This window comes from Muscardinus avellanarius, assembly GCF_963383645.1.
Source record: "Muscardinus avellanarius genome assembly, chromosome: 11".
NCBI classification, from domain to species: domain Eukaryota; kingdom Metazoa; phylum Chordata; class Mammalia; order Rodentia; family Gliridae; genus Muscardinus; species Muscardinus avellanarius.
The window spans coordinates 7,951,650-8,021,842 of NC_137797.1; the positions used below are offsets into that span (position 1 = coordinate 7,951,650).

The window sequence follows — 70,193 nt, forward strand, 5'->3', positions numbered from 1 at the left end:
TCTGGGTGGCTTGCACAGGAGGAATCCTGACGTAAGACCTGGGAGGACCTCTTCTGCCCTCAGGACAGCGGACTCTGGCCCGGGTCACACTGGTGGGCAGAGCAAGAAAAAAAATGGAGCTTTCTCGAGAAACAGGCCCCAGCTCTGGTGCCCAGTGCGAGGCCACGGAGACCAGTTCCCTACCACCACGCGGAAACTGCACCCTGGGGCCAGGAAGTTAAAGCTCCCGAGGTGAGGGGGGTTTCTGAGAAAGGTTAATGAGTGGAAAGGAACTGCAGGCTTGGCGGCCAATCTAGTGGGATAGACAAGAGTCATGTGGCCCAGGACTGGCCTGGAGAAGAGGGGACGGAAGGCTCCCCTGCACTGGCGCTCAGGGCCCAGAGAGGCTGCCCCGGGAGTCCTCCCAGCAGGCAAGACACGGAAAGAGCCGGTTACCAGGGCCTGCTTCCTGGCTTCCAGACCTCAGGCCTTGGAGCCACAAAAGAAAAGGGGTACAGGGGCTTAGAATGGCTGGGTGCACATCTGCTGCAGGACTCAGGCCTCCAGCGCACCCCAGGCTGTGCAGAGGCCCTGCTGTGGCCTGCACCCTGCGCACACTACTGGAGGAGCTGGTGTGTCCTCTCACCTCCAAGGGAGATGACGGGTCTCTCAGAGGCTCCAGGGAGGGCGGGGTGCATGACGCACCCCAAGTGGAAATGCACCTGCTACCTGAGAAGACAGAAGGGCGACAGCTATCATGCTCATTCTGCAGAGACAGCCCTCGGCAGCTCAGGCTGGAGACTGAGAGTCGATTAATGCCTGAGCGCCCTGGAAAGGAGGGCTCCGTCCCCTTCAGATTCGGCCAGGGCATCCGTGAAGAGACTGACAGGTTCCCGTCTCCGCAGATTCTCTTCTGCTCCCCGTGGCAAGGAGGCTGCTGGCCCCCTGGGGGAGGAGCCGTGTGTGCTGGCCGTGTTCTATGAAGCCGAGACATGAACGCTCCTGGAGCAGGTGCGCCACCACGCACCCACGATGAGTCTAAGTCTCCACACGCGTGTGGGGTCACGGAGCCCCGGGCAGAGGTCCGAGGGCCAGGCGGCGCCCGGGTTACAAGGGCCCGTACTTGGTCTCGTACTTGGACACGATGGTCTTGCACTTGCCCACCTCCTTCCGCAGCTCCGCCACCTCCGTCCGCAGCGCCGTGTTCTCCTTCTCCAGGAAGGCCGCCCGGATGGTGATCTGGTTCTCCTTCAGGCGCCGGGCATCCCGGGACCGTTTGGCTGCCACATTGTTCTTCTTGCGTCTCGTCCAGTATTTTTCATCCTGTGGGAGAACACTCATGGTGGGTCTCTTGTCTTTCTGTGAGAGAACTCAATCTTGCCCTCCTACCGCCCAGATCTCCCCGTAACTCACTGGTGTGGGCAGAAGTAAAGCTGGGACCCTGGGGAAGTTCCTGTGCATGCCAAGAAACAGAGAGACTGCCCCGAGCTCAGGGGGCAGCAGGAGGAATGAGGTCCTCTGGCACGTTGCACAGCAGAGGGAGGGGGTCTCTGGTTTTTCTTTGGTATGTGTGATTCTGGGAATGGAACCCAGGGGCATTCAACCTCTGTGCTCCACCCCCAGCCCTAATTTATTCTTTATTTGGAAACAGGGTCTCACTAAGTAGCAGAGGGCCTCACAAGGCTGTCCTTCAATTTGCAATCCTCCTGTCTCAGCTGCCCAAGTACTGGGATTATAAGTGTGTGCCACCATGCCTGGCTGAAAATAGGTTCTTGCCAAGTTGCTGAGCCTGTCCTTGAACCTGCGATCCTCCTGTCTCAGCCTCGTGTCACCACGCCCACTGGAGTCCCCACTGACTGGCCTTGCTCAGGTGTTTTTGGCTGTGCTTACAAAACTGCCACCAGGGTCCAGGCCCCAGAGTTTAACTCTGGTTCTGCAAAACTGTCACAAAAGAACCATGTAAATTTCTTCTTTTTTTAATTGCAGTGCTGGGGATGGAACCCAGGGGCATTCTACCTCCGAGCTACACACCCAGCCATATTTTTATTCTTTATTTTGAAACAGGATCTGAGTTGCAAAAGGCCTAAGCAGCTGAGACTGTCTGTGAACCACGATTCTCCTGTCTCAGCCTCCCACATGCTGAGATTACAAGCATGTGCCACCATGCCCGACAAGAACCACGCAAATAACTTTTTTCTTTTTTGTGGTACTGGGGATGGAACCCAGGAGAATTCTACCTTCACGCTACACCCCCAGCCCTATTATTTATTTATTTATTTTTGTGGTACTGGGAGTGGAATCCAGGGGCTTTTCTACCTCCGGGATATACTCCCAGACCTATTTTATACTTTATTTGGAAACAGGGTCTCACTAAGTTGCTGAGAGCTTCCCTGAGTAGCTAAGGCTGGCTTCAAACCAGTGCGATCCTCCCGTCTCATCTTCCCAAGCTCTGGGATTACAAGCGTGCGCCACCACGCCCAGCTTTCTTCTTTTATATTTTAAAACAGGGTTTGAAGTCAGGCATGGTGGCGCATGCTTGTAATCCCAGTATTTGGGAGGCTGAGACAGGAGGATTGCGGTTCGCGGACAGCCTCAGCTACTTAGTGAGGACCTCTGTAACTCAGTAAGACTCTGTTTCAAGTTAAAGAATAAAAAATAGGGCAGAGAATGTAGCTTGGAAGTCGAATGCCCCTGGGTTCCATCCCCAGCCCCAAAACAACAACAAAACCCAGCGTCTGAGTTGCCAAGGGCCTCAGTAAGTAGCTGAGGCCGTACACGAACCATAATCCGCCTGTCTCAGCCTCCCAAACGCAGAGATTACAAGCATCGTGCACCACCACGCCCGGCTCCATACAAATTTCTTAACTTTTTAGTGTCTCAGGTCCCTGAGCTCTATATTGGGGCATAACAATAGTAGCCACCTCTCAGAGTTGTTTCAGGATTGCATAGTTAATACATTCAGGTGCCTGGCCTATCAGTTGTAGAGGAATGCCTTCATAAGGCAAGTTTCCATTTTACAGATGAGAAACCCAAGGCACAGCTAAGTTGTGGGTAGTAAAGTGGGTCTGCACCCAGGTCCGCCTGACTCCAGAGTTCAGGTGCAGGGTCTCTCCTCAAGTCACTGACGGCTTGTTCAGTCATGATACTGGGTGGTCTACTTACAAGGCATACCCCCATCCGCGCGCGGGTGTGTGTGTGTGTGTGTGTGTGTGTGTGTGTGTGAGATTGAATTCAGGGGCAGTCTACCTCTTAACTATATCCGTACCCCTATTTTAATTTTTAAAATTCTATCTGTATATGCATCCATGTTTTGGTACTGGGGATTGAACCCATGGACATTCTACCCCCCCCAAGTTATACCATAACCCAAGTTTATGTATTTGGAGGCAGGGTCTCACTACATTGCGGAGGGCCTTGCCTAAGTTGCTGAGGCTATCCTCCAACCTGTGATCTTCTTGTCTTAACCTCCCCAAGTACTAGGATTACAAGTGTGTACCACCACCCTCTACTTTTCCAGCCCTATTTTATTATTTTATTTTGAAACACCATCTCACAGGTTGATTGCTGGGGCTGTCCTTGAACCTGTGATTCTCCTGTCTCAGCCTCCCCAAAACTGAGATTACAGGTGTGCGCCACCACACTCTACTAGTAAAGTTTTTCAGAGAAAAATGAGAAAACTGTCAAGTTCTCTCTTCCCACAAGTCTCTACAGAACCATGAACTTGAGAGCTTGCTTGCTCATCCCCAGGGAGCACAACATACAAGCTGTCTTTTGTCCTTTAAAACAGGGACATGTTCAAGCCCAGTTCCTGTGGCCTAGTGAGCTCTTGCCCAAGGGCTGGGCTAAAGCCAGAAGTCAGGAAATCAACATAGCCAGGGGCGAAAGGAGAGCAAAGCCCCAGGGAGCCCCGGGCCACCTGCCTTCCCGTGGCTGTGTACACCCAACGTCCAGGAGGGAGGGTCTCCAGACAGGTCACAGTGCAGTAAGCAGTTTCTAGACTTTTTTAGGCGGGGGCCGGGGGTGCTGAGGAAAGAAGCCAGGGCCTGGTGCACGCTGGGCAAGCTCTATAGTTGAACTCTCAAGTCTACAGCCCAGTCCCCAACCCTCGACTCCCTGTAGCACCTTTACTGACAGGGGAGGGCACCTAGTTACCTTCTGCTCATCGGGGACAAAGACCTTCTTGGCCTTTTTGATCATGGGCTGGGGCTTCAGGTCCTCCTCTGCAAACTTGTGCTTCCTGGGGTTGAAGAGCTCCCCGCCTGGCACACTGGAGAGGACCAGGTCCGCGGGATCGGGGTTGAAGTTCACGTCCACCTCCACACAGCTGGGGTCAATGGGACTGGGCGTCTCCCGCTCCTTTTCCAAGGAAGATTCTGCAAGACACAGGGACGAGGAGCCGTGCAAGCTGCCCACTGGACACGGAAGATCCACGCCACCCACCCAGGTGCCTGCTGGGATCCCAGGGCTGTACAAACCACTGCTGCCAGGGGAGGAGAACCACCAAGGTGCCAGCCCCAGGCCAGACGGACACGTGTGGTTCAATTCAACACAAACACGAAACTTCTTTTTGTGTGTGTGATACTGGGGGTGGAACCCAGGGGTTTTTCTATCTCTGGGGTATACTCCCAGACCTATTTTATTTTTGTGGTACTGGGGGTGGAACCCAGAGGCTTTCTACCTCCGGGCTATACTCCCAGGCCTATATTTGGAAACAGGGTCTCACTAAGTTACTGAGAGCCTCACTTAGTAGCTGAGGCTGGCTTCGAACCTGCGCAATCCTCCTGTCTCAGCCTCCCAAGTGCGGGGATTACAAGCGTGCGCCACCACGCCCGGCTTCCCAGACCTATTTTATACTTTATTTGGAAACAAGGTCTCTCTCTCTCTCTCTCTCTCTCTCTCTCTCTCTTTTTTTTTGGTGGTACTGGGCTTCCCGGAAGCCCTTCTACCTCCGGGCTACACTCCCAGACCTATTTTTATATTTTTATTTGGAAACAGGGTCTCTTAAGCCAGCGCAGCTGGCTTTGAACCAGTGCAATCCTCCTGTCTCGGCCTCCCAAGTGCGGGGATTACAAGCGTGTGCCACCATGTCCGGTGTTGGAAACAGGATCTCACTAAGTTGCTGAGAGCCTCACTAAGTAGCTTAGGCTGGCTTTGAACCTGTGTGATCCTCCTGTCTCAGCCTCCCAAGCGCTGGGATTACAAGCGTGCGCCACCACACCCAGCTCAAACATGAAACTTTTCTGACAGTGCTGGGGATTAAACCCGGAGCTTCGAGCACACTAACCACATGCCCTACCAGGGCTATGTCCCCAGACCAAGAATTCTTCCATTTAGAAACAGTGTACACCAAACAAACAAAAACCCCCAAAACAACAAAAACAGAGGCCCTCAAAACAGACAAGAGCCAGGCATGGTGTACGCACTTGTTATCCCGGCATGTTTTTAATTAGTTAATTTTATTTTTATATGGAACATATTGAAAATGGCATACATTCAGACTATGCTTGTTACCCCTCCCCGCCAACAATGAGTGTCCAGGTTAACCACACTATATTTTTACAAATATTCAGAAGTAGCTCCTTCATTAATCAACCTCAGCCTTCTTCCTCTCCAATCCTTCTTCTAGCTTTGGTGAGGTCTCCCCTCCATTGTCTGGAGTCCCTCTGATATCCCTAATACTCCGTAGTGTGAGCATAATAGAGAAAACGTAAGTCCTCCTCTTTCTGTGTTTGGCTGATCTCACTTAACATAATATTCTCCAGGTCTTTCCATCTTGTGAATGACATGATTTTATTCTTTATAGCTGAGTAGAATTCCATTGTGTGTATTTCCCATAATTTTGCAATCCATTCACCTGTTGGAGTAATCCTGCATTTGGGAGGCAGAGACTGGAGGATCGCGGTTCTTGGACAGCCTCAGCTACTACTTAGTAAGTCCCTTCACAACTCAGCGTGATCCTGTTACAAACATAAAAAGGACTAAAAAATAGGGCTGAGGGTGTAGCTCGGAGGTAGAATGCCCATGGGTTCCATCCACAGTACCGAAAAAAAATATTATATATATATAATTTAAAAAATTAGCTGGGCGTGGTGGCACACAGCATTCGGGAGGCTGAGACCAGAGGATCATGGTTTGCGGACAGCCTCAGCTACTTAGTGAGCCCTTCTGCAACTCAGTGAGACCCGGTTTCAAAATAAAGAATAAAAATTAGGGAAGGGGGTGTAGCTTGGAAGGTCGAATGTCCCTGGGTTCCATATCCAGACCCGCAAAAACATAAATAAATAAAATAAATAAAATTTTAAAAATTAAAAAAGAGACAAGATTTTCCAAATGTTTCCCCCCCAGATATGTTAATCAAAACATTAAATTATACCCCCTTAACTTCCTGCATCTCAAGTTCTCAAATGAGAAACAGCCGAATCCCTCTGTGAACTACAATGGGCTAGGGACAGGCTGCATAGCTGACAAAGCTTCTACTCCGAGTCCCTGAGACGTGTTAGTTCCTGTGCTCACTTAGCCTTGTAACAACTCTGAATGGAAAACTCTACTTAACTCAGGGGGACATGCTACCTCTGAGCCACACCTCCAGCCCTATTTTTTTTTTTTTTTTTTGGGTGGTACTGGGGGTGGAACCCAAGGCTTTCTACCTCGGGGCTATACTCCCAGACATATTTTATATTTTATTTGGAAACAGGGTTGCACTAATTTGCCGAGAGCCTCACTAAATAGCTGAGGCTGGCTTCGAACCTGTGCAATCCTGCTCAGCCTCCCAAGCGCGGGGATTATAAGCGCGCACCACCACGCCTGGCTTTCTAGCCCTATTTTTGTTTTTTATTGGTACACTGTAGTTTTACATCTTTTTTTTTTTTTTTTTTTTTTTTTTTTTTTTTGCGGTACTGGGGATGGAACCCAGGGGCATTCTACCTCTGAGTTACACCCCCAGCCCTATTTTTTATTCTTTATTTTGAAACAGACTCACTGACTTAAAAAGGACCTCGCTAAGTAGCTGAGGCTGTCCTCTAACCGCGATCCTCCTGTCTCAGCCTCCCAAATGCTGGGATTACAAGTGTGTGCCACCATACCCGGCTGTAGTTATACATCTTAATGGGATATAAGATGATGTATTTTTATTATTTTGAAATGGGGTCCCACTAAGTTGCAGAGGGCCTCACTAAGCTGCAAAGTCTGGCAGCAAACCTGCAATCCTGGTCTCAGCATCCCAAGCTCTATGATTACAAGTGCGTGTCACCATGCCTGGCTTGGAAAACTCTATTTTACAGACCCAAAGGCTCAGAAAAATGCAATGGTTTTCCCACAATCGTGCAGGTAAGTGACTGAACTAATATTTGAATGTTGTTGGGTGTGGTGGCAAATTTATAATCCCAGCACCTAAGAGGCCGAGACAGGAGAAGCACAGCTTTGGAGCCAACCTCACCTACTTAGTGAGTCCCTGCTTCAAAACAAAGAATAAATCAAAAATCATCTGGGGTTATACCTTGGAAGTAGAATGCCTCTGGGTGTTCCATTCCCTGTATCTATCTATCTATCTATCTATCTATCTATCTCTCTCTCTCTCTCTCTCTCTCTCTCACACACACACACACACACACACACACACACACACACACACACCCTTTCTCTCTCTTGGTCTGGCTGACTAATCCTTTTTCTTCCTGGCCCCACCCAGCCACCACTTCATAGTGAACACTGGAGTAAAGCCCTTTCAGAGTTCAAAGGTCGTGTGCTTATTAGAGATCAAGTGTTATATTTTTATTTTTATTTTTTATTTATTTTTTTGGTGGTACTGGGGTTCCTGGAAGCCCTGCTACCTCTGGGCTACGCTCCCAGACCTATTTTTACATTTTTATTTGGAAACAGGGTCTCTTAAGCCAGTGCGCGCAGCTGGCTTCGAACCTGCTCCATCCTCCTGTCTCTGCCTCCCAAGAGCGGGGATTACAAGCGTGCGCCACCACGCCCGGCAAGTGTTATATTTTTAAAAACAAACTAAACCTTGGTCTACTTGTTCAATGCTACTTATAGGAATACACAAAATATTCTACCAACAGATACATATATTTTTATTTTTATTGTGGTATTGGGGAATGAAACAAGGGGCATTCTACCTCTGAGCTACCCTCCTAGTCTATTTTATTTCATTTTTTTTGCAGGTCTGGGGATGGAACCCAGGGGCATTCTACCACTGAGTTACATTCCCAAGCCCTTTTTTTATTCTTTATTTTGAAACAGGGTCTCACTGAGTTGCAAAGGCCCTCACTAAGTAGCTGAGGCTATCCGTGAACTGCAATTCTCCTATCTCAACCTCCCAACTGCTGGGATTACAAGTGTGCGCCACCACGCCTGGCCTATTCTTTATTTTGAAACAGGGTCTCAAAGAGTTGCAAAGGGCCTCACTAAGTAGTTGAGGCTGGCTCCAAATCTGTGATCCTCCTGTCTCAGGTTCCCAAATGCTGGGATTACAAGCATGCACCACCACATCTGGCTTTTAAATTTCATTTTTAAGAACTGGGAAAGCCGGGCATGGTGACCCATGCTTGTAATCCCAGCATTTGGGAGGCTGAGACAGGAGGATCGCAGGTTTGCAGACAGCCTGAGCTCCTTAGTGAGGCCTCTGTAACTTAATGAGACCCTGCTTCAAAATATAGAATAAAAAATAGGGCTTGGGAATATAGCTTGGAGGCAGAATGCCCCTGGGTTCCATCCTCAGTACTACAAACAAACAAACAAACAAAAGTAGCTGGGGGTGGAGGTCTACCTCTGTAGTCCTAGTATTTAGGAGGCTGACACAGGGAGATTACCAGTTCAGGATAGCGGCAGCAAGTAGTGAAAGTAGTCAAACTGGCATCAACCTAGCGAGACTCTGTTTTAAAATAAAAATAAAAAATAGGGCTGGGGGTATAGCTTGGGGGTAGAATGTCCCTGGGTTCAATCCCCGGTAAAACACACACACACACAGGTTGAGGTTGTAGTTCAGAGTCAGAACACCCGAGTTCAATCATGTGGGTGTGTATTAAAGAGACACACACAGGTTTCTAGTGTCTGTCTCTCTTTTGTACACAGACATACAGACACACACACACAAATCTGTAAAAGCTGGGCATAGTGCCATACGCTTGTAATCCCAGTACTTGGAAAGGCTGAGATAGCAGGATTGCAGGTTCAAGGCCAACCTCAGCAACTTAGTGAGATCCTGTTCCAAAATAGGGCTGGGGGTGCAGCGCAGAGGTAGAATGCCCCTGGGTTCCATCCCTAATACTGAAAATAAGTGAGTAAGTAAAATAGTGCTGGCGGGTATAGCTTGAAGGCAGGATGTCCCTAGGTTCAATTCTAAGTATCAGAATAAATAAATAAAAAAGGCAGGAGGGTATAGCTTAGGGATAGAATGCCCCAGGGTTCAATCCCCAAAACCAATAAACAAATAAACCAAAACTGTTCTGGCTGGGTGATGGCTACATGGAGGCTCATTAGAGTAGTTTCTGGTTTATTAGTACGCGGTAATGGGGATTGAACTCAAGTACCGGGGAATCTACTCCTGAGCCGCACCCCAGCCTGATTGTTGTTTTTTTTTTGGTACTGGGGACTGAGCCCAGGGGTATTCTACTTTAAAGCTACACCTCCAGCCCTATTTTACTTTTATTTAAAAACTGGGTCTTACTAGGTTGGTGAATCTCTATAGTTGCTGAGGCTAGGCTGTCCTCAAACCTGTACTCTTCCTGTCTCAGCCTCCCAAGTACTGGGATTACAACTGTGCGCCACCAACTCTAGCTCTGATTACATTTTCTAGTCTGAAACATGGTCTTGTTAAGTTGTTGAGGCTGTCCTCGAAACTGCCATCCTCCTGTCTCAGTCTCCTAAGTACTGGGATTACAGATTTACAGATGTGTGTCCCTATGCCTTTTTTTTTTTTTTTGCAGGTCTAGGGATGGAACCCAGGGGCATCTGACCTCCAAGCTATACCCCCTGCCCTATTTTTTATTCTTTATTTTGAAACAGGGTCTCACTAAGTTACGGAGTGCCTCACTAAGGAGCTCAGACTGTCTGCGAACCACGATGCTCCTGTCTCAGCCTCCTGAATGCTGGGATTACAAGCGTGCGCCACCACGCCCGGCTCTTCTGACAATCTTATATTAATGCCTGGCATAGATTAAGTGCTAAGTGCGAATAAATGGAACACTTACAAGCAATAACGAAAATGATTACCGGGCTTGGTGGCACACGCTTGTAATCCCAGCATTTGGGAGACTGAGCATTGCAGTTCGTGGCCAGCCTCAGTAACTTAGTGAAATCCTTTTTCAAAAATAATGAAGAATAAGCCAGGCATAGTGGTTCACACCTGTAATCGCTTGGGAGGCTGAGACAGGAGAATCGCGCAGGTTCGAAGCCAGCCTCAGCTTCTTAGTGAGGCTCTCAGCAACTAAGTGAGACCCTGTTTCCAAATAAAATATAAAAAAGGTCTGGGAATATAGCCCGGAGGTAGAAAGCCTCTGGGTTCCACCCCCAGTACCACCAAAAAAAGAAGAAAAAGAAAAGAAAATGTTGATGGCAACACTGCCTGGGCTTCCTAATGACGTGTGGCAGAGTGCAGGTAACGGGGCCAAAGAGCAGCATCAGGACACACACACAGGACTTCTCTTCTGCAAAGCTTCGGAGCTGAAGCGCTCGTGCAGCACAGCAACAGAACGCTCTGCCACAGTGTGATTACTCCACCTCCAGCCTGGGGCAGCGAAGGTGGCAGAGGGTCCTCCGCACTGCGGCCCACCAGGATCTGCCCCTGACAAGACTCGCTGGCTGTGCAGACACAGCAGCCCCGGTGGGAAGCAGGTGGCCCCGTGCAAAGGCACATCACCAACCTGTGCTGGATACGGTTTCCGAGGGCTGAAAGACGGCAGTGGAGGAGGACGGCGGGGATGCCGTGGAAGAGCTGGCTGACTCCTTCCCTTCGAGCTCGGCCACAGGCAGCAACAGGTTCTGGGCCAGGTGTGTGGGGCTGGCAGGGATGCCATTCTCCAGCAGGAACTCGTCCAGGTCCATGTACTCCAGGTGGAAAGACTCGCCATCATAGGGAATGGTCTTGTCCCAGATGGGCGGCATGAGGGAGGCCGAGACGGCCATGGTACTGGCCGCCGCGGCCTCGTCCTCCTCCAGCTTTTCCTTCCCCTTTTCCTTATCTGCAAACAAAAACTGTGATGAGACATCAGAAAAAAGAGCACCTGGATCCCAGGGCAGGGGCCTCCGGGCAGCCCAACCTTTCTCAGATTTCATCCCGTGGTGTTTCAAGAGCCCACCATGTGCTCCAAATACCCCTGGCACTGGAATCAGGGTGGAAGATGGCATCACACCCTTTGTGCCTGGCCTTCCTGGAATGCTATGAGCGCTGAGGCCCGAGGTGATATCAGGTTAACACAGAATAGGCTGTTGGGTTAGCAGCTGCAAGAGAAAGGATACGAGGAAGAAAATGGAATTTCTAATCTTTCCTGATGTCTTAGTATACAAAAAGCTAAAGTCCCCCCCCTTTTTTTTGTACTGAGGGGTGGAACCCAGGGGTCTTCTACCTCCGGACTATACTCCTAGCCCTATTTTTATAATTTATTTGGAAACTGGGTCTCACTAAATTGCTGAGAGCCTAAGTAGCTGAGGCTGGCTTCGAACCTGTGCGATCCTCCTGTCTCAGCCTCCCAAAAGCTGGGATTACAAGCGTGCGCCACGGCACCTGGCTTTAAAGCCCCCTTCCTTTTTTTGGTGGTACTGGGGTTCCTGGAAGCCCTTCTCCCTCCGGGCTACACTCCCAGACCTATTTTATATTTTTTTAATTTGGAAACAGGGTCTCTTAAGCCAGCAAGGCTGGCTCCGAACCAGCGTGATCCTCCTGTCTTGCCTCCTAAGAGCGGGGATTACAAGCGTGTGCCACCACGCCCGGCTAAAGTCCCTTTATAAAAAATATTTTTTGTGCTATTGGAGATTGAACCCAAGGGCTTTCTACCTCCGAACTTACCCCTACTCTATTTTTTTTCCTTCCTTTTTTTTTTTTTTTTTTTTGAGGTACTGGTAAGGAAACCAGGGGCATTCTTTTTTTTTTTTGAGGTACTGGTAAGGAAACCAGGGGCATTCCACCTCCAAGCTACACTCCCAGTCCTATTTTCTATTCTTTTGTATTATTTATTTATTTATTTATTTTTATTTTTTTGGTGGTATTGGGGGTGGAACCCAGAGGCTTTCTACCTCCGGGCTGTACTCCCAGACCTTTTTAAATTTTATTTGGAAACAGGGTCTCACTAGGTTGCTGAGAGCCTCACTAAGTATCCAAGGCTGGCCTTGAACTCTTGCGATCCTCCTGTCTCAGCTTCCCAAGCGCAGGGATTACAAGCGTGCGCCACCACGCCCGGCGTTATTTATTTATTTATTTGCAGATCTGGGGGTGGAACCCAGGGGCATTCGACCTCTGAACTATACCCCCTGTCCTATTTTTTATTTTGAAACAAGGTCTAAGTTGTGGAGGGCCTCACTAAGAAGCTGAGGCTGCCCGTAAACGCGATCTTCAGGTCTCAACCTCCCGAATGCTGGGATTACGAACATGCTTGTCCCTATTTTTTATTCTTTATTTTGAAACAGGGTCTCACTGAGCTGAAAGGGTTTATGTAGCTGAGGCTGTCCGCAAACCTCCTGTGTCAGCCTCCCAAATGCTGGGATTACAAGCATGCACAACCACGCCTGGCCTCTTTCTTTTTTTTTGTGGTACTGAGGGTGGAACCAGGGGCTTTCTACCTCCAGGCTATACTCCCAGACCTATTTTATGCTTTATTTGAAAAAAGGGTCTCACTAAATTGGAGAGCCTAAGTAGCTGAGGCTGGCTTCGAATCTGTGCGATCCTCCTGTCTCAGCCTCCCAAGCGCAGGGATTACAAGAGTGCGCCACCACACCCGGCTCTCAGGCCTGTTTTATACTTTATTTGGAAACAGAGTTTCATGAGTTGCAGAGTGCCTCACTAAGTAGCTGAGCAGCAATCCTGTCTCAGCCTCCCAAAACTGGGATTACAAGCATGCGCCACCATGCCGGACTTTTCTTTATTTTGAAACAGGGATTCAATGAGTTGCAAAGGGCCTCACTAAGTAGCTGAGGCTGTCTGCAAACCGCAATCCTTCAGTCTCAGCCTCCCAAATGCTGGGATTACAAGCGTGCGCCACCATGCCTGGCTTAAGGTAAACTCTTTAAGGACAAGGAACTATGGAATTTAATTCCAGATCTCAGGGGCCAACAAAGAGACAGGCCAGGCATGGCAGTGCAAGCTCGTATTCTCAGTACTTGAGAGGCCGAGGCAGGAGGACTGCAAGTTTGAGGCCAGCCTCAGCAAATTAGTGAGGGTCCCTGCAACTTGGCAAGAAGGGCTCAAAATAAGAGAATAAAATAGGGCCTGGGGTATAGCTCAATCTCCAGTAAAACAAACAAACAAACAAACAAACAAACAAAAAACCAGTGGCTCCAGGAAGATAATCTATATACTAAATGGAGATCACTAGATTTGGAAATGGACTCACTTAGGTTTACTGAATTGCGAGGACCTGGAGCTGTCTTTTCAGGACCTCTTTCAGAGTATCAGAGTAACCATTTCTAGGGAGCTTTATTCCTGAATAAGCAGAAAAATGGCAGGATTTCTGGGAAGGGGAAGCACGGAGCTAAAGAAAAGACTGTTCCTATTCAAAGCAAAACTAATCAATTTGTAAGGACCAGATCCCACCTAATTGCCTCAGTCAAAAAGTTATGCACGTGGATATCCAAGAGAGAGCAATTAAGTTAAAAAAAAAGAAGGGCAAGAGAGAGATGTGACAAGACGGGAAGGAAATCAAAGTGACAGGGAGGCTAATCAGAGAAGTGGGAGATAAAATCATGACAAGTTCATAATGGGTTTTCAAAATTGAGGGAGACAACTCTGAACTCTGGATTTAGAAGTGAAAAGGAGCAATCAAATATGATTAGGTTGGAAATAAACCAGTCCTGCCTGGACTCCCAGACCACAGCCCGCCAAAAACCACCCAGGAGTCCAAGAAGAAAGGACTCGCCTAGTGAGGTAGGAAGGTGGGGACTCTGACAACTCAGCCCTGCCTTCTAGTGCAAATTAACCTGAATTCCTTCCACTACCTCCCAAGAAGACTTTGATTGAAAATCCACTGGGAAGTAAAAAGGCTGAGCCCCTTAGCCGGGCGTGGTGGCGCACGCTTGTAATCCCAGCATTCGGGAGGCTGAGACTGGAGGATACCGGTTCGCGGACAGCCTCAGCTACTTAGTGAGGCCCTTTGTAACTCAGTGAGACCTGGTTTCAAAATAAAGAACGAAAAATAGTGCAGGGGGTGTAGCTTGGAGGTCAAAAGCCCCTGGGTTCCATCCCCAGACCTGCAAAAAAAAAAAAAAGAAAGAAAGAAAAAAAAAAAAGGGCTGAGCCGGGCGGGCTGAGTAGCCAAGGGCTGGACCTGTGGTTGGGGTTGCCTGAGATCAAAGATGGTGGGGAAGAGGAGGAGATAAAACTGCTCCAAGTTCCAGATTTTGCCTGGCCTAAGCAATTAAGGATATCTGAAATCAGTGTTTTTTTATGAGGAGAAGCTTCAAAAGCTTAAAATTAATTTTAAGAGACTGATAACCAGTGGTTGCCAGTAAGATGCAGTAGAAAGAGCACCACCTGTCAGGGTGGAGTGGTGCGTCCCGGTACTCGAGGCCCACACACAAAGACCTCTCGTTCAAGGTCAGCCTCAGCAACGTAGTGAGGCCCTTTTGAAAAAATATTAAGAAGCCGGGCGTGGTGGCACACGCTGCTAGTAACCCTGGCTTTCGGGAGGCTGAGACTGGAGGATCCGGTTTGCGGACAGCCTCAGCTACTTAGTGAGGCCCTCAGAAACTTAGTGAGACCCTGTCTCAAAATAAATAAAAAATAAAGCAGGGTAAGGTTTACCTCGGAGGTTGAATGCCCCTGGCTTCCATCCCCAGACCCACAAAACAAATAAATAAATAATAAATAAATAAATAAAAAACAGGAGATTTGGGAATATAGCTCAGAGATAGAATGCTTCCAGGTTCAAACCCCAGTGCAAAAAAACCCAAACAAACAAACAAACAAACAAACAAAAAACCAACAAAAAACCAACCGAGGGACTAGGGCCAACCGTGTAACCTTGAGAGACCGCCCTCACCTCTCTGAGCCTCAATCTTCCTCTTAAGATAATGCCCTACAGGCTGTTAGGGAAGTCAGGAAACCTGAAATAAGGAAGCCAGGCAAGCCAGCTCAAGCTTGTAATCCCAGTACTTGGGAGGCTGAGACAGAGGCTGCAGGTTCAAAGCAGCCCCAGCCATTTAGAGAGCTTGTCAGCAACTTAGTGAAACCCTGTTTCCAAATAAAAAATAAAATAGGACTGGGGGTATAGCTTGGAGGTAGAATTCCCCTGGGTTCAATTCTCAGCACCACCAAAATAAAAAACAAAAACAAACAAAAATAACAGTAATGTATAGTTGGTTATAAACCAGTAATTTTTTTTCTTTTTTCAGTATTGGGCATGGAACCTGGGGGTGCTCTGCCACTGAGCTACATCCCCGGCCCTATTTGACTTTTTATTTGGAAAAGGGCCTCACTAAATTGCTGAGCCTGGCTATGAACCTGTGAACTTCCTGTCTCAGACCCGCAAGTATTGGGATTACAAGTATCACAACACCACACCAGGCTTCCAAGTTCTCACTAAGTTGCCAAGGCTGACCTCTAATTTGAAATCCTCCTGTCTCAGTCTCCCAAGTACTGGGATTACGGGAATGCATCACTGTGGCCAGCTTCCTTTTTCTTTGAGATACTGGAGATTGAACCCAGGGTCATTCTACCTCTGAGCTACAACCCCAGCCCTATTTTATTTATTTTTATGTTGAAACAGGTCTAGCTAGGTTGATGAGTCTCACTCTTGCTAAGCATGTCCATGAAGCTGTGATCCTCCTGTCTCAGCCTCCCAAGTGCTGGTATTACAAGTGTGCACCAGCAGGCCCGGCCTACCTGGTGATCTTAAACAAGAATGTGCCAGATGCAAACACCTGTCCCTGTAGCTTGTCTCAGCCCCTGATATGCAACAAAACAACAAACAAAAGGGCTTGTGCACCTAAGTCCCAATCCAGGAGCCTGGCCTCACCTGATGTGCCAGAGCTATTTATAACCCAATAGAGGCAACTTTAAGGATCAGAGTCTCAGAACGCACCCAGAAAAGAAAAAAATGCATTTTTAAAAGAAAAATCAAATCTCAGGACCTGCAATTCACAGAAGGGCTTTCCCCTCTACAATTCCCGAATAACACTTAGGGCTGGCTCAGGGAGATTCAAAGGTCTCAGAATGAAAGTATGCCTTAGTGCACCTAAATCCTCACGATAGGCGACACTCCTGCTGCTGTCCAAACCTGGTCTCCCAGGCCAAAAACCAGGGCCAAACCTGCTTTCCACACATGCCCCTGGGACCTCTGTGGCCTGGGCAGTAAGATGAAAATCAGCCCTGCCATTGATCTAGGCTCGCCCCAAACCACCAACTGAAGGGCCTCAGTGACCCTCATTCCAACCTGCCTCACCCAAACCTCCCCCCTAGAAAACAAGCCCCATCTTCTCCTCCCGCATCCACATTCATCTACACCTCAGCAGCCGCCCAGGGAAACACACCTAAGATCCTGCCGGTTCTAGCAGCTGGGGATACTCACTCCCAGGCGAGGGAAAGGCCATATACAAAGAAAATCTGCTCTGCAGACCCACGCTTCTCAAACTTTGGTGGACTTTGAAATCACAGGGGTGCGGTGGCAGTGGGGTGCTCCTTAAAATGCAGACTTCGGTCCCAGGATCCGCAGCCTGGGTGGCGCCCAGGAACCGGCATTTTAGACGAGCATCCGGTTATTCGGATGCAGGTGGCCCCAGGGGAGGCGCCCGGAGCGCCATCTAAGCGGCTGCTCCGATCCCCCACGGCCTCTCTCAACCCCCAGACGAACTACTCCTCACGCCCCCACCCCACCCTTTCCCTCTAGATTCTTCCCGTTAGGCCCCGCCTGCTTCACCCTCTCCAGCTCGCCTCCCGACCCCCTCTCTCAACCCCCAGCCCCATCCGGCAGGCCCCTTCTCATCCCGGGTCCCCATCCCCCTTCCCTGGACCACTTCACCCTGAACTCCGACCTCCCGGCCCCGCCCTCAAATGCCCCGCCCCTGGAGAAACCCCGCCCCCAGGCACGCGCGGACGCCCCCCCTCACCCAGGCGCGCCTCGCGCGGGGGGTTCTCCATCAGCTTCTTCAGGACCAAAGGGAAGGAGCCCGGCAGGCCCCGTTCCCCAGCTGCGCGCCCCGGCCCCGGCCCCGCCTGCGGCTCCACAGGCGGCTTCTTTCCGCCGCCCGCGTCGGACATCGTGGCCCGCGCCCTCCTCGCGAGCCTCGCCTCCCCCGTTCGCCCGCCCCCCGAGATGGCCCGGAGTCGCGCGACCCGCCGCAGCTGCGACTCGGGCGGCTCCTGCGCAGGCGCGCCGCCGCACCCCCCGCCTCGGCCCCGCCCGCGGACGGGCTCGGGCGCATTCATTATTCATGAGGCTAGGCCGGCGGCCCGGACGGCGGCTTTGGATTGGCGCACCCTGCGAGAGGGCGGGCACGACTTCGCGGGCTGGGATTGGCTGGGCGGCCAGGCGAGCGAGACACGTGCGGAGCCAGGTGAGGCGCGCCCGCCCGCCCGCCCCGAGCCCCCGGTCGGGGCCTGCTGGGGTCTGTGTCGCCAGCCTCCTTCGGCGGGAGCCCGTTCTCCCCTGCTAGTGGTGTCCCCTTCACCGTCCTCTTAACGCCCCGTCCTTCTCCCAGGCCACTGCGGCCTCTTCCTCCCGTCCGCTCCGGCAGCCCCGCGGACGCGCCAAGGGAGGGAGGCGGGGCTGCGAGCGCCAGGGCCCGCCCCGCGGGTCACGTGGAGCCGCAGCCGAGCCGGGCCGCGTGGGGGGGAGGAGGAGGGGCGCGGGGCAGCCAATGGGCGCCGGGGGCGGGGCCGGCGTGGTGCACGAGGCGCCGCACGTGCGGGCTGCGGCGGGGAGAGGCGGGCGCGCAGGGGCGGGGCGGGCCTTCGGTTCCTGGACTCTGCCCTGGGTCGTGGGACGGGGACGCACGGCTCAGCCAGCGCGCTGCCTCCCACGCGGCCCGAGGCTGGCCGAGGGCCGGCGGCCGTTGGGATGGACGGAGCAGGTTTGGCCGCCGCCGAGCGGGTGTCAGGTTGCGCACTGATCCCGGCTTCTGGAGCGGGCGGGGCAGCCAGATAAACACTAGCGTGGAGGGAGCGTTCTTGAGGTCCGGCCTTGGGCTTGGGCCCGGGTACGCACTTCCGTCCTCCCCCCCCCCCTACCCCCGTTGGCTTGTGACCTTGGGAAAGTCCACTTGACCACTGGAGTTGTTTTCTTGGCCATAAAATTAAGAGATCGGGATAGAAAAATCTCTGCAGCCCTGAACGGCCCTGAGTTTTCCTATGACTCGCCTTTTTCCTAGAATTTAAAAAAAAAACAAAAAACTCTTTGACACGAAGTACTTATCCCCCATTTTGTGGGAGAACCACCTCCTCTCTTAAAATATAAAGATTCCTTGGGGAGTTTCTCGGGGAACCTGTAAAAGTATGGGAAGAGTTATATAGGAAGCTGTCCCCTAGACAGTGCTCACAACTTTTTTTTCCTGGTACTAGGGACCAAAACAAAAACAAAACAAAAACCCAGGGCCATTCTACCTATGAGAGGCACACCCAGTTCTATTTTTTTTTTTTTTTTTTTTTTTTTAAGTTTGAAACAGGGCCTAAGTTGCTCAGGGTCTGAAGTTCTGCGCCTGGCCTCAAACCTGTTATCCTGTCTCTGCCTCCCAAGTGCTGATATTACAGGCATTGGCCACCACGCCCGACATTGGACCTCCCTGTAGTGCAAATCATACTCTGCTTCAAATCTAAACAGTACTAGACCCCCAGTTTGAACTTCCAGAGGGGCTGAAATTTTGGCTTGTTTGTCCTGTGTTTTTCCAAGGGCTTCAGGCCTCCTGCAGAATGGCAGCCCTTGGTTTTGGGGGTAAGTGGAGGAACATAACACTCTGCGGCTCAAAGTGGATGGAATCAGAATTTCGATAGGAATTAAGGAATAAGAAGTTGAGTGGCAGAATAGGCTTAGAAAGCCAAAAATCTGGCCCTGCGTGGTGGCGCACGCTTGTAATCCCCGCGCTTGGGAGGCTGAGACAGGAGGATCGCACAGGTTGGAAACCAGCCTCAGCTACTTAGTGAGGCCCTCTGCAACTCAGTGAGACCTGGTTTCAAAATAATAAAAATAGGGCAGGGGGTGTAGCTCGGAGGTAGAATGCCCCTGGGTCCCATCTCCAGACCCGCAAAAAAAAAAAAAAAAAAACTATATATATAGGTCTGGGAGTATAGCCCGGAGGTAGAAAGCCTCTGGGTTCCACCCCCAGTACCACCAAAAAAAATAAAAATAAATAAAATAAATAAATAACAGTTAAAAAAAGAAAGCTGAAAATCTAAAGGACTTTGGTGGTGGTGGACAGGATGTTGGTGAAGTAGGATAGGAAAAATAAAAATAATAGGAAAGAGAAAAACTGGCAAGAAAGGAAAAATTAGATTTAAAATCTAGAAATTTCATGATAATCCTAATGTTCACCCTTCAGGGTCTGTTCTTTCTTAGGTAAAACTCCTCAAAAGGCCCACACTTGATCATAACGGCCCATCTCCCAACCTAATATTCCTGAGATACTTGGTATACAAAGGATACCTAAAAATAACAGTTGGTCAAGTCCAGGTACCACCCAGAACCCACTAATGAAATGTCAGGAAGGAAGGTTCAGAAAAAGGGGACCAGAGTCCGCGTGGTGGTGCATGCTTGTAGTACTAATACTTGGGAGGCTGAAACAGGAGGATCACAGGAAGCCAGCCTGACAACTTAGCAAGACACTTTGCAATATGAGACCCTGTTAAAACAAATAAGAAATCAGGCTGGGGATGTAACTTAGAGGTAGAATGCCTCTGGGTTCAATCACAGGGTCCTCCCATTAAAAAAAAAAAAAAAAAAAAGCCGGGCATGGTGGCACACGCTTGTCATCCCAGCATTTGGGAGGCTGAGGCCGGAGGATCACGGTTTGCGGACAGCCTCAGCTACTTAGTGAGGCCCTCTGCAACTCAGTGAGACCCGGTTTCAAAATAAAGAATCAAAAATAGGGCAGCGGCTGTAGCTCGGAGGTCGAATGCCCCTGGGTTCCATCCCCAGACCCGCAAAAAAAAAAAAAAAAAAAAAAAAAATCTAAGCCGGGCATGGTGGTGCACGCTTGTAATCCCAGCATTCAGGAGGCTGAGATAGGAGGATCCTGGTTCATGGACAGCCTCAGCTATTTAGGCCCTTTGCAACTCGGTGAGACCCTGTTTCAAAATAAAGAATGGAAATTGGGCCGAGGTTGGAGCTCAGAGATAGAACCTCCCTGGGTTCCATCACCGGTACAGGAAAAAAGAAAAAAAAAATTGTAAAGACTCCAAAGTGTGTGTGTGTGTGTGTGTGCCGCACAAGTAACCTGTTTTCCCTTGAACTTATATCTCTCTTTCCTAGGTAAACGTCTGTCTTTTCCTAGATAAATGTCTGTCTATGCCTCTGCCATGTGCTGAAATTCTTTTCTGCCACAGAAGCCAAGGACCCCGCCAACTCTGAGTTCCTGAGTTGAGAAATCAACCTGTCACCCACCAACATTGGGCATCTGACTCCAAAATTCAGGTGTTTACTGCCACACTAGCTAGACTTGGGTCACTTTCTGACTCCCGTGCCTCCAGCCGACTGCTGCTTTTCCTGTTGTGGTCAAATGAAGATCAGGCAAGATTTACTCTGTAGTGGTTCCATGAGCCAGTGCACATATATTCACAACTGCACGTGTGCAACAAATGGTGGTTTTTATCGTTTTACTAAAACTGTGGTGGGAACCAGTCCACGGTGGAAACAGGAAATTGAGTTGTGCTCAGAAAACCTGCATGTTGAGCTGGGTGTATGTCACACGCTTGTAATCCCAGCACTTGGGAGGATGAGACAAGAGGATCGCAGGTGCACCACCAGCCTCAGCCATTTAGGCAGGCCCTTTGTGACTTAGACTCTGTTTAAAATAAAAATAGAGCCGGGTGTGGTAGTTAGCTCATGCTTGTAATCCCAGCACTTGGGAAGCTGAGACAGAAGGATCGCACAGGTTTGAAGCCAGCCTTGGCTATTTAGTGAGGCTCTCAGCAACTTAGTGAGACCATTTCCAAATAAAGTGTGTATGTATGTGTGTATATATATGTATGTGTGTGTGTGTGTGTGTGTGTGTGTATATATATATATATATAGTCTGGTAGCTCGGAGGTAGATTCTAGTCTCTGGGTTCCAACCCCAGTAGCAATAAATAAATAAATAATAAAATAGGAGCCAGGTGTGGTGGCCCATTCTTGTAATCCCAGTACTTGGGAGGCTGAGATAGGAGGAACTTGGGTCTGTGGCCAGCCTCAGCTATTTAGTGAGGCCCTCTGCAAATTAGTAATGAAAATAGGCCGGGCGTGGTGGCGCAGTTTGTAATCCCACCCCCCCCCACCCCACCCCCCCCACCCCCCCCCACCCCCGCTTGGGAGGCGGAGACAGGAGGATCACGCAGGTTTGAAGCCAGCTGCGAGCGCTGGCTTAAGAGACCCTGTTTCCAAAAATAAAATAAAATAATAGGTCTAGGAGTGTAGCCCAGAGGTAGAAGGGCTTCCAGGAACCCCAGTACCACCAAAATAATGAAAATAGGATGAGGGGTATAGTTTGAAGGTAGAACGCCCCTGAGTTCAGTCCCTAGTACTGCAAAAAAAAAAAAAAAAGATTAGCCAGGTTTGGTGGTGCACACTTGTTATCCTTGCGTTAGGGTGGCTGAGACAGGAGGATCCCTGTTCGTGACCAGCCTCAGCTACTTAGGCCCTTTGCAACTCAGTGAGACCCTGTGTCAAAATAAAGAATAAAAAATAGGGCTGGGGGTGTAGCTCAGAGGTAGAATGCTCCGGGGTTCCATCCCCAGTACCGCAAAAAATTAAAAATTAAATAATAAAGCCAGCCATGGTGGCACATGCTTGTAATCCCCACTCTTGGGAGGCGGAGAAAGGAGGATCCTGCAGGTTCAAAGCCATCTGTGCTGGTTTAAGAGACCCTGTTTCCAAAATAAAAAGTATAAAAATAGGACTGGGAGTGTAGCCCGGAGGTAGAAGGGTTTCCAGGAACTCCAGTACCACTAAAAAAAAAAAAAAAAAAAAAAAAAAAATAGAGGGTTAAGGGTATAGTTCAGAGGTAGAATGTCCCTGGCTTCTGGGTTCAAACCCCAGTACCAAGCGGGGCATGGTGGTACATGCTTGTAATCCCAGCATTTGGGAGGCTGAGACAGGAGGATTGCACAGGTTCAAAGCCAGCCTTAGCTACTTAGGCTCTTTGCAACTCAGTGAGACCCTGTTTCAAATAAAGAATAAAAAATAGGGCCGGGCGTGGTGGCGCAGGCTTGTAATCCCCGTGCTTGGGAGGTGGAGACAGGAGGATCGTGCTGGTTCGGAGCCAACCTCGCTGGCTTAAGAGACCCTGTTTCCAAATTTAAAAAAATATAAAATAGGTCTGGGAGTGTAGCCTGGAGGTAGAAGGGCTTCCAGGAACCCCAGTACCACCAATAAATAAATAAAAAATAGGGCTGGGAGTGTAGCTCAGAGGTAGAATGCCCCTGGGTTTCATCCCTAGTACTGAAAAAAAAAAAAAAAGAAAACCACAACAGCAAAAAAAAAAAAAAAAAAAAAAACAGTACCACATAAATAAATAACCTGTGTGTTACAAAACTTTTAATGAGGCCGGGCGTGGTGGCGCACGCTTGTAATCCCCGCGCTTGGGAGGCGGAGACAGGAGGATCGCGCAGGTTCGAAGCCAGCCGTGCTGGCATAAGAGACCCTGTTTCAAAAATATAAAATAGGTCTAGGAGTGTAGCCCGGAGGAAGGAGGGCTTCCAGGAACCCCAGTACCACAAAAAAAAAAAAAAAAACAACTTTTAATGAGAACTCTATTTTATTAATATTTTGTGCTGCTAGAGAATGAACCCAGGGGCATTTTACCTTTGAGCTACATCCCCAGCCCAGTTTTTTTATTCTTTATTTTGAAACAGGGTCTAAGTTGTGGAGGGCCTTACTAAGTAGCTGAGGCTGGCCATGAACCTGAATCCTCCTGTCTCAGCCTCCCAGGCATTGGGATTACAAGCATGTGCCACCATACCTGGCTTTAATGAGAATTAAATGTGGCTAAACTATCTTAAGGAGAATCTGACCTAGAGGTTTTTAGAAACAAACACCAAAGGATATTCCAAAGAAATAGTAATAATAATAATAATAATTATTATTATATATAATTATTATTAATAATAATTATTATTATTACTATTATTTATTTTGGTACTGGGGATGGAACCCAGGGGCATTCTACCTCTAAGCTATAGCCCCAGCCATATTTATTCTTTATTTTGAAACAGTGTCTCACTAAGTTGTGAAGGGCTTCACTAAGTAGCTGAGGCTGGCCTGAAGCCTGTGATCCCCATGTCTCAGCCTCTCAAGTACTGGGAGCTGAGCTATATGTCCAGCTCTATTTTTTTAGTCTTTATTTTTGTAACAGGGTCTCACTAAGTTGAAAGGGGTCTCACAAGTAGCTGAGTAATTCCAGGCTGACTGTGAACCTGTGCTCCTCCTGTCTCAGCCTTGCAAGGAATGGGATTACAAACATATGCCACTTCGCCTGGCTTCCATCTTATTTTTGTTTATTTTGGTGCTGGAGATAAATCCCAGGGACATTCTACCTCTGAGCTACACCCCCAGCTCTATTTTATTTTTTATTTCGAAATGAAGTTTCCCTGAGTTGCTGAAAGCCTTGACAAATTGCTGACATCTGTCCACTAACCTGTGATCCTCCTGTCTCAATCTTGAAAGTATTGGGATTACAGGCATGCACCACCACAACTGGCCTTTTTTTCCCTTTGTTTCTTTTTTTTTCTTTTGTGGTACTGGAGATGGAACCCAGGGGCATTCACCTCTGAGCTACATCCCCAGCCCTATTTTTTATTCTTTATTTTGAGACAAGGTCTCACTGAGTTGCAGAGGGCCTAAGTAGTGAGTCTGTGAACTGTGATCCCCCTGTCTCAGCCTCCCAAATGTTGAGAGTACAAGTGTGGGTCATCACGTCTGGATCTATTCTTTTTTTTTTATTTATTTTTTTATTTTTTATCTTTTGGTGGTACTGAGGATGGAACCCAGGGGCCTTCCACCTCCAGGCTACAATCCCAGACCTATTTTACATTTTACTTGGAAACAGGGTCTCTTAAACCAGATGAGGCTGGCTTTGAACCTGCGATCCTCCTGTCTCAGCCTCCCAAACTCGGGGATTACAAGTGTGCGCCACCACGCCCGGCAATTCTTTTATTTTTCGAAACAGCATCTCACTAAGTTGCTGATACTGACTGAGGACCTGTGATCCTCCTGTCTCAACATCCCAAGTACTGTGAGATTGTAAGTATAGGATACCATGCTTGGTTGAGACAATTTCAAAATAAGAAATAAAAAGGGCTGACTTGTAGCTCAGAAGTAGAATGCCCCTGGATCCACTCCCTAGTACTACATATATACATACACATACATACATATATATACGTATTTATATATTTAAATTTTTTTTATTAAGTAGCTGAGGCTGGCCGTGAACCTTGGATTCTCCTGTCTCAGCCTTCCAAGTACTGGAATTACAAGTGTATGCCACCATGCCTGGCTCTATATAGATATTTTTAAAAATTTAAACAATATATGAAGCATTTTAAAAACCTGCAGTTTCAGCCAGGCATTGTGGCTCAGGTTTGTAATCCCAGCATTCTGGAGGCTGAGACAGGAGGATCAAGGCTCGCAGACAGCCTCAGCTACTTAGTGAGGGGCTCTTTGCAATCAGTGAGACCCTATTTCAAATAAAAGATAAAACATAGGGCTGGGGTGTAGCTCGGAGGTAGAATTCCTCTGGGTTCAATCCCCAGTACTGCAAATAATAATATTAATAATAATAATAAATAATAATAATAACAACAACAACAACAAAATAAAAACTGCAGTTTGGCCATGAAAGTGCTTTCTGGATTAGAGTTAGATGCATACATTCATGGCTATTATGACTTTATTGATAGGCAAAGACAATTCTCAAGGCAGTAGAGAAGGACGAGTGGTAACAGGAGGGGTAAAGTTAAGGCCAGGTGTAGTGGCATGCCCCCGTGATCCCAGCTACTCTAGAGGCTGAGGCAGGAGGCCAGCCTGTGCAATTTAGCAAGACCCTGTTAAAAATAATTAAGCCAGGCGTGTAATCCCAGCATTTGGGAGGCTGAGACAGGAAGATTGTGGTTCTTGGACAGCCGCAGCTACTTAGGCCCTTTGCAACTTCAGTGAGACTGTTTCAAAATAAAGAATAAAATAGGGCCGGAGGTGTAGCTCAGAGGTAGAATGCCCCTGGGCTCTATCCCCAGTACCAAAAAATAAATGATAAATAAAATATTTTTAAAAGGCTGGGTGTTGTGTTGCATGACAGTCTTAGCAAGTAGTTAGACTCATCAGCCTAGCAAAATCCTGTTTCTTGGTTTGGTTTGTTTTTTTTGTGGTGCTGGGGCTTTCTACCTCCAGGCTACATTCCCAGACCTATTTTCTATTTTATTTGGAAACAGGGTCTCACTAAGTAGCTGAGGCTGGCTTTGTTTTGTTTGTGTGTGTGTGTGTGTGTGTGTGTGTGTGTGTGTGTGTGTGTGTGTGTGTGTGTGTTACTGGGGTTCCTAGAAGCCCTTCTACCTCCGGGCTACACTCCCAGACCTATTTTATATTTTTATTTGGAAACAGGGTCTCTTAAGCCAGCGCGGCTGGCTTCGAACCTGCGCGATCCTCCTGTCTCCACCTCCCAAGCTTGGGGATTAGAAGTGTGCGCCACCACGCCCGGCTTTGAGGCTGGCTTTGAACCTGCAGGATCCTCATGTCTCAGCCTCCCATGAGTGGGGATTACAAGCGTGCGCCACCACGCCCAGCCTCAAGACCCTGTTTCTAAAATATAATCTAAAGCTGAGAGTGTAGCCCAGAGGTAGAATGGGTTCAATCCCCAGTACTGCAGAAAAAAGAAAGTAAGTAATTAGCTAATCTCCATAGTGTTGGTAAGCCCTGCAAAGAAATAAGTGCCTTAAAAAGAACACAGTAAGCCGGGTGTGGTGGCGCAGGCTTGTAATCCTGGTGTTTGGGAGGCTAAACCGGGAGGATCATGGAGGTTTGAAGCCAGCCTCAGCTGCTTAGTGAGGCTCTCAGCAACTTAGTGAGACCCTGTTTCCAAATTTAAAAAAAAAAAAATTATATATATATATATATATATATATATATATATATATATAAAATTTATTGCTGGGAGTATAGCCCAGAGGTAGAAAGCCTCTGGGTTCTACCCCCAGTACCACAAAAAATAAAAAATAAATAAAAGAACACATTATTACTTGGTTGCAACTTTTTTTTTTCTTTTTTGTGGTCCTGGAGATGGAACCCAGGGGCATTTGACCTCCAAGCTACACCCCCTGCCCTAGTTTTTATTCTTTATTTTGAAACAGGGTCTCGCTAAGTTGCAGAGGGCCTCACTAAGTAGCTGAGGCTGTCCACAAACCTTGATCTTCCTGTCTCAGCCTCCTGAATGCTGGGATTACAAGGTGTGCCACCACGCCTGGCTCTATTTATTCTTTATTTTTATTTATTTATTTGCAGGTCTTGGGATGGAATCCAGGGACATTCTACCTCTGAGCTACACTCCCTGCCCTATTTTTTATTCTTTATTTTGAAACCGGGTCTCACTGAGTTGCAAAGGGCCTCACTAAGTAGCTGAGGCTGTCTGCGAACCGCGATCCTCCAGTCTCAGCCTCCCAAATGCTGGGATTACAAGCGTGCGCCACCACGCCCGGTATAGTTATACATCTTAATGGGATACAAGATGACTTCTATGTCTTAGTTATTTTCCTCTTGGAAAGAGAGATGGATGTGCCTCCTCACAGGGGTTTGAGGGTATCTGTGGAAAGTGATGTCAGTACTGTATGGGGTTGAATGGGTGGTTTGTGGGCTCCATTTGTGTTGTGTTGGGTCAAGAGTTGAATGATGTTAGGTGTGAGGACAAGGGTGCGGGCCCTAAAGAACCAGAACAGGATGAGAAATGTCTACTTTCCAGAGCTGGACTGGCTTCAGCTCTGCTCCTCACTTCCAGAAACTGCTGACCAACCTAAGTACCTAAGTGAAGAAGTTCACCCAGAGGGGCGTGGCGGCTCAGGCCTGTAGTCCCAGGACTCGGGAGGCTGAGGCCGGAGCAGCACAGGTCTGCAGTCAACCTCAGCACCCAGCGAGGCTCTCAGCATCTTAGCAAGACCTTGTTAAAATAAAATAGGGCTAGGGGTGTAGCTTGGAGGTAGAATGCCCCTGGGTTTCATCCCCAGTACCTAAAAATAAAACAAAAAACCAATAGCAACAACAACAATAAAAAAAAACCAACAATAACAACACACTTTGCTCAACTGAACATATGTAAAACAAGTGATTATCATCACCATGGAAACCTGCGCCCAGAAACCCCATAATGATCCCTTTGGCCATGTAGCCAGCATCTAGTAGGACTGACCAAAGGGTCCTGAGCGGAGCCTGGGGTGTGTAGGAGCAGGGGTGCTGATGGCTCTCCCTGAGCTCCAGCAGAGCCCAGAGTCTGTGTCCCTTGCAGTTCCAAATGGGGGTGCGCGCGGTGACTTGCTCAGGGCGGCGGCTCGGTAATCTGTGTTGGCTTGCTTGCGTAGTTGGCGTTGGTAGGAGGGTTCACAGAACCTTTCAGAGCCAAGTCCCATACATTTGAAGCATTGCTAGCATTAAATAACAGTCAGCGACTGGGATTCACAGTGCAGCCTGAGATAACAAACGCAGCCATCCTTCGGGCAAGTCCCCAGCACTGGCCTCGCCGGCCGTCCTCTAGCCCACACACCCGGGCCGCGGAGCTCGGAGCTCCGCGCTCCAGCCTCGCGCCTGGCCTCGGCTCCAGGGGAGAGTGGCAGGCCGAGGCACCTTTAAAATTCCTACCCATCTTTCCCTTACTCTCAAGAGTACTAGTTCCCTGTTTGGCTTGCATTTTGTGTACTCCCAGGGTTCAGATTACAGATGGAGCTGCCCCAGGACTGCCATTTCCACAGGGAAGCCCCCACCTGTGGCCTTTGCTACAGCTCAACAGGCCTGACAGCCTGGTTCCCTCCAGCCAAAACTTGCTGACTGCACTTCAGAGCCTGAGCACCAGGGGTCTGCTTCCTGCTTTGATTTAACTTTCTAATGTGACCTTGGGCAGGTTACTTAACCTTTCTGTGCCTGAGTGTCAGAAGTAAGTGGTGGCACATACCTGCCCCAGTATGTGGAGGCTGAGACAGGAGGGTCGCAGGTCTGAGGCCAGCCTCAGTAACTTAGTGAGGTTCTCAACAATTTAGCAAGACCTTGTTTCCAAATAAAATATAAAATAGCCGGGGATGTTGGCACATGCCTGTAATCCCAATATTTGAGAGGGTAAGACAGGAGGATCAGAGGTTTGAGCCCAGCCTCACCAACTTAGTGAAAACTTGTTTCAAAAATAAAAAGGGCTGGGGTGTAGCTCAGGGGTAGAATGCACCTGGGTTCAATCCTAGTACCAAAAAAAAAAAAAAAAGAGATAGCCAGGCATGGTAGCCAGGCATGGTAGCACACCCTTGTAATCCCAGCATTTGGGAGACTGAGACAGGAATTCACGGTTCAAGGACAGCCTCAGCTACTTAGTGAGGCCCTTTGCAACTCAAACCCTGTTTCAAAGTAAAGAATAAAAAATAGGGCTGGGAGCACAGCTCAGAGGTAGATGCCCCTGGGTTCCATCCCCAGTACTACAAAAAAAAAAATAATACCAGGTGTGGTGGCACATGTTTGTAATCCCAGCAATCGGGAGGCGGAGACTGGAGGATCACGGTTCATGGACAGCCTCAGCTGCTTAGGGAGGCCCTTCACAATTCAGTGAGACTGTTTGAAAAATAAAAAAGTGTGTGTGTGTGTGTGTGTGTGTGTGTGTGTGTGTGTGTGTGTCTGGGGTTGTAGCTTAGAGGTCCCATCTCTTGGATCAGAAAAAATAAATTAATTAAATAGGACTTGGGGCCTAGCTCAGAGGTAGAATGGCCCTGGGTTCAATCTCAGTATCAAAAAAAAAAAAAGAGGATTGGACCGGCAGGGCACAGTGCTGGTGCATGCGAGCGCTCAATTCGAATTACGTTTTACTCAAAGCCACCTTGGGTGGTTCTGGGGATGCCGCATTCCTCCCAGGAATGGGGGCTGGGGAGGCTGACAGCGGGGCCAGGCGGCCCGCGGGGTCACACTTCTCTGGCTCTGCAGCCACGGTGGCCTTCACTCCTCAGACACACTTAGCATGGCCCCAGGAGAGGGCCGCTGCGGGCCCTCCAGGCCAGAGCGCTTCCTCCCCGCCAACTCCAGGCCTTAGTTTGAGTGTCACAGCCCTGACTGTCTCCTACTGGATCGCAGCTGCCTGGAGGACAACCTTTGTCTCCAGGCCTGAGCCACAGGCGCAGCAAACATTCAAATGCAGAAAAGCAGATGATGCCCGAGGTTCTGCCTCAAGACGTGCGTCAGAGACCAGAGACTGAGCGCAGCACTGGCCGGGCTCCTCGGCAGGAGGAGCGGGCTTGACCACCTCGACCGCTGTGCAGCCCTGCTGCCCAGAGAGCAAGCCAGGTGAGGCAGGATTTCTGGACATGCCGGCAGGACAGCATTGGACGCAGGGCCCTTCCTCGAGTAGCCCAGCGCTGGGTCCAGCCCGAGCGGGGCGGCCTGGCAGGTGACAGGGGCGGCCGTGATGAGGGTTTCGCATTTCTGATTGGTGAGGGGAGACAGGTAGAGAAGGTGGCTCTGGATCCCTAAACAAAGAGGGAAGAAAAGAGGCTGAGCCCCTCCCTGTGCTGGGGTGCTTGCTGAGCATGTGTGAGGCCCTGGGCTAGGCCTCAATATTGCATAAAACAAACCCCAAGCCAGGCGTGGTGGGCACGCTTGTCATCCCAGCTTTCGGGAGGCTGAGACTGGAGGATCGCGGTTCGCGGACAGCCTCAGCTACTTAGTGAGGCCCTCTGCAACTCAGTGAGACCCGGTTTCCAAATAAAGAATAAAAAATAGGCAGGGGGTGTAGCTCAGAGGTTGAAGCCCCTGGGTTCCATCCCCAGACAAGCAAAAGAAAAAACCCCAAGAAGCCGGCCTGCCTACTGGTCTGAGGTGGCCGGTCTCTGAGTCCATTTCCTCACTAGAAGAAAGGAGAAACACACCACTCAGAAGGTTGAGGTGAGGACTAATGGAGCCAGCACGCCAGCACAGCTACCCCAGTCCTTCCTTCCTGAAAGCAAAGTCCACGCTTCCTCGGTGTGCTCCGGCTCCCCAGGCTGGGGGCCCGCACGGGCCCTGCCAGAGCCAGGTCCAGGGGCGCCTACTGCACCCTCCGTCCACCAAGAGCTCCTTGCCAAGGCCGCTGCCCTGCTCCTGCCCAGCGAGTCCCCGTGACCTCGCCGTTAGCCCACAGCCCCGCTGTCCTGTTTGGTGCAGGGCAGGTGGCACCGTGCCCCAGCAGCCTCAGCACGTGTTTCCAAGGAGATAGCCGTGTGTGTGTGCGTGTGTGTGTACGCACAAACTAGTAATATCCAGCTCTTCAAGGGGAGGTGAAAAGACACGAGGGGCTCTCAGATGAGACCCAGGTGGAACCAACGGGACGCTGGCCAAGGCTGCGCCCGGCGCGGCAGAGGAGACAGCGCGACACTTCGCAGCTGAGCACACTCGTGTGGGCGGCTCTGTGGTCTCAGCCACAAGCCCCCGGCACGGCATGCTCTTCCCCTATTCAGAAGAATGAGGATGAGCCGGGCGCGGTGGCGCACGCTTGTAATCCCCACGCTTGGGAGGCGGAGACAGGAGGATCACAATTAGAGGCTGGCCTCAGCAATTAGTGAGATCCTATTTCAAAATAAAAAAGGGCTTGAGTTGTAATTTGAAGGTTGAATGCCCCTGGGTTCGATCTCCAATACACATAATAATAATGACGATGATAATAATAACAAGGGTGAAGAGAGGGAAACCAAAGGCTGCCAGCCAGGACAGGGCGAATGAGACTGTCCTGCTTCTGACTGTGAGCCCCCTGCTGTCTTTCTGGGCCCTGCTGCCTTGCCCCCAGAGACGATGGTTTAGGGGTAACCTGGGGTGGGGACCTTGACCACCCAGCTCACAGCCTTGTTCAACCTTAAGGCATAACGCTTTCACAGTGCACGGCTCCCCAGAAAGAAAGGCTGAGTGAGCAGAGAAGGCAGCCAGACGGGCAGGGCGGCCTCTGAGCACAGCCGAGGCCCCGCAGGGCAGGGCAGGGAGGGTTTAAAGAGCTAATGGGGGTGCCTCCTTAGCGCAGCAGGCAGCGCAGCAGCCTCATAAAGAGCTCATGGGGACCGGGCGGCGCACACTTGTCATCCCCGCGCTTGGGAGGCTGAGACAGGAAGATTGCAGGCTTGAAGCCAGCCTCAGCTACTGAGTGAGGCCCTCAGCAACTTAGTGAGACCCTGTTTCCAAATAAAATAGAAAATAGGTCTGGGAGTATAGCCCGGAGGCAGAAAGCCCCTGGGTTCAACCCACAGTACCACCAAAAATAAAAAATAAAAAAGAGCTAATGGAAGCCAGGCGTGGTGGCGCACGCTTGTAATCCTAGCATTTGGGAGGCTGAGGCAGGAGGATCGCGGTTCGCGGACAGCCTCGGCTACTGCTGAGGCCCTCTGCAACTCAGTGAGACCCGGTTTCAAAATAAAGAAGAAAACATAGGGCTGGGGGTATAGCTCAGAAATAGAATGCCCCTGGGTTCCATCCCAAGTACTGCAAAAAAATAATTAAAGGGCTAAAGGTATGGCACAGTGTCTCAGGGTCTTTCCAGACGCCGAGAAGAAAGAAGTGAGCGGTGGAGTAAGCTTCCAGAACAATCTACTCTTGGAAGAAGATCCTAGGAGAAGTGGGTGGAGCAGAGACAGAAAGAGAAGTCTCTATGGATCAGAGCCCAGAGAAGGGAAACTGAGTCCAGGGCCTGGAGTACAGACCCATCTTTCTGTTGGACATGGATTTCTCTCCTGCTAAGGAATTGGCTGGACTGGTATAACGCAGGGAAAGGGCCACCAGGCAGCCAAGGCAGTCTCAGGAGGTCTGGTGAGCGCTGCCAGAGGACGTGTCTGTCTGTCTGTCTGTCTACCCAGGGGCATGAGAGAGGCAGAGGTCTGCACAGGCAGCGGCGGGAGGTCCAGGGGCAGCAGGGAGAGGGGCCCGGGCTCAGGGACGATGAGCTGACTCTTGAAGGCCACCACTCACACTCTGCGTGGTTTTCTGGGAAATCTCCCACTGGAGCCGAGCGACACCCTGCTTGTGACCTAACCGGGCTGCAGCATCACTGGGCTGGAGAAAGAAGGAAGACGGGGTGGATGTAATCAGTCCCCAAGAGAAACTCGCCCCCTTCGTGCCAAAGCAAAGGGGAAGCCATGGCCCCTGCTCCTTTCTACCCCGGCTTTGACCAGAGCTTGGCAAGTACCAGCCACACGACTGCTTAGCCTTCGGGTTCAGTGCGGTGGACACGCTCTTGTCCACCTTTGCAGGTAGCCAGACCAGGTGTATTTTTGCAAATGGTTTGCAGTCTGGGAGCTTTGGAAAACAGCGATTGCAGGTTGGGGCAATAATATGGATGGGGCTTTGGGACATGTTGGTCTCTTCCCACCCACTTCCCCAAGTTGGCCCAGTCGGTTCATGGGACCTCAGCGAGGTGATAGGAGGTGACCTGAGATGCTGGTTACACCCGTCAGACCCATGTGGCCCAATGGACTGACTCATCCTCAGCCGGAGCTCGCCAGCTCTTGGCAAAGTTCTGCTCGAAACCTTGGAGGAGTCCCCGCAGAGCTGGCCCTGGCTGCCCGTCCACAGGGAGGAATGGGGACACCTCAGCTGTGGCAGGGCTCTGCAGGCCAGCGGGGAGCCAGCGTCCAGCAGCTGCTGCCACGCTTCAAAGGCCGCGCTATCCTCAGCCCTGGAGCAGCACCTTGTCTCACCCCGAGAGCCCTTCCCTGGCCAGCTGGGAGCCGGCCCTGTGTGCAGCGTGGCTTCCTGGGACACCTGTGCGGGGCCGGGAGGGGCTGCGCTACCTTCTCGGGTGCCTGGACCACATGGGTACACTCTGCCTTAGTTTTTGGAAAGCTTTCCAGCTGGGCCTACCCACACTGCCCCGCCCCATGGCAAAAGGTCCGTGGGTGTGGACTCACAAGCAGTCCCCGGGCCGAGTTACAGGGGCTTCTCTGGAGAGCAGATGGTGGCACAGGAGCTAGTGTGCCGCCTCCGCCACAGCCCGGACCCCGCGCTGGAGACCACAGGCGGTGGTCTCCAGCTCACAGACCCACAAGAAAGCCCTGGGGACCCTGCCTGAGCTCTGGGCCCTGCCCTCAGTGTCTTCCCAGGAACTAGCCTGTTGCTCCTGCCTTTCCAAACTTAAATATATATATATATATATATATATATATATATATATATATATATATATATATATATATATACACACCTGTTCCTGGCCTTAGAGGGGTGGGAGGAGGCCAGGGCTGCCCCCTGGCTGCAAAGCTGGGGAGTGGGCTGAGAGCCCTGGGAAGGACACCCTACGGGAACAACCAGGGTGCTGAGATATGTCAGGTGCCCGCAGCAGGAAGAGGGAGAAGCCTGAGAAAGTTCACTGAGGGATCAGACTCAGGCTCCCCAAGGGCAGTGAAGAGGGGCCGGGAGAAGAGCCCGTGCGGAGCACGTGCGTGCGGAGCATGTGTCAGGCCCTGGGTTCCGTCCCCAGCACCACAGAAAAATCCAAAAAGATCAAGGCCGTGGAGCAATGAAGACCTGGGGGTGAGCCTCTGACGTCTTGGAACAGAGGTTTGGAGGAATACTTATCGGGAGGGGGAGCACCCTGAGTAGGTGGTGGGCACTGGGTTTCCCAGGCAGGACTTGGGTGGCCGCCCCTCGCTCCACACCCTCCTCCCCGCATCTGTCCACGCCCGCCGGTGTTTGCCTGTGGTATCCTAGGAACGCGGGCCGTGTGGTCCTGTTACATAAGAGCTTCCATCCCCTCCGTGCGAGCGTAGCTGCCTCTCCAGACAGGGCTCCTGCTGCCCAGATCCACCGTCTCTGCCACTGCTCTGCCCACCCCAGCGAGCAGGGGGAAGGAGCAGGCGAGGCGCCCAGCAGCTCCTCTCTCGTCCTGCCCTCGTCCCACGTGAGCACAGCACCTGTCAGTGGCTGCTCACTGGCCATGGCCCCCACCGCCAGCAGGCCCAGGGGCAGCCCCAGGGTTGGTGTGGCGCCCACACAGCCCCCAGGGCCCTCTGTGGACCTGACCAAGGGGAGATCTCTGCTGGGGACGCCCCAGCCTGTCCACCACTGTCCCTGTGCATGCCCCGAGCCGGGGGTCCCCAGGCAGTCGGCCAGTGAAGACCACCTGTGCTCCTACCTGTCCTCTTCTCTGGCCAAGGCAGAGAGTGCTCCAGCAGGGACTTGAGGACCTCAGGCATGTCCATGGCAGGGCCCACTCCCAGCCGGTCGCAGCTAGACATGGCCCAGCAGGAGGTGCTTCTCTGGGAGTTTAGAAGCGGCTGGAGAGGCAGGGCTGGCCAGGAGCCGCAGGCTGGGAGCAGGCGGGGTGGGAGCCTGAGGCAGCCAATGGGCAGCACGGGCTGGCCCGCCCGTCCACCCCCAGCTCGGCCACCTGCCAGCTCCGGCTGCAGCCAGGCCTTCCCTTCCCGCTGCTTGGCAGGGCGGACCTGGCCCTGTGCCAGCTGCAGCACGTGGAGCCCTAGCACCAATCCTCTGACAGAGAACTGTTATCTAACTTTGCAAAGGGAAGTTCTCCCCCAGGCTGGGAGCCATCACCGGGCTGCCAGAAGAGAACGGTGAGCGGAGCTCCACGCCCACACGGAGCATGCCCACACCAGCCTGCATGCGCGGGCGGGCCCAGGGCACATGGAAACAGCCCCGGTTGGGACCCGAGGCTGCAGGGAGATGATGGTGGGCAAGACCAGTGCCCCGGGGCCACCCAGCACCAAGGAACCCCGTGTGGCAGGAACAGGGACATTCGCGGTGCCACGCATTCCTGCGTGAGCCCCAAGGGTTGCGGGGTGCGTGGACAGTGTGTACATACCATGCTCACGTGCTGCAGGGCACACGCGTGTACATGTGGCAGCAGAATTGGGACTTTCTACCATCTGCAGAGCTTGAAGCCTGTTCTCCAAGGGAAGTGAAAAAACTCTACTGAGGTTCTCTGGCTTTCCAGGGACAGGGGACAGGAGGCAGGTCCTAGCAGAGGAGTCCGGGCCGAGCAGGGTGGGCACCGAAGGGGGCGGCCCCGCACACTCAGCACAGACCTTCCTGGATGACAAGCCCTGCCTCCTGGGCGGCCTGGAGACCTTGGTGGCAATTGGTTGTTTGCGGTAACCTTGTCCCCTCTCCTCCCCGCAGGATGCTGTCCGGCCTCGGTGGTCCCTAGGCCACGTGGATGTGTGGGTAAAACCAAGGATGTCTGTGTTGCCAGCCTCCTGAGGTCAACATGAGAGCAAAACCGACTTGGCGAGGGGCTGGCAGGTTCTCCAGTCTGCCTCAGGCACGCCAGCGTGGCCACACACACTCGGCAGATTCTAGAACTACTGAGTGCGCGGCCTCCCAGGTCCCGAGCTCCAGCTGCAGTCCCGAAGCTCGGCCCTGCGTAGTGAGCCTTAGCTTTTCACTCTGGCTGATCTCCACAGCTTCACTGCTTTCCAAAACTGCGCTTTGCATAGAAACAAACATACCCTAGGAAGCCCGGCGTGGTGGGCACGCTTGTAATCCCAGCATTCGGGAGGCTGAGACCGGAGGATTGTGGTTCGCGGACAGCCTCAGCCACTTAGTGAGGCCCTTTGCAACTCAGTGAGACCCGGTTTCAAAATAAAGATTAAAAATATAGGGCTGGGGGGGTAGCTCGGAGATAGAATGCCCCTGGGTTCCGTCCCCTGTACCACACAAACACACACACACACACACACACACACACACACACACACACACAGTCATTTCTAGTTGGGTGTGGTAGCACATGCTTGTAACCCCAGAATTGGGGAGGCTGAGATGAGGTCACTGGTTCGTGGCCTGCCTCAGCTACTTAGTGAGGCCCTCCAAAATTCAGTGAGACCCTATTTCAAAATAGTAAGAGTCGGGCCTGTAATCCCTGTACTTGGGACGCCGAGATGGGAGAATCGAGGACAGTCTCAGCAAGTACTGAGACTCATCAACCTAGCGAAACCCTGTTTCCAAATAGAGATAAAGTTGGGCTGGGCGTGGTGGTGCACTCTTGTAATCCCAGCATTCGGGAGGCTGAGACTGGAGGATTGTGGTTCGCGGACAGCCTCAGCTACTTAGTGAGGCCCCCTGAAACTCAGTGAGACCTGTTTCAAAATAAATAAAAAATAGGGCAGGGGGTATAGCTCGGATGTAGAATGTCTCTGAGTTCAACTCCCCATACCACAAAAAAGTTAAAGAATAAAACATAGGACTGAGAGAGTAGCATGGAGGCAGAATGTCTCAGGTTCAATCCCCAGTATAGCAACAAAACAAAACAAAGTTATGTCTAAACTAAATCCAGTGGCATACACCTGTAACCCCAGTACTTGGGAGGCTGAGACAGGAGGATCGCAGTTCTGAGGACAGTCTCAGCAATTCAGTGGCTCCATGTTTCAAAATAAAATCATAAAATAGGGCTGGAGTATATAGCTCAGAGGTAGAATGTCTCTGGGTTCAATCCCCAGTACCACAAAAGAAAAACAAACAAACAAACCTGAACTAGCATTTGTTCGGTCCCACCGTGCGGCATGGCCCACTGTGTCGTGATGCAGTGGGAAGGCTCTCACCGAGTGCTGAGCGGACGCTGGTGCAGTGCTCTTGGGCTTCGTAATCTCCAATCATGAGCCAAGTAAACTTTTTTTTTCTGTATTAGAAATTGAAGCCGGGCGTGGTGGCGCACGCTTGTAATCCCAGCATTCGGGAGGCTGAGACTGGAGGATTGTGGTTCGCGGACAGCCTCAGCTACTTAGTGTGGCCCTCTGCAACTTAGTGAGACCCTGTATCAGAATAAAGAATAAAAAATAGGGCTGGGGGTGTAGCTTGGAGGTCGAATACCTCTGGGTTCCATCCCCAGACAGGCAAAAAAAAAAAAAAAAGAAATTGAACCTAGGCTCACTCTATGACTGAGTTACTCTAAGCCCCACCTCTTTTAATTTTGTAGTACTGGGGATTGAATCCAGAGGTATTCTACCTCTGAGCTACACCCCTATCATCCCTTTTTTTTATTTTGAAATAGGGTATCACTGAGTTGCTGAGGGCCTCACTAAGTTGCTGAGGCTGGCAGTGAGCCTATGATCCTCCTGCTTTAGCCTCCCAAGTACTGGGACTACAGGCATGTGCCACCACATCTGGGCTTCAGCTCTCTTTAGTTTTGGAGATAAGGCTGCCTAGGCTAGCCTCATACTTATGATTTTTCTGCCTCTGCCTCCAGAGTTGCTGGTAAGCTTTTATTTTTTATAAATTACCTGCTCTCCGTTTTTGTTTTGTTTTTGTTTTGGTGCTGGGATGGAACCCAGAGACATTCTACCTCCAAGCTACACCCCAGTCCTTTTTTTTTTTTTTTTTTTTTGGTGGTACTGGGGTTCCTGGAAGCCCTTTTACCTCCGGGCTACACTCCCAGACCTATTTTTACATTTTTATTTGGAAACAGGGTCTCCTAAGCAAGCGCGCGGGGCTGGCTTCGAACCTGCGCGATCCTCCTGTCTCTGCCTCCCAAGCGCGGGGATTACAAGCGTGCGCCACCACGCCCAGCCCCAGACCTATTTTTTATTTTGAAACAGGGTCTCTCTGAGTTGCAAAGGGCCTCACTAAGTAGCTGAGGCTGTCCACAAACCTGGATCCTCCCGTCTTGGCCTCCCAAATGCTGGGATTACAAGCGTGTGCCACCATGTCCGGCTTGGTCTCAGGTATTTTGTTGCAACAGAAAATGGACTACATTATGACCACATTATGAGGCTAGACCCTGAGAGGAGTTCAGAGCTACATAACAGACCCAGCCAATCAACTCCCTAGCCCCAGAGTATTTTCATGCCACTGAAGGTCCTTGCTGGTGCCCCCTGTTCTGCATTCAGGGCGTCTGACTGGCGATACCACCGATGGTCAGGCAGGGTACACCAGCAGGCTGCTGAGCCAGGCAGCCAGGGAGGGCAGGTAGGGAGGAGGGAAGGCTGAATACACACCTGGAAACATTTGGAGGGGCCGCAGGCAGGGGTATTGAGATTATCTGTGCTTCTTGGGTTTCTGGGTGCAGAGGTCTGATGCCTTGGGCAACGGTCTGGGTCCACTGGTTTACTTACCGATGCCGCTGAGCCCATCTCCATCCCCATCCATACCCTTGCTTTTCACTGATTGTGTTTGCCAGCTTCACTGGGAACCAGGTGTCCTTTCTGTGCTGACGGGTAGGTCTCTGCAGGAAGCTGTGGCCCTGGCAGGAACCCCATGGTTCAGCAGGGAGGTGCAGCCCAGGGAAGACTCAGTCAAGCACTTTTACCTTACCCTCTCCTTGGCCAACAGGGTGTATTTGACTTTCAGGATGAAAATAAAGATGTCATTAGAGGTTGACAAAATTGATTTATCCACTAGGCATGGTGATGCAAACTGTAATCCCTCAGCAAGTAGTGAGACTCTCATCAACCTAGTGAGACACTGTTTCAAAACAAAATAGGGAGCCAGGCGTGGTGGTACATGCTTGTAATCCCAGCATTTGGGAGGCTGAGGAGGATCAAGGTTCGAGGATAGCTTCAGCTACTTAGTGAGGCCCTTTGCAACTTAGTGAGAACATATTTCAAAATAAAACATAAAAAACAGGGCTCAGAGGTAGAATGCCCCTGGGTTCAATCCCCAAGTACTGCCAACAAATCAATCAATCAATAAATAAATCTGGGAATGTAGCTCAGAGATTGAATGCCCCTGGGTTCCATCCCCAGCATCCCACAGACACAAAAAATTTGATCAACAGTCTGCTAGGTTTGGTGGCTCGGGTGCTCTTCCCCAGGGCCTGGGTGCGCATCCCTGGGGGCTGCACAGGCTCCTGGGAGGCATCATGTAGATGGTTTTGTTGTCATTTTGTACTGGGGATGGAGCCCAGGGCACTCTACCACTGAGCTACATCCCCAGCCCTCTTTACTTCTTATTTCAGAACAGGGTCTTGCCAAGTCCCCCAGGCTGGCCTTGAACTTGTGATCCTCCTCTCAGCTTCTGGAGTGGCTGGGATTACAGATGTGCGCCATCATGCCAAGCAAGGTGTGATTTTTGCCAGAACCCTCAGAGGACTTCTCTGGAGTGGTCCAAAACAACCCACAGAGGCCAGATGTGGTGGTGCACATTGTAATCCCAGTACTTGGGAGGCTGAGACAGGAGGATTGCAAGGTTCAAAGCCAGCCTCAGCTACTTAGTGAGGCTCTCAGCAACTTAGTGAGACCCTGTTTCCAAATAAAATAGAAAATAGGTCTGGGAGTGTAGCCCAGAGGTTCTATCCCTGGCAACACACACACACACACACACACACACACACACACACACACACACACACACAGAAGCCGGATATGATGGCATACACTTGTAATCCCAGTACTTGGGAGGCTGAGACAGGAGGATCATAGGTTTGAGAACAGCCTCAGCAAATAATGAGACTCTCATTAACCTAGTGAGACCCTGTTTCAAAATAAAAATAGGGATTTTGTAGCAATCTTTAGTGCTTAAAAAAAAAGAGAAAGAGAGCTGGGTGTTGTGGTGCACACTTGTAATCCCAGCATTTGGGAGGCTGAGACAGGAGGATTGCGGTTCGTGGACAGCCTCAGCTACTTAGGTCCTCCACAACTGAGACCCTGTTTCAAAATGAAGAATAAAAAGCCGGGCGTGGTGGCGCATGCTTGTAATCCCCGTGCTTGGGAAGTTGAGACAGGAGGATCACACGGGTTCGAAGCCAGCCTCAGCTACTTAGTGAGGCTCTCAGCAACTTAGTGAGACCCTGTTTCCAAATAAAATATAAAAAAGGTCTGGGAGTATAGCCCGGAGGTAGAAAGCCTCTGGGTTCCACCCCCAGTACCACCAAAAAACAAACAAAAGAAAAATAAAATAAAGCATAAAAAATTGGGCAGGAGGTATAGCTTGGAGGTCAAATGCCCCTGGGATCCCCAGACCCACAAAAAAAAAAAAAAAAAAAACACAAAGAAAGTAAGCAAGCAAGCAAGCCGGGCGTGGTGGTGCACGCTTATAATCCTAGCATTCAGGAGGCTGAGACAGGAGGATTGCTGTTCGCAGCCAGCCTCATCTACTACTTAGTGAGGTCCTCTGCAACTCAGTGAGACCCTGTTTCAAAATAAAAAATAAGCCGGGCGTGGTGGCGCATGCTTGTAATCCCAGCATTCGGGAGGCTGAGACCTGGAGGATCGCAGTTCACGGACAGCCTCAGCTACTTAGTGAGGCCCTCTGCAACTCAGTGAGACCCGGTTTCAAAATAAAGAATAAAAAGTAGGGCAGGGGGTGTAGCTCAGAGGTTGAATGCCCCTGGGTTCCATCTCCAGACCCGCAAAAATAAATAAATAATAAATAAATAAATAAATAAAATAAAAAATAAAAAATAGGACTGGGGGTGTTGCTCAGAGGTAAAAGGCCCTTGGGTTCCATCCCCAGTACTGCAAAAAAAAAAAAAAAAAAAAAGGAAAAAAGCTGTCCACAGGTGCCCGCCAGGCCCATACCTGCCCCAGGCCTCTCCTTGGAAGCGGGGACCCCAGCGTGGAGGAGCTGGAGCTCTGTGTTGGTGGCACTAACGCGGCCCCTGCACAGAGCCGAAGACCAAGAAATAAATGTGCGTTCAGCCACCCACTGGGGCCACTGACGGCACAAAGGCCAGCTGCTGGCTGTAAACATGCAGGCCACACTGGCACATGGAACCGCACACGTGAAATCAAGGGGAGGCGACGCGGGGCAGGGAGTGCACAGGTTTCAGCGGTGCGGAAGTCTTGTTTGGGTCCGTCTCCCCAGCAGGCTTCGCGGGGCAGGGAAACCGTTTTCTTCAGCTGTCTTGTGTCCCCAGGATCTGGGCGGTGTGGAGAACGAGAGGGGATTGACGAGAACTGAAGCCCACGGGCTTCACTGAGGTCCCGCCTGTCTTCCTCCCTCCTGGGCCTAGAGGAGATCCTTCGCCAGCTCGCGCTCCCTCCGGTGAGGGCAGGCCCTCTTTGGGGAGAACGTCACAGCTTAAGGTTCCTCTGTCGACACCCCATTCCCAGTGGTTCTTCATCTTTCTTGAGCCTCCTTTTTAAGGGCCCTCGGGATCGTCACTGACCCACTCTAGGCTGTAAGCATGATGGGTCTTGCTGAATTGCTGAGGTCTCGCCAAATGATTGAGGCTGGCTGTGAACCCGAGGTCCTCCTGTCTCAGTTTCCCAAGTAATCCCTCCCTGGGATTACAGGTGTGCACCACCACACTCAGTTTAGTCCAGGATATTTGAAAAAGCACCTCACTGCAGTGGACAAAGAACCCCTGATCTAATTACTACAACTGGTTACTTGCAGAGATGAGAGACCTGGGACCATGTGACGCGGCATCTCATGGGATCAGAGGAGAGGGGACAGCAGTTGGGATCACACTTCTAAGCACGGCATGAAGCGGCACCAAGGAAGGGCACGGTGCCTAGAACAAGACGTAGGAAGGGGGAGCAGGGAGGCGCGGGGGTCCTGGCCCCTTGCCCAGGTCAGCTGGGTCTCTGTGCACACAGGGACGCCGGTCTGCCCCTCCCCCACCAGCCAGCTCTGCCCCAGTACAGAGCAGTCCCGGCACAAACGCCAGGAGGGAGGAACAGGACCGGACACCTCGGGGACAGGGGTCAAAGTACACACATTTATTTTCTAGAACAAAGGCTAAAATAATCAAGTTTCTTTCATTTTATTTTAAGAAGGACAAAAATTGTTATTAAAATGTCTACATTATTATCAAGATACTAGACTTTATGATATTTAATATTAAAGTGTGGTATTCTTAAAATTTTAATACACAGACATTTTTAAAGGACCATTAAACTGATTACTGCCCAGCTGAGAAATGCAGCACCCTTCCTGCCCCCGGCGCCACGTCCGCCATGCCACCGTATGCCAGGGGTGGGCACGGGCCCAGATCTGACCTGCGCCTCCCCACTGGGGGCCTTAGAGGGCTCGCTTGGGAATAGTTCTCCTCACCATCAGGTGTGCGTTCTTTTTCCCTCCTTGCTTCCTATCCCTCTCCCCACCCTGTGGGGGATCGGCTCCATCCAGGCCAAGGAACCCCAGATCCTTAGGGTCCCTGGCAGATAACAGGCTGAAGGTGAAAACTCTGAGTTTTAATCCTATTTCTTTATGGGAGAGAGGGGAGACACATATAAATAATTTTCTTTCTCTGAGCACTCTGGCTCTCTCCCACTAGATGGGGTGGTCTGGGAAACTGGCAGATAGAACAGGGCACAGGTGGTGACCACCCCTGCCCCTACTGCCCAGACTGACCAGACCTGGGCCTGGCCCTTCTCTCCCTGCAGGTAGTATGATGACCCTGAAAAACCCTCTTGATCATTAAGGATGGCTGCATTTTCTGGCCAAATTCTTTATCTTTAGCCCTCATTACAAGTGATTCCTTGGATACCACACACATATATAATATTATATAGAGCGATATATTTAATACCTGTGTATATATGCATCACGGGGCGACATATATACACACTAAAAACAAGGCTGGTGATGGACAGACTGCAACACCACAGATCAGGAGGACGACACACCACTGACATTCACAGCCACCCCCACTGGGTGTGCCCCCTCCCCTCCAGCCGGCCACCAGCACCCAAACTGCAGTGCTGGCCAGGAGGCAGGGTGGGCGGGGCGGGGCGGAGAAAGGGCACGGGCCTGATTATCAGGGGAAGGTGGGCAGGCGGCGTGAGGAACAGGGTCCTCCATGGCCCCAGATGCCCGACATTACATCATCATACACTATCAGTCCTTGCTAGAGGAGAAATATGGGGCACTCCATTCTCTCCATCTCTCTCCCAGCCTTAGCCCCTGGTTCCTTCTGGAGGTGTCCCACTCCTTGTGCCAATGGTGTGGAGGACTCTGGGATGTCTGGGGAGGGTGGGTCTGCCCATGGGGTGAAATGAGTCAGGGTGCACACAGGCACCTAGAGGACAGGAGAGGACTTGGTGGGGGGACAGGGGCTGGAGGTCAGCTGGGATCCCAGGCAGCTGGCAGGGCTGGAGACGGAGGGGCTGGGACAGAGGGGCATATGGGTATGTCTGGGTCCCCAGAAAAGAGGGGCCGTGTCCCATGACAGAGCAGCCCATGGGGCCCGGGATCAAATCCCCCTCTTCTCCGCACACCCCTAGCCCCCTCGCCTTGCCTGGCATGGAACCTGAGCTCACGGCCCTCAGCCCTGAGTGGTGAGGGGATGTAACCTCTGTGGTGACCATCCTCAAGCGGAACTGGCCCTGTGTGGGGTGCTCACATGGCCAGCCATCCTCTAAGTGGCTCTTCTTCAGTCCCAGGAGGCACTGCGTGGGGTCTTGTCCACCCACAGATTCACCGGCCCCAACTGCCTGAGGTACCCAGGGATCCCAGCTGATACCTGGCCTTGAATCTTGTGACCACTGCTTTCCCCAGCCTGCCTTGTGCTGGGAGACAGAGGCCCTGGACAGATCACTCCTCCCCCTGGGCCTCAGTTTCCCCTTTTGCAAAATGGGGCTCAGGTTGGCTCAGCACTGGAGGCCAAGGGTGTACCATCGATGCTAACAGCCTGTGATGGAACGGGCTGCAGCCCAGCTCCTCCCTGTCCTCCCACAGAGCGAGCCTGCCCAGGGCATGAGAGCCGTTCCCAGCTCCATCCAGGGGCTGCATTTAAAGCTATGGGCGCCTCCTGCCCTCTGTGGTGTCCTGATCTGTCCCCAGGAGGAGGGGGCGAAGGGGAAGAGGGAGAAGGACCCTCCTGCTGCAGATCCAAGTGGGGACCCCAGGCTCCCCAGCCCTGAGCTTTGGGCCCCCTTTAGGAGCAGACAGAAGTTAAAGCTATAGGCTGAAGCAGGAGGGGTCAGCCAGGCCCCCTCAACCAGGAGAGCGTAAGTGGGGAGGGTGTGCCCAAGTTTCAGCAGGTTGAGGGCCTCGGAGCCCTGGGTATGCACACCTGGGGTGGTAGGTGGGGAGGATGGACGGGGCCCTGATGAGGGTGGCCCCCACCCCTGCTGGCCTGCCCTGGCCCTTCCACCAGGTCCTCTTCCCCACCCCACCCCCGGCCCAGGACTTTGCCCATGGCCAAGACCTGACCCTACTCTCCAGTGGCGGTGGCGGTGGCGGTGGCGGTGGCAGTGGCAGTGGCAGTGGTGGTGGTGGCGGCAGCAGTGGTAGCAGCTGCAGCAGCAGGGGCTTCTGGGGTGGCACCAGCAGTATCCCCGTCATCTTGCAGCAGGAAGTTGTATTTGCCGAAGTCGTCGTCCCGCGGGCACAGAAGCATGTCCTTGCGGGCCTTGGCCAGCTTCTGCTTCAGCACCTCGCGCCGGTCCAGCCACTCACTGAGCTCCTCCTGTCCGTGGGCGCAGCGGCACTTGTCCCCGTCGGGGCAGGCCTTGCCCTTCTGGAGCCTGTGGGCAGCGGGAGGCTCACTGCCCAGGCCACTGGACCTCCCCAAGACAAGCCCCTGCTGGGCAGCCTCGGGCACTCAGGCAGCACCCAGATGCGGGCCCTGTGGGATCTGACCCAGGGCTGCAAGGCAGGGGAGTAGGCAGGCCTCGGCCCACCCTTGGCCTGCCCTCCCCACAAGCATCCAGGCCCTGTGGCCACCTCGAGCTGGCCTGGCGCCCGTGTCCTCAGGCCCACCTGCGTCCCGCTGGCCCTCCAGCCCCATGCACCTGTCGCAGAGCCGGAACTCGCCCATGGGAAAGCGGAAGGCCCAGCCGCTGGCGTCGCTGTCGGAGGTGAAGACCTTCTCCTTGTGCTTCTCCGACTGGATGTGCTGCTGCCACTGCTTCCTGCTGTTGCTGTTCTTGCCGCAGAGCCAGCAGTGGTAGCCCATCTGGGGGCACAGCGTGTGGGTGCCAGTTCCCGCGGCCCCACACCCTCCCGGCCAGGCCCACGGGCAGGGCTTACCATGATGTCGGCGTAGTCCGTGGGCATCTGGATCTGCTTCTCTCCTTCCCGCGAGCTGATGGGGGTCCCCTCTCCAGGCTTGCCTGGGTTGTGTTTCTTCAGCCACATGTCATAGGTTTGCTGCATGTCCAGGACTGGACGGGGACAGAGCACCTGGTGAGGGGCTTCTCCGCCATGCTGCCCATGACCACGGGAGACCCAGAGCTTGGAGGGCAGCCCGGCGCAGAGGGAGGCGGCGCGGGCGCTCCAGGTGAAAGGGGCGCGGGCCACTCACTCTTGTTCTCCTTCATGAACGTCCACATGTCCCTCTCCTCGGGGCTGTGTGCGAAGGAGCAGTTCCCCACGTACTGGCACTTGCGGCCGTTCTGCGCGTGGATGCAGAGCTGCGGGGGACCCAGGGTCAGCCTGCGGGAGCCCCTCCCGCCCCACCGCCGGCCCACACTCACATCGTATTGCTGTGGGAAGTTCCGAATGGACGGCAGCGGCCTCACCGACACCCATTTCCTCTTGGCCTTGGACATCACCAGCAGGACCCGCCGCTCTTTGGTCCAGCTACAGGACAGAGAGGGAGCTGGCTGGGGAGAGCCGGGGGCGGCCTGGGAACGCGTGGCTGCTGGGTCTCGGCCGCTGTCCCCGAGGGCCGGCGCCACTCACCAGTGCCGGGCCTTGGCGCTGCAGTATTTGAGCTCCTTGTCAGGCTCCACCACCTGCCCGTTCCTCCAGCACTGGCCACACACAAACTTCATCTGCAGGTCAAAAGTGCTGGGCGCATGCGTCCTGGGGGCGCCCTGCAGGGCAAGCGGGAGGGAGGGAGGGGGTGAAGCCCAAGGCTGGGCCGCCCAGAACCTTGGAATGGGTGCTCCACTCCCCGGTCCTGCCCACAGGCGGGACCTCCAGCGGAGGCCCACAGCCTCGCGTGACCAGGCTGGGGGTCCTGAGCACAGGCCCTGTCTGCCTTCTCGGCCGCCCCTCCCTGCTTCCTTCCTGCTGCCTCCCTGTCACAGCTGTTCGGGTCACTGGAGTACCTCACTCTGACAGACTCATCAGTTATGAGGGGAGGCTGGGCCTAGAGGGAGCAGGAATCAAAAGGTGGGGAGGGTGGGGTCCGCCTCGTGCAGCTGGACAGACGCCTGGGCAGCAGGGACTCTAGGCCCTCCCCCAGAGCAACGCCCGGCTAGTCTAAAGCCTTATCCCGCTGCTCCTCACTATCCTCTGCCCCATCCCTTTTTATTTTTTATTTTTTTGGTGGTACTGGGGGTGGACCCCAGAGGCTTTCTACCTCCGGGCTATACTCCCAGACCCATTTTATATTTTTTATTTGGAAACAGGGTCTCACTAAGTTGCTGAGAGCCTCACTAAGTAGCTGAGGCTGGCTTTGAACCTACGCGATCCTCCTGTCTCAGCCTCCCAAGTGTGGGGATTACAAGCGTGCGCCACCATGCCCGGCTCTAGTTTTATTTTTTAATTTTAACCATTTAACCCCACACAATTTTTTAATTTTCTATTTTATTAATTTATTTATCTATTTATTTATTTGTGGGTCTGGGGATGGAACCCAGGGGCATTCGACCTCCGAGCTACACCCCCAGCCCTATTTTTTATTCTTTATTTTGAAACAGGGTCTCACTGAGTTGCAGAGGGCCTCACTAAGTAGCTGAGGCTGTCAGTGAACTGCGCTCCTCCTGTCTCAGCCCCCCAAATACTGGGATTATAAGCCTGTGCCACCACGCCCAGCATTTTTTATCTTTATTTATTTATTTTGGTAGTGAGGATTGAAACCAGGGGCATTCTACCTCTGAACACACCCCCGGCTATATTTTATTTTTTAATTTGGAAATAGGGTTTTGCTAAATTGCTGGCAGCCTCACTAAATTGCTAAGGCTGGCTTCAAACCTGCAATTCTCCTGTCTCAGCCTCCCAATTACTGGGATTAGTCTTTGTGTGTGTGTGTGTGTGTGTGTGTGTGTGTGTGTGTGTGTGTGCGTGCGTGTTGTACTTGGGGTGGAACCCAGGGAGGTTTTCTACCTCTGGGCTAAACTCCCAGACCTATTTTATACTTTATTTGGAAAGAGGGTCTCACTAAATTGCTGAGAGCCTCACTAAGTAGCTGAGGCTGGCTTCGAACCTGTGTGATTCTCCCATCTCAGTCTCCCAAGTGCTGGGATTACAAGCGTGCGCCACCACGCCCGGCTTACAGTCTTGTTTTTTGTTTTAGCTTCGAAACAGGGTCTCGCTAAGTTTCTGAGGGCCTTGCTAAGTTACTCACGCTGGCAGTAAACCTGCGATTCTCATGTCTCAGCCTAAGTACTGGGACTACAAGTATGTGCTACCACACCTGGCTTAAGTATCTTTATTTATAAGACATATGCAGGGAAATGTTTAGGGGACATCATATTTGCAATTTGCTTTCAAATGGTTCAGAAAAACAGAAAACACACAGAGGACATACACACACAGGACAAAGGCCCCCAACCCCTGCCATGCACAGAGGACAAAGACAGACATGGAAAGCAAAGCAAGCGTGGACGTGGTAAGACGCTAACTTCTGGGGAACCCAGAAGAGTATGCATGTGAATTCTTCACTCGACTCATGACTTTCCAGCTGGTGTGAAACCGTGTCCCAGTAAAGGAACAGGGACGGCCTGCGGGCCTGACCCCGCCCTCTGTGCCGCGGCCTTACCAAGCTGCTGCCCGCCTTCCCTGTGTGGGCTTCCATCTGCTGCCAGTATTTCTTGGATTCCTGAACGATGTCTTCATGGGTCATGCCTGGGGAGGGCGGGGACAGACACAGGCATACCTGAGGGGCTTGGGGAGCAGTGAGGCAGGGCACCTGGGTGGCAGGACATCAGGGCCCAAGGGGAGAAGCCGCCCCAGACAGGCCAGCCAGGGAACAACCCGGATGCAGACAGTCCACCTGTCTTCCCTGGGCCTGTTTGTTGATCTGCAACTCCCCTGCTGGTGTCCTGCTGGGCCCTGCTCAAGACGGATCCCCTGACTCCACAGTGGGGGCTCAGGCCTGCCCCTGTTTAGAACCTCTGGCATACTACTTGTTGGGGATTATTTGATACTAGTAATTGAACCCAGGATGTTCTAACTCCGAGCTATACTCCCAGCCTTGTCTTTTTTTCTTTTTTTTCAGTACTAGGGGTTGAACCCAGGGGGAATATATCTTCAAGCTACACCCTCAGCCCTATTTTTCATTCTTTATTTTGAAACCATGTCTCACTAAGTTGTGGAGGGCCTCACTAAGTAGCTGAGGCTGGCTGCGAACCTGAGATCCTTCTTGTCTCAGCTTCCCAGGTACCAGGATTACAAGCATGCGCCACCACGCCCAGCACCCCAGCCCTGCCTGTAGGTCTGTCTATCGTGCTCAGGATGCACCGGCTCCCGTGCCTGCCCTGGCAGCTGCCCTGCGCGGTCAGCGCCCCTCACCTGAGTACTGCTGCAGCAGCCAGACCTTGAGCTCGATGAAGCTGTGTGCGAAGTGGCAGCTGTCCTCCCGCAGGCAGCCGTAGCGCACCTCATGGCGGCACACGTCGAATTGGAAGTGCTCCTGGAACTGGCGGATCTTGGAGTACTTGAGGGAGGTGGAGCGGACGATGTGCACCAGGCACCTGGGCAGAAGGGAAGGCGCCATGCGGACTGCAGCCCCAGCTCCCTCCACCTCTCAGCTGGGGCCACCTGCCCAGCGCCCGACAAGCCCGAAGGCAGAGACTTCCCTGTGACACCTCCTGGACCCCAGAATATGGGTGAGACAGCAGGTAGAGGGGTCCTGCCCCTGGGCAGTCCTAGGTGAGAGTCCCAGCTTGGCTTTTTTATTTGCGGTGCTGGGGATGGAACCCAGGGGCATTCTACCTACCACCTACACCCATAGCCCTGTTTTTTATTCTTTTTTTTTTTTTTTTTTTGAAACAGGGTAGGGCTGAGTTGCAAAGGGCTCACTAAGTATCTGAGGCTGTCTGTGAACCGTGATCCTCCATTCTCTGCCTTCCAAATGCTGGGATTATAAGCATGTGTCACCATACCCAGCCTAATTTTTATTCTTTATTTGAAACAGGGCCTCACTGAGTTGTAAAGGCCTCACTAAGTAGCTGAGGTTGTCCGCGAACCATGATCCTCCTGTCTCAGCCTCCCAAATGCTGGGATTACAAGCGTGTGTGTCACCACGCCCAGCTTCCAGCTTGGCTTTACCATTGCCTCCTCAGCCTTCAATCTAGAGCTGCCCCCGTGAGGGAGCCAGACCCAACTTGGGATCCTCCTGCCTCAGCCCCCTAATCTCTAGGATTACAGGCAAGTCCTGCCACGCCTGGCTCTGGGTGAGGAATCTTTTTTTTTGTGGTACTGGGGATTGAATCCAAGGGTATTCTACCTCTGAGCTACACCCCCAGCCCTATTTTTCATTCTTTATTTTGAAACAGGGTCTCACTAAGTTGTGGAAGGCCTCTCTAAGTATCTGAGGCTGGCCACGAACCTGTGATCCTCTTGTCCTAGCCTTCCAAGTACTGGGATTACAAGCGTGTGCCACCATGCCCGGCTTGGGCCAGTAATCTTAATGACCCTCACTGCAACCCTAGACCTAGGCCTGACTCGGCCTAGCTCCATCATCCTGCTGGGAGAGCCCAAAGGCAAGCGTGAGGAATGCGGGCGGCGGTGGCAGACCCGGCCCAGCACCTCTGTTCCATCTGATGCTGACATGACAGTGGGGGTGCCAAGCCGGAGTCAGAGCCGAGGCCTCTGCTGCCTGCCAGCTACGCTGCTCCCAAGGCTCGGCTTTCTCTTCTGCTGAGATCATCAAATACCAATGGCAGTGCATGGAGTGCAGTAAGTGCTCAATGCATGTGGCTCCCGTCCCTTCCAGGGCCCTTGGCCTCAGCTTCCCCAGCCATCTGAGTTGCCCCAGGGCACTGGCCCGCCCCAGCGCCCAGCCCAGGGGCAGGACGCACTCACTTGTTGTTGTAGAAACTGTGCTTGGCAGCGAGGTTGGAGCAGACACATGGAGAGTCCTTGGTGCCTTTGCTGATGATCCGAGGCTTACTGTCAAAGCAGATCTGCCAGGGAGGGGTGGGCTGGAGCCGCGCAAGGCCACGTGGGGAGGGGTGGGCTGGGGCCCCAAGACCATCTGGAGAAGGATGGCTGGTCCCCGTAAGACCTGCCTGAGGTCTGGGGAGGGAGCTAACTTGCAGATAACCTGGGCCTTCGTTCCTTCCTTTCCTGCCTCCCTTGTTCTGATCCTGCCATTCCAAATGCCTGGGCGGGGGCTTATTCCACATCTCTGAGCCTCTGTTTACTCAACTGTATCCCGGGGATAACCACACCTGCTTTGTCCCACAGGTTCACAGTGAGGATCAAAAATATATATACATAGATACATGAAAAGGAACTGCAGGTGCTCTGTGAATCACGTTCTGCTGCCTGGTTGGTTCCCAGGCCAGCTGCTGAGGGAGCTGGTGCAGTCCAGCTCCTCTACGGGTCAGGGGAGGGGCTGGCTGCATGGCTGATTCACGCCAGTGAGATGGAGGTGATGGTGCCTCTGCCCTTAACAAGCCGGGGAGGTGGCGCCAAGCGGGGTCCTCTGTGACTGCTGGGATGGGAGCCGAGTGAGGGGTCCAAGACTTAGACACCTGGGAGAGCCCCCCGGGGGGCCCAGCCAGGACACAGGCAGGACGTACAGCGGGCACTGAAGCTGGCCTGGCTGGGCTGGACGGCGGGTGGAGGAGGCATGAGGAGCAAGGCTGACAGTGGCCGCTGCCTCTGGGAGGTGGCCTGGGCTCCGGCCTCGCAGCTCAGCTCTGCTCTGGACTAGTGACCTGGCCTTCAGGCAGTACCTTCCCTCCCGAACCCCAGCATCACCATGCACAGATGGGGACAGGATCTGCGGCGAGCATAGCTATGAGGGTGGAGAGAGGAGCCTGTGCGTGATTGACCAGCAGGGATGGGCAGGTGGGAGGGCTACGATTTCTTTCTGGCCTCAGTTTCAGTCTTTGCAAAATGAGGGGGCCGCATAGGCTTCTGGCTCTAACAAGACAGGATCCTCAGGGTTTGACTTTTTTTTTATTTTTGGTGCTGGGGATTGAACTCAGGGGTATTCTAACTCCAAGCTACAGTCCCAACCCTTTTAATTTTTTTTTTTTTTTAATTTTGAAATAGAGTTTTGCTAAATTGCTCAGGCTGGCCTCAAACCTATTATCCTCCTGTCTCAGTCTCCCAAGTACTGGGATTGCAGGCATGTGCCACCATGCCCAGGTTAACTTTTTGACTTTTTAACTTAATTTTGTGGTCAGGTCTCCCATGATCACAGGTTCCAGGACTGATCCCAACAACGGCCGGTGCCAGGAAGCAAGCCCATCCCTGGACATGCCTTGGACTGTGGGGTGGGCAGGGTAGGCGGTACCTCACAGAGGAAGGTGAAGATGCCCTGGTGCTCCTTGAGGAGCTTGGCAATGGTGAGGCTGCCGCGCTTGACACCCCCCAGCGGGTCGAAGAGCAGGTCGCGGTTAAGGGTGCCCTTCCGCTCCTCGGTCCACACGTCGATCTCCTCCTGATGGTAGGCGAAGGTGCAGTTATCCCCGTACTTACAGTCCTGCTTGTTAATCATGTCTGCAAAGAGGCAACAGGACACACGTTCTGCCAGGCGGGGACGGCAGCCTGCAGTGCCCCCGTGACCCCGCTGGGCCGGCTGGGCTCAGATCTCAGACATGGTGCGTCGGTGCCCGCTGCCCTCCTCACAAAGATACCATACGCTGTGCTTGGCACCTGGAAATGGGACAGTGTGGGACCTGTCCGCGGGTGTGGGTGGAGGCAGGTGTGGGGTGGCCCTCAGGGAAGGGCTCCCAAGACGCCTAGGCTCAAAGGGCACAGCATGTGCTGTGGGTGGGAGGTTCAGCATGTTTGGGGGTGCTTAGGGCAGAGCAGGGAGGTAGATATGGGTGCCAGCGGGCCCGGTACAATTTAGTCCTCACCACACTGGGCACAGGCAGGGCTACTAGAAGGAGAGGGAGCTGGCCCAGGAGGCCCGGGCTGGGCCAGGGGACAAAGGCCAAGCCGACTCAGAAGCCTAGAGAGAGAAGCCAGGCGTGGTGGCACGTGCTGTAATCTCAGTACGTGGGAGGCTGAGACAGGACAAGCACAGGTTCACGGCCCGCCTCATCTATGAGTGAGGCCCTCTGCAACTTAGTGGGACCCTGTTTCAAAGTACAAAAAAATAAAAATAGGGCTGGTGATGTAGCCTGAAAGTAGAACGCCCCTGGGTTCCACCCGAGTACCACAGGGAAAAAGAAAGAAAAGAGAGCCTAGAGAGAGCACGGCAGCTGGTCCGAGGGCTGCACCCCACGGAGGCTGGGCCAGGTTGCTTGGCTGGGGACAGAAGAAAGAAAACAAAGTGCGTACACACGTCCACCCACACTGACCTCGCTGCTGGTGCAGCGCTCACAATGACTATAACATGGTCACTGACACCATCCCTTTCTGTTTTTTTTTTTTTTTTGCGGGTCTGGGGGTGGAACCTAGGGGCATTGACCTCCAAGCAACACCCCAGCCCTATTTGTATTCTTTATTATGAGACAGGGTCTCACTGAGTTGCGGAGGGCCTCACTAAGTAGCTGAGGCTGTCTGGGAACCGCGATCCTCCGGTTTCCGCCTTCTGAATGCTGGGATGACCAGCGTGCCCACCGCGCCGGCTCCAGTCCCTTTCTAGATGCTTTCTGTGGACCCTCTCCATCCCCCATAGCCTTTGAGGACCCTGCTCTCCACGGACCCCTCACACTCGAGGGTGCCAGCCACTGCTAGGCTCTGGCTCCATGGGACATCTCTGACAGATGTTTTTCTGACATGGACCGTGTCCCCGGGGACCCCAGGGGCTGGCCGTGAGGCCCACAGCTCAGAGCAGCGCCCACCGTGAGGAGCCTGCCCCGACCCTGCGCAGCTCACTCACCTTTACACAGGTAGTAGGAGCCCACGAAGCTGGTCTTGGTGGGCCGGGGACGGATACGCTTCCAGGCCTGGTCCTCGGCGCTGCGCAGCCGGCCGAGGAGGACGTCCCGTTTACACTTGTGCTCCAGGCCGTCGCGGTAGGTATAGTCGCCCGCCCTGGGGCCTGCGGGCAGGATGGGCAGGATGGTGCTCCAGGAAGAACTGGAAGACCTGCCTGTCCTTGCCCGAGCTCCGTGCTCCCACGCACCTCCCTGCCAGTGCTCCCTGGAGACGGCCGCGGTGGAGGCCCACCTCACCGTGCAGCTCCGTGTTCCCCTAGAACGGTTCTGCGTCCCTTCCTGCCCTGCAGGGCTCTTTCTGGCTCCCTCTCACTTGCTAAGGTGCTCCTGAGATCCCTGGCTCCTCTGGGGGGCCATAGCCTCAGGAGTGCCGTTACCTGTCTTGGGGTAGCACAGCTGGCAGGCCTGCTTGAATTCATGGGTGGCAGCCAAAGGGTTCTTGATGAGCAAGGCGGTATTAGGCATGGAGGGCTCCGGCTGTAACAGGAGGAGGTTGGCCATCTTGGGCCCCAGAGGGAGGGTCTCAGGACCTCCTTCCTCAGTCCCCCTGCCTTCACACTGTGGCCAAGAGCCCAGAACACGGCCCCAGCCCCAGCTGAGGGTGCGGAGAATGCGGCGACACTGTTACTGGCCCAGAATCTTTCCTTGAGTGAGTGGTCAGTGTGAAAGCCAAGAGAGAGCAGTGGGCCGAGGAAGCCCCTGAACACGCCTGCCCACCGTGGCGCGTGGAAGGGCCCGTGACTCCCGGGGCCCACAGCAGGCATCTTAGGTCACCACGCGGGCTATCTGTTGCTGTCAAACGCTTTTTTTCTTTTTGCAGATCTAGAATGCTCAGGGGCATTCTACCTCTGAGCTATACTCCCAGATCTATTTTTTATTCTTTATTTTTTAACAGGGTCTTACTAAGCTGTTGAGGGCCTAAGTAGCTGAGGCTGACTGTGAACCTGCGATCCTCCAGTCTCTGCCTCCCAAATGCTGGGATTACAAAGGTGGGCTACCATGCCTGGTTTTTTTTTTTTTTTTCTTTTTTGAGCTACACCCCTTAGTCTTTAGTTTTTATTTGGAAACAGGGTCTCATTAAGTAGCTGAGGCCTTGAACCTGCGATCTTCCTGTCTCCGGGATTACATGCGTGGGATTACAAGCGTGGATCACTACACCTGGCCCTATTTTATTTTTTATTTTTTTATTATTTTATTTATTTATTTATTTATTTTTTTGGTGGTACTGGGGTTCCTGGAAGCCCTTCTACCTCCGGGCTACACTCCCAGACCTATTTTTTTATACTTTTTTTTTTTTTTTTGGGAAACAGGGTCTCATAAGCCAGCGCGCGGCTGGCTTCGAACCTGCGCGATCCTCCTGTCTCTGCCTCCCAAGCGCGGGGATTACAAGCGTGCGCCACCACGCCCGGCTTTATTTTTTATTTGGAAACAGTCTCTCTCTAATTGCTGAGGCTGGCCTTGAACCTGCACTTCCCTACACCACACCCAGCTCTACGGAAACCTCTCAGGTCCTGACCCTGACTGTCTTCTTCCAGTAGGCAGGGCAGGAGCCCTCTCCGCTCATGGCAGGTGAGGAAGGGGTATAAGAGACCAGCTGGGGCCTGTCCACTCTGAGGGTGTCCCTTCTTGGGGTCCACAGCAATTCACCCCATGCAGAGGGCTCACCCCCCAGTTTTGGAGCCCCACCCAAGACACTCACCGAGGGGGCTGGCTTCTGAGTACTGCTTGGGGGTCGGTGGTCCTGTGAGTTGGTCTCCTCTGACAAGGAGAGGACACAGGGGTCACCTGCCCTGGCTCGGGAGGGCATGAGGGGCCTTCCTAGGCCCCCCTACCCGGTGCATTTCTGACCCCACCCTCCCCTAATCACCCTGGTCCCTGGACTCTGCCCCACCCCTCTATCCACACAGCCCCAGCCGAGGGCCAAGAGGCCGCAGCCTGGGCGCCCATCCCCGCTTAGGCTCACAGCACCTGAGACCACAAGGCCCCAGGCCTCACCCACTCCTGGCTGTGCCCAGGGGCTTCTCCTCCAAGACCCAGCCCAGCCAACACTTCCTGCAGGAAGCTTCCCTGGCCCTCTGCTCTTGCTGCCCACGACCCGCTCAGTGGGAGAACCCTGGGCTGTGTGACCTCAAAAATCAGTCCCCCCAAGGCCCAGTTGGGTCAGTTTTCTCTCTGGGTCCCTGGCACCCGCCCAACGTGGTTCTGAGGGAGCCCTTGGCCTCGCACCCTGGTCCTGTGAACCTCAGTCTTGGAGTATGGGGTTCTGGGGGACTGGGCAGAGAGCACCAGACCAGGGCACTGAAGTCCTAAAGAACCCTAAACAGTTACGGTTCGTGTGTGTGTGTGTGTGTGTGTGTGTTTGAACCCAGGGGTGCTCTGCCTTTGGGTGTTACACCCCAAAGCCCTATTTTATTTTGAAATGGTCTCTCTAAGTTGCTGAGGGTCTCAGCTAAGCAGCTGAAGCTGGCCTCAGACCTATGATCCTCCTGTCTCAGCCTCCCAAGCATTGGGATGACATGCGTGCACCACTGCGTCCAGCCTCTACTGCTTGATCTTGAAGACACCCAGCCCGAGGGTCAGCTCCTCAGGTGCTGAGCAGCAGAGACAGAGGGGCCACCAAGGGGGAGAGGCCTGTGTTTGGCGATTCAGACCCGTGATCTCTCTCACTACTGAGACCACAGATGTGCCGGCCCTTTGTAAACTGCCAAGGGAGCAGAGAGAAGGTGCCCAGGGCTCACCCAGGAAGGAGTCGGGTTTGTCCAGGGAGCCTCGGGCCGACCCGAAGCTGTCCAGGGCATCCAGTCGGGTCTCTGAGTACGGCAGCAGGTCCAGGGGGTCCAGCGTGGGGCCTGGGGGGTCGAGGGCATCCAGCACAGAGGCAGCCAGCTTCTTGGAGGGGTCCATGACGAGGCCGAAGGAGGCAGGGGGCAGTGGGCTGGAGACGGGGATGGAGCCGCCCACCACGGGTGGCAGCAGTGGGGTCCCGCCAGGGAACACTGGTATCAGCTGGGGCAACTCACTAGGCACACTGCTGCCGGGCAGGCCACCCTGGACCAGAGACTGCGAGGTGGGGACAGAGGGAGGGGTCAGGGGAGAATGTGACCGCCCAGCTCTGGACAGAATCGGCCACTCTAGGAAGCGGGCGAGCTAAGCGGGCGGCTCTTAGCTCGGCTCCAGCCTGCCCCTGAGGTGGAGCCAGAGGTTCACGGCCCTTTGTGGGTGCAGTGTGCAGCTTGGTTTCTACCCCGCCGAGTCCCTCCTCCGGTGGGGCCTTCTCTCCACCCCTTGGGGATGATGGGTCCCGAGTAGGAGACAGCCGGGAGCAGGAGGGCGGCGGCGCAGCTCACCAGTGAGTCCAGGAGGCTGTCCAGCTCCGGACCAAAGACATCGCCGTCAGAGAAGTCATCCAAGCTCTCAGTGCCGGGCAGGGCCCTGCTGCTGCTGTCCAGGGGGGCCAGCAGGTCCAGAACATGGGGGAACAGGGGCATCGTAGGGGTAGAGGGGAGCAGGGCCGGGGAGCCTCGCAGGTCCACGTAGCAGTCTGTGGAGGGGTGGACTCAGCAGCTGAGGGTGCTGCCTGGCAGGAGTGGAGGAGTCCCAGGTCTGGGGTGCTCCTCCAACACCCCCTAGCTCCTGCCAGGGACCGGCCTCCCCAGTGCCTCCTCCCAGCAGCAGAGCCCTGGTGCCCCTCAACGGCCTCAGCTGGTACCGAACAGTGCCCTCTCCAGGGGACCTTGGAAGGTGTAACCGTCCCTGGGAGACAATGATGGAGGGGGAGAAGGAGGGCTTTGGAGCATGGGTCCCGGAGGGGGCAGGCTGGATGAGGTGCGGGGACCAGCTGGAAGGGTGATCTCCTGCCCAGAGCGGGGTCTCTCCTCACCATACTACTTCCCCCTGCCTCTGGGAGTCCCCTGTCTGGGAGCCCCCAAGAGCGCCATCTACAGGGCTGGGACAGGGAGGGCCTGACTCCTCTGACTGCTCAGGGACCTTGGGGGTCAGGGGCTGAGCCCTCCCTGCCAGCCTGTCCTCTTGACCAGGGACATTACCTGTCTCAATATCATCTATGGACCCCAATCCATTGGAAGTTCCCTGTGGAAAGATACGAGGATACTGGTCAGACTGGGGACCGCCGCATGATCAGCCTTGGGGTCTGGCAGGGCCCCAGCAGACATGGGTTAGGAGGTGGGGTGCAGGACCTGGGAGCCTCACAGGTGTGCCACGTGGGAGGGAGCAGTAGCCCAGGGGAAGGGACCTAACCTTTGAGCCTTGGTTTCCCCACCTGTCAAAGAGCAGGGTCCACACTGCGGGGAGGATGGCGCGGATTCACTGAGCTTCACTTGCAACATGGATGAGGCGTGGCTCGGAGGCCAAAGTGTCCGCTGGCCCCGGGGATAGCCGGGCCCCGCAGGAGTCAGAATGGGGAGCCACCCAAGGTGCATCCCTCTGCCACTGCGGCCCTGCTGGAGGGAGCTGGGCCTGGCAGAGCCCCTCACCCTCTGGGTCTGTTTTCTTTCTCTTTCTCTCTCTCTTTGCAGTACTAGAGGTTGAATCCAAGGGTGTTCTACCTCTGAGCTACACCCCCAGTTCTTTTTGTTTTTATGTTTATTGTGTGTGTGTGTGTGTGTGTGTGTGTGTGTGTGTGTGTGTATGGATGGTGCTGAAGATTGAACCCGGGGCCGTTCTACCTCCAAACCATACTCCCAGTCCTATTTTATTTATTTATTTATTTATTTATTTATTTATTTATTGCAGTACTGGGGATGAAACCCAGGGGAATTCTACCTCTGACCTACATCCCAGCCCTATTTATTTATTTACTTATTTATTTATTTATTTTTGGTGGTACTGGGGTTCCTGGAAACCCTTCTACCTCTGGGCTACACTCCCAGACCTATATTTTTATATTTTTATTTGGAAACAGGGTCTCTTAAGCCAGCGAGGCTGGCTTCGAACCTGCCCAATCCTCCTGTCTCCACCTCCCAAGCACAGGGATTACAAGCATGCGCCACCACGCCCAGCCCCAGCCCTAGTTTTTATTCTTTATTTTGAGACAGGGTCTCACTGAGTTGCAGAGGGCCTCACTAAGTAGCTGAGGCTGGCTTTGACCTGTGTGATCTTCCTGTTAAATCGCAGCCTCTTAAATGCTGCGATTACAAGCGTGCACCACCATGCCCGGCTTTTTATTTTTGTTTTGAAACAAGTTCTCACTGGGTTGATGAAAGTCCCACTACTTGCTGAGGTTGTCCTCGAACCTGTGATCCTCCTGTCTCAGCCTCCCAAGTACTAGGATTAAAGGTGTACACTACCACCTTGCCTGACTTCATCATTGGTATCATTATTATTATTATTATTATTATTATTAGAAACAGGGTCTTGCTAAATTGCTGATGCTGGCCTGGGATGTGCGGTCCCTCTGTTCTGGCCTCCAAAGTACTGGGATTACGGGCATGAACCACCATGCCTGTCTCTGCTCTGATGTTCTTATTTGTTAGATGAGGATACAGAGCCACCCACCTGCTGGGAGTTATGGTGTCAATCTAACTTGATGTCTGTAAAACACTCAGAACAGTGCTTGGCACACAGGAAGTACTTTCTAAGTGCCTGTGAGATGCATAACACACATTTTTAGCAGGCGCTCTCAGGAGGCCGGCTCAGCTTCCACACTCACACCCCATGGACTCCCTCTGCTCTGTTTCAATCTAAACGGTGCAGACAAGTCACTCTCTTCCCTGGGTCATTCATGGACCAGTTGAAGCGTTGCTTCCCTGGCGAGGCCCTAGGTGTTCCCACGGAGGGCCGGGGAAGCCCAGACCCTCACCATCAGACACCCTCTCCCAGGGGCAGCAGCAGCAATATCTGCAACAAGTCACCGGCGTCCTGCCTCTTAGCGGCCCCAGCCAGCGCTTCCTACCCACTGCTGTTTAGCCTGGGCCCAGGCACCCTGCGAAGTGTCCCACAGCACAGTGGAGGTGCCGCCCGGCCCGCCCTGCCCCTGCCCCAGCTCCAGCAGAGCACTCAGCAGACAAGTGTGCCTCAGTCACCCAGGCTGTGTGCTGAGCACAGATAAGCTGTGTAAACCAAAGCCGTCAGCCTGGAATGGAGAGCTACTTTTCTCAAGGTAAGTGTATGGAAAAAAAAAAAATTTTTTTTTTCCTGGTGGTGCTGAGGACTACGCCCCCAGCCCTATTTTTAAATTCAGAAACAGGGTCTTGCTAAGTTGCTGAGATCCTCAATAAACTGCCGAGACTGTCCTCAAACCTGTGATTCTCCTTTCTCTGCCTCCCAGGTACTAGGATTATAGGCTTGTGCCACCACACTCGGCGTCTGTAGAATACTTGAAGGGGAGAAAGGGGCGGCAGATAAATACCTCTAGGGACAGCTCAGTCTCAGCTTGGTGCTGCCCGTGGCTCCCCAGCCCCTGCAGGACAAGGTCACCTCCCCTCCATCTTGCCCTCCCTGACTCCAGGCTGGTCGCGTCCTGCACTTTCCCGTGGGATCCCACACTCCCTTGGCGACAGAGGGTTCCAGGGCCCAGCTCTCCAGCAGTGCAGGGCTGGGGCCTTTTGCACATGGCTCACAGTAACCCTACCACTTAAGAGGAGGGAGCTGAGGCCCTGAGGGGTGAAATGCAGCCTCAGATGAGGGGCGCACTCAGCGTCTGAACCCAGGCTCTGCGCTCTCAGGGCTGGGGCTCATCCCTCCCTCTCCTGACCCTGTCCCTCCTCTCTAGGTGTCTGAGTCCCTCTCCACAGCTTGGTCTCCACTCTCTCAGTGGTGACTCTTGCAGAGCCTGAGCAAAGCAGGAATGTCTTTTTTTTTTCTTTTCTTTTTTGCAGTACTGGTGATGGAACCCAGCTGCATTCTACCTTCGAACTACACTCCCAACCCCATTTTTTATTCTTTATTTTGAAACAGGGTCTCACTAAGTTGCGGAGGGCCTCACTAAGCAGCTAACACTGGCCGTGAATGCTGGGATTACAATCATGCACCACCACACCCTACTCTATTCATTTTAATTAATTAATTTATTTATTTATTTTAGCGATGCTGGGGATGGAACCCATGGGGCATTCGACCTCTGATCTACACCCCCAGCCCTATTTTTTAATTCTTTATTTTATTCTGTTACTGGGGATGGGACCCAGGGGCTTTCTACCTCCAAGCTACAGCCCCATCCCTATTTTTTATTTTGAAACAGGGCCTCACTGAATTGCAAAAGGCCTCACTAAGTAGCTGAGGATGTCCACAAATCACAATCCTCCTGTCTCAGCCTCCCAAATGTTGGGATTACAAGTGTGTGCCACCACACCCAGCTTTTATTCTTTATTTGAAAAAGGGTCTCACTAAATTGCAGAGGGCCTCACTAAGTAGCTGAGGCTGGCTACGAACCTGCAATCACGTGTCTCGCAAGTACTGAGATTACAAGCATGCACCACCAGGCCTGGCTTCTGCCTGTGTTCTGAATCCTGAGAACGTGCTGTGGACAGAGCCGGCTGCCTTGCTCCTAGGGGCGCGTGTGGAGTAAGCAACAGACTGGAGGAATGAATGAGACTCCCACAATGGAGAAGCCTGCAGGGACCCCAGCAGCCAACACACACATCTACGAACGATCCTCAGGGTTCCGGGCTCTGCAAGGATGCCACCCGGCCCTCAAGAGTCCTCAGGTCGCTGAGTGTCTGTCTGTCTGTCTGTGTCGCACTGAGACACAGCTGGCTGGTCTCCATGGTGGGATCCCCTGTGCTCGGCTTCTCAGGGGCTCTATAGCTATGGCCAGCCTGACTTCTGTGACTGTGGCCCCCACAGGACTGCAGGGCAAGTGAAAGGCCAGGGCGTAGAGGGGCTGCAGGCCCAGTGTGGCGCCAGCCTGGTCCCCTGCCCTCGCACTGCCTGAGCCCACCCATCCCCCAAAGAGTGAACGCAAGGCTCTCAGAGCATGAGCCAGGACAGTTTAGTGAGGAGGGGACTTGGGGCCCCAGCCCCATCCTACCTGATCTGCCACGCCAACTGCAGTACCATTACTGAGCAGAGAAAAGGTTTCCAATTCCTGCCAGGGTTTGGAGAGAGGTGGGAAGAGATCAGATTCTGGAAAGATGTTCACGTCCTGCCAGTTACGGCAACAGCGAGGCCCCGCCCAGCACGACCGCCAGCACCCGGCCGGGGTCTGTGGCGCTGTCGCTGCTCCCTGGCCCCCGTGACCACCTGCCCTGTCCGCCTGGGTCAGACTCCACTCTTTTTCCACTGTCAACCTGGGAGGAGAACCTCCCCATGCACGGTCCTACTGTGCGTCAGGCACCGTGCTAACTGCCATCACAGTAAGCTCTGGTTTATTCCTTCCGGGAGCCCGCTGAGGTGGGCACCACCGCCCCGTCCTCCAGAGGCGGAAGTGAGCAGGGAGAGGCGAGCGGGCTTGCCCCAGGTCTGGCAGAGGATCCAGAGCCCTCCACTCTGCCATGTGCAGCTTCCTGGCACATGGTAGGTGCCAAGTGGATACTGGGCACTTCAAAAACACACCACGAGGGTGGTCTGAGGACACAGGCTGAAGGACAGCAGCGTGGACTCGGCCGCGCAGGGCAGGGCCACAGGAGCATTCTAAGCTGGGGTCTAAGGTGAGCAGGAAGCGCTCACCATTCTTTCCCTCCCACAAGTCCTGGTTCTCGTTCAGGGCTCTCAGCCACGCAGGAGGGAGGATCTCTAGCTGTCACTCACTCTGTCCCTGCCCGCACCTGGCCACCTCGCCCGCCTTCCCCATGATGCCCTGTCCCTCCCTTCATTCCTCCTCCTTCCCCCGGCACGGGGCCCAGCCCACCTACCTGGGGCCTCTTATATGCCTTCCGTACTCGCAGCCCGAGCTTCTGAGCCAGCTCCTGACCCAGCTGAGTGACACTTTCGTCCTGGAGAAGACAAGACACAGGACAGCAGTGTGAGGCTGCCTGGGCCGGAGCTGTCCTGGACACTTGTGCTGCACTGTCCGGCGAGCCACAGGACCCGTCCACAGACAAGACGCGGCTCGAGGGGTGACGCTGGCTAAGTCACACACAGCTAGAGGGGTGGGGTTGCGGCCACAAATTCATGCCTTGGTTTTTCCTTTTATTTGGGGGAGGACAGGGCATAATTTTCTTTCTTTCTTTCTTTCTTGCTTTCTTTCTTTCTTTCTTTCTTTCTTTCTTTCTTGTGGTACTGGGGATGGAACCCAGAGGCATTCTACCTCCCAGGTACACCCCCAGTCATATTTTTTATTCTTTATTTTGGAAAACGGTCTCTCACTGAGTTGCAGAGGGCCTCACTAAGTAGCTGAGGCTGGCCGCGAACCCGGATCCTCCTGTCTCAGCCTCCGAATGCTGAGATTCCAAGCATGTGCCACCACGCCTGGCTGCAGGGCGTAATTTTATTTATGTCTTTGTCCTTGCAACAGGATCTTCCTGTGTTGCCCAGGCTGGTCTGGAATCCCTGAGCTCAAATATTCCTCCTGCCTGGTCTCCTGAGCAGCTGGGGCTACAGGTGTGCGCCAGCAGGCCCAACAGCTGGTTTGGTTTTTGTTTGTTTGTTTGTGCTACTGAAGATTAAACCCAGGGGCATTCTACCTCTGAACTACATCCCTAACCCTATTTGTTATTCTTTATTTTGAAACAGGGTCTAAGTTGTGGAGGGCCTAAGTATCCAAGGCTGGCTGTAAACCCGGATCCTCTTGTCTCAGCCTCCCAAGTACTAAGATTACGAGCGTGGGCCACCATACCCGGCTCCTTTCTCTTCTTGTTTCTCTCTCTTTCTTTCTTTCTTTCTTTCTTTCTCTCTTTCTTTCTTTATTGGTGGCTGGCTTCGAACCTGCATGATCCTCCCGTCTCCGCCTCCCAAGCGCGGGGATTCCAAGTGTGTGCCCCCAGCCCGGCTTCTTTTTATTTTTATGTAAGTGGGATGATATCATACCAGCTGTTCTGCAACTTGTTTCTATCACCAAGTAATGTCTTAGAATCCTTAGAACCTTAGAATCAGATGCCGGGCGTGGTGGCGCAGATAATCCCAGTACTTGAGAGGCTGACACAGGAGGATCGCAGTGTGAGGACGGCTTCAGCAGGTAGTGGGACTCAGCAACTCAGTGAGGCCTGTTTCAAAATAAAAAACTGTCTGATGGTATAGCGTGGCGGTTGAATGCCCACTGCCCACTAGCCACTGTGATCCTGGGGGAGCTCCTTTCCCTCCACCTCTCTGTCTTCACCTTTAAGAGGAGTCATTAGGAGCATCCACCCCACAGCCCACTGGGTCCTCCAGGCAGAGTGGCACTCACGTGTGGCAGGGCCAGGGAGCACCGGCTGCTGCACTCGTACGCCTCCTTGTGGCGGCCCAGCTCGTTGAGGGCGCGCGCCTTGCGGAACAATGCCCGGATGCTCTCGCTGTCCAGAGCCAGCGCCTTCTCGCTGTCCTCCAGCGCCTTCTCGTACAGGCCCTGCAGGAGAGACGCGGACAGCCCACCGGTCAGCACCTGTGCCCTCCCTCCATCCCTGACCCCACCCAGGGCTGCACAGTAGCCTCCCTTCCTGCACAGAAGAGCAGGACCCAGGCCACAGAGCTCCAGGGGAAGACTGATGCCGGCACCTGTGTGCCCAGCGGCAGCAGCAGGGTGCTGCGGGGTGGGCTGCAGGTCGTACAGCAGTGAGCCTGGCCACTCACACACGTCCATTTGCACATCGGCCCTCAGCTCACAGCATCGTGGGCTGAGAATAACAGCGGTGCCTTAGTACTGGAATCCTGGGCAGCTCTGGACACGGGACAGACAACCCCACAGGCGTCTGGAGACCAGAGCCAGAGCCGGCCTGGACAGCACAGGTCTTCCTGGACCTCCAGGGAGCCCGCAGCGGGGCCTCCCACAGGACCTGACCCAGCCAGGCCAGGGTAGGGGTCAGGGGCTGGAGCCCGCAGGGGAGGCAAGCGGAGGAGCAGGGCAGGTCAGACTGCTAGCAATGCCCAGGGTCACCCAGGGATTCTAACCCAGTTTATCTGGGACAGGGTTAGGGCATTAGTACGTGTGTGTGTGTGTGTGTGTTTACTGGGATTGTACTATGCCTCCAGCTCTTTTCCTTTTTTTCCTTTTTTTTTTTTGCAGTGCTGGGATTACAAGGGTGCACCATGATGCAAGCATCCTTTTTGTTTTGACACACAGTCTGGTTATAATGCTGTGAGTCTCTAAGTTGTTGAGGCTGGATTCAAAACTGTGATCCTAGTCGGGTATGATGGCACACGCTTATAATCCCAGCATTTGAGAGGCTGAGACAGGAAGATCACAGTAGGCAGACAGCCTCAGCTACTTAGTGAGGTGCTTTGAAACTCAATGAGACCCTGTTTCAAAATAAAGAACAAAAAATATGGCTGGAGGGTGTAGCCCAGCGGCAGAATGCCCCTGGGTTCCATCCATCCTAAGTACCACACACACACACACACACAAACCCAACAACAACAACAACAAAAAACTGATCCTTCCATCTCAGCCTCTCAAATACTGGAATTACAGATGTGTGCCACCACGCCTGGCTGCATGAGGACCATTTTAAGCCATTTTTATTTATTTTATTTTTAAAATTTATTTATTGAGCCAGGCATGGTGGTGCATGCATGTAATCCCAGTACTTGGGGAGACAGGAAGATTGCAGGTTTGCTGCCAGCCTTAGCTACTCCACAACTTAGTGAGACCCTGTTTAAAAAAATAGTGAATAAAAGCTGGGTGTGGTGGTGCACGCTTGTAATCCCAGCATTTTGGAGGCTGAGACAGGAGGATCCAAGTTTGTGGCCAGCCTCAGCTACTATTCAGTGAGGCCCTTTGCAACTCAGTGAGACCCTGTTTCAAAATAAAAAAATAAAATAAAAAATAGGGCTAGGTATAGTTCAAAGGTAGAATGCCCCCAGGTTCCATCCCCAGTACTGCAAAAAGAAAAATAGGGTTGTGGTTGTAGCTTGGAGGTAAATGTCCCTGGTTCCATCTCCAGTACCATACACGCGCGTGTGCGCACACGCGTGTGTGCACACACACACTATATATATATATATATACACACACACACACACACACACACACACACTACACACACACACACACACACACACATATACACACACATATATATACAGTATGTATTTATTTATTTTCGCGGGACTGGGGATGGAACCCAGGGGGATTCTATCTCCAAACTACACCCCAGCCCTATTTTTTATTCTTTGTTTTGTGTAAGTTGTGGAAGCCTCACTAAGTAGCTGAAGCTGGCTGTGAACCTGCAATCCTCCTGTCTCAGCCTCCCAAGTACTGGGATTACAAACATGCGCTGCCACACCTGGCAGCCATTTTTTTAAATATGCACCCATACATTTTTTTTTTTTTTGCGGTCTAGGGGATGGAACCCAGGGGCATTCTACCTCCAAGCTACACCCCCAGCCCAATTTTTTTATTCCTATTTTGAAAGAAGGTTTCACTAAGTTGCAGAGGGCCTGAGTAGCTCCCTTCCGTGCCAGCCTCCTGAGTAGCTGCGGCTACAGGCTGCCCAGCTTCGTAAGGCTTAGGTGAATCTGTTGCCTTAGGGACACAGTGAGGCTCAGCTGTTGGGAGGGGAGGAGGTGCAGGGCCGGCCCAGGCCTGGCTTGGAGGGCACCTGGGCCAGGGGTAGCGGGCGAGAGCAGGCGAGGCCGGGCTCACCATAGTGAAGTAGCAGGCCGCCCTGTTGACGTGCAGCTTGCACAGCAGCTCCTGGGGCAGGGCCACCTGGTCGGAGGCAGCGTAGTCGGCCACGTTCAGCCCCTCCATGTACTGCACCAGGGCCTGCTTGTAGTCCTTCTCCCGGAACAGGTCATTGCCCTCAGCAAACAGATTCTGCACGAGCTTGAGCAGGAAGGCCTGTGCAGGGCAGGGTGCGCAGGGTGGGGTCAGGGCCGCACCCTCTTCCCTGGACACGCTTGCCCCTCACCTGCACCCATCCCAGCAGCTGCCACTCACCTCATACTCTTCTTGCTTTAGGGGTAACGTTGACCTAGCAGAAAAAGACAGGGAGAAGGGTCTGGAGGAGCCCTGGGGTCCCAGCCTTGCGGAGGCCCCAGGGCTAGAGCCGCAGGCCCTGAGTCAGGCAGGAGTGGGCCCCGCTGACTCAGGCTTGGTCACCTTCTAGGGTGAGGGGACAGCATGCAGGCCACCTGATTCTTTTTTTTTTTTTTTTTTTGGTAGTATTGGAGATTGAACCCAGAACATTCTATCATTGAACTATACCCCAGCCCTATTTTTTTTTTTTAATTTCGAAACAGGGTCCTGCTAAGATTTTTGTGTGTGTATGGTACTGGGGACTCATCTAAGGGCATTCTAACTCCAAGCTATAGCCCCAGCCCTTTTTTAGTTTTTGTTTTTAAATAGGATCTCACTAAATTGCTGAGGCTATGTGATCCTCCTGGCTCGGCCTCTCAAGTAGTGGGATTACAGGTGCGTGCCACCATGTCCAGCTATACCCCATTCCCATGATGGGGGGGGGGTACTGGGGATTGAACCTAGGGGTGATCTACAACTGAGCTACACCCCCAGGCCTTTTTATTTTGAACAGGGCCTCACTACACTGCTGAGAGCCTCGATAAATTACTGAGGCTAGCCTTGAACCTGCAATCCTCCTGTCTCAGCCTCCCAAGTAGTAGGAGCACAGGCGTGTGCCACCACACCTGTCTCAGGCCACCTGATTCTGGGAGAAGGACCTGCGTTTTCCCCAGAGCCCCACAGCCAGGCTCTCCCAGGTACAGATGTTCAGAAAGAGCCGACGGGCACTGGCAGCAGCCTTGGTTCAGTGGCCATCCCTGCCCATGAGTGCTCCAAGTCGCTCCAGGTAACCCGGGTGGGGGAGCAAGGCCAGGTCGAGGAGCCCCCCACGCCTGGAAAAGGCTAGAGGAAGAAAATCAGACTGGGTAAGGCAGGGCCGGGAGTGGGGAGTGGGGGTGTGGGACGTGGTGGGGAAAAGGCGGATACAAGAGCACTGCCAGGAAACGGGGCGATGGGGATGGCCATGCCCTACCCAAACCAGATCCGTGACCTCAAGCCCAGGGGAGGGGAGGAACTGGGAGTCCATCTGCGGACTCCTTCGTCTGGGAACTCTGACCTTCTGTCCATGCCCTAAAACACACCTGCCCCGCCAATGCCAGGTACACACAGAACCTGCCAGCCCCTCGAGGCTAACAACATTTAGGAGGGCTCTGGGCAGCATCTCTTCTACTGGGGCCAAACCACACCGTTCCATGTGGAAGAAAATGGGCACCCCATCAGGCTCTGGGGCTGAGCTGGAAAGAGAGCAGGGTTATTTTCTGGGCCCTAATCTCACAGAGGGACTCTGGGTTCAATCCCCAGTACATTAAAAAAAAAAAAAAAAAAAAAAAAAGATGGGAGCCAGGCATGGTGGTACATACTTGTAATCCCAGTGCATAGGAGGCTGAGACAGGAGGATAGCGGATTTGAACCCAGCCTCAGCCATTTAATGAGACTCAGCAACCTAGGAGACCCTGTTTCAAAACAAAAAGTAAAGTAGGGCTGGGGGTACAGCTCGAAAGTAGAATGCCTCTGGGTTCGATTCCCATACCACACACACACACAAAGACAATGAGTACAGAAGGGTCAGAGCACCAAGCCTGAGAGATGGTAAGCGTTCGGTAAGTGGGGACTATTGGTTTAATAGAAGATACGTACAGGCGAGCAAGAGAGTTAGCAGGGAGTATACATGCAGAAGTGGAGGTGTGGGTAGAGTGACAGACAGACAAGCCCGGAGGACTTGCTCAGGGAGCGCGCCTGTGGCCTGCCAGCCCTGCCCGTGCCGCGTGCTCGCCCATGGGTCATCGCAGAGCGGGCCAGCAAGAGCACGAGCAGAGGCTCTGCCCTGCCCGCCTCCAACTGCGTGCTTACTGAATGAACTGCAGCCCCTTCTCGATGTCCGCCTTCCGTTTCTGCCTCTCCATCAGTCTCTGTGGACGGAGCACAGGCCACCAGTCACCAGCCGAGCCTGGTCACCGCCACACCCGCGCTCACTCCACCCGCCCACCTTGCGGATGGGGCGGGGGTCTTCAGGGTGCGGTCGCAGTGTCTACATGGACCATCTGGATCACACCACGCCACCATGCCTCCCGCCCGGCCCCTCCGGCGCAAGGCAGGGCTGCGTGGAGACTGCTGCCTTTCCTCCACACGCAGCTTGGGCAGCCGGGCCGGGGGAACTGCCTCAAGTTCATGGGGAAGCCATGTTTTGCCATCCTGCGTGGAAGCCTGTGCTACTACCAGGAAAACAGACACACCATGCGAAACGTAGGCCGATGGTTAGGGTGCAAGGCACCTCGTGCCCTGGCCCTGCGCACCCTCCAAGGATTCTCCTGGCTCTCGTCTCAATGGTGCCACGCGGAGGTGGCATTTCCTCTGTGCCCGCCACCAATGGGGAAGCAGAAACTCAGGGTGCCCCAGTCAGGAATGGGAAGGTTAAGGCCTCTTTTGAAAGCGAGATGTGTTTCCTTTCCCAGCCGGGGCAGCCCCTGGAGAGGGCAGCCTGGGGGCTGGCAGGGGCAAAGGCCAGAGTGCTGTTTCCCTGCGCACAGCCCGCCCTGGAGCTCAGCCCCGGCCTCCCGGCTCCCCGCGCACCTGCGTCTGAATGTCTCATGAAGTGGGCACTCCGGGCCTGGGCAGGGCAGGTCTGGGAGTGACACAGGGATTGTGACACAGCCACTGCCCCCGGGTGCTGGCAGCAGGCTGGGATTTGCATTCTGAGCACTGGCACATGCGGACTGTGTGTCCACCTGCCCAGGAGCCCATGCAAGGTGCTGGACTCAGACAGACCTGGGGGGACCCAGTGCTCACACCTGCTGCGGACCGCGGGCCTCAGTGTCGCCGAGGAAATGGAATTGATAATGGCAGCTCTTGCCACACCAGGAGGGCCCAGGAGGTGACAGAAGCTCCTGCCCTGGGGGACTGTGTCATCCAGCACTGCTCCTTCCTCTGTGAAACATCTGCCGATGATTCTTATTCATTCATTCGTTTATTTATTTAGGGACACCGGGGGTTGGACCCAGAGGTGTTCTAGCACTGAGCTACACCTCTAGCCTTCGTTCATTCATTCATTCTAGGGATTAAACTCAAGGGCAATCTATCTTTGAGCTATACCCCCAACCCTTTTTATTTATTTTTAAATTTTGAAACTGGGTCCTGCTAAGTTACATCATGTTGGCCTTGAACCTGCGATCCTCTTGTCTCAGCCTCCAATGTGGCAGTGTTAGTTAACATTAGTTAACATTAACTATTAATTTATTATTTCTTTAAATTTATCTATTTTATGGTACTGGGGACTGAACCCAGGAGTGATGTACCTCTGAGCTTTCCCTCCCCAGCCCCTTTTTATTTTTTATTTAGAAACAGGGTCTCACTAAGTTGCTGAACTTGGCCAAAACCTGTGATCCTGCTGTCTCAGCCTCCCAAGTACTGGGATTACAGGTGTGTGCCACCATACCTGGTTTAACTATGATAATCTTATTACTTAAAAAACATGGACAAAGAAGCCAGGTGTAATGGTGCATGCTTGTAATCCCAGTACTTTGGAGGCTGAGACAGAAGGATTGCGGTTTGCAGCCAGCCTCAGCTACTTAGTGAGGCCCTCTGCACCTTAGTGAGACTCTGTTTCAAAATAAAGAATAAAAAATAGGGCGGGGGGTGTAGCTCAGAGGTAGAATGATCCTGGGTTCAATCCCGAATATCTCACACACAAAAAAAAAGATGGACAAAGACCATACAAAATTTACCGGAAACAAATAAAAGACACTCAGATTCACTGACAAAAGAACATGTTAAAACAATAAGATTCCAC

The 70,193-nt window shown here is 52.9% G+C and overlaps 2 protein-coding genes across 3 annotated transcripts; both read right to left on the bottom strand.

Moving 5' to 3' along the window:
• Nucleotides 1-1,086: 1,086 nt before the first annotated feature.
• On the bottom strand, nt 1,087-34,731 carry TEF (TEF transcription factor, PAR bZIP family member; the record flags this gene model as incomplete). 2 transcript variants are annotated; one of them, XM_080706230.1, is made up of 4 exons in its annotated part: nt 1,087-1,302; nt 4,132-4,352; nt 10,848-11,165; nt 34,629-34,731. In XM_080706230.1, the coding sequence occupies 4 exons, from the start codon at nt 34,729-34,731 to the stop codon at nt 1,087-1,089; spliced, it is 858 nt and encodes a 285-aa protein (XP_080562356.1). The 2 variants fall into 2 exon arrangements, with proteins under 2 accessions (XP_080562356.1, XP_080562355.1); XM_080706229.1 differs by lacking the exon at nt 34,629-34,731 and adding an exon at nt 17,239-17,557.
• A 9,818-nt stretch (nt 34,732-44,549) lies between these two features.
• Nucleotides 44,550-68,313, bottom strand: ZC3H7B (zinc finger CCCH-type containing 7B; the record flags this gene model as incomplete). The annotated part of the gene is made up of 22 exons (XM_080704777.1): nt 68,258-68,313; nt 66,329-66,362; nt 66,032-66,229; nt 63,638-63,796; nt 62,166-62,246; nt 61,343-61,399; nt 57,402-57,444; nt 56,703-56,896; nt 56,094-56,415; nt 55,055-55,113; nt 53,733-53,832; nt 53,298-53,459; nt 51,759-51,964; nt 50,315-50,415; nt 48,800-48,981; nt 48,048-48,133; nt 46,022-46,155; nt 45,814-45,919; nt 45,642-45,750; nt 45,368-45,501; nt 45,130-45,293; nt 44,550-44,862 (listed from the first exon to the last, which is right to left on the bottom strand). Exons 1-22 carry the CDS (start codon nt 68,308-68,310, stop codon nt 44,550-44,552), a joined length of 2,997 nt encoding a protein of 998 aa, XP_080560903.1. The 5' UTR covers nt 68,311-68,313.
• Between the last annotated feature and the right edge of the window lie 1,880 nt (nt 68,314-70,193).